The sequence below is a fragment of the Pelobates fuscus genome, chromosome 9 (assembly GCF_036172605.1).
Source record: "Pelobates fuscus isolate aPelFus1 chromosome 9, aPelFus1.pri, whole genome shotgun sequence".
Taxonomy (NCBI): Eukaryota; Metazoa; Chordata; class Amphibia; order Anura; family Pelobatidae; genus Pelobates; species Pelobates fuscus.
The window spans coordinates 101,974,135-102,046,223 of record NC_086325.1 but is presented as its reverse complement, the minus strand read 5'-3'; the positions used below and the strand labels follow the sequence as shown (position 1 = coordinate 102,046,223).

At 41.6% G+C, this 72,089-nt stretch overlaps 1 protein-coding gene across 1 annotated transcript; it reads right to left on the bottom strand.

The window, feature by feature from the left end:
* Positions 1-14,145: 14,145 nt before the first annotated feature.
* On the bottom strand, positions 14,146-60,993 carry KLF8 (KLF transcription factor 8). The gene is made up of 5 exons (XM_063432237.1): positions 60,486-60,993; positions 31,393-31,906; positions 22,062-22,161; positions 18,584-18,726; positions 14,146-15,713 (listed from the first exon to the last, which is right to left on the bottom strand). Exons 1-5 carry the CDS (start codon positions 60,504-60,506, stop codon positions 15,532-15,534), a joined length of 960 nt encoding a protein of 319 aa, XP_063288307.1. The 5' UTR covers positions 60,507-60,993; the 3' UTR covers positions 14,146-15,531.
* Positions 60,994-72,089: the final 11,096 nt, after the last annotated feature.

Sequence of the window (72,089 nt, the reverse complement as noted above, 5' to 3'; positions counted from 1 at the left end):
TGGATCTCCGGTCCCTGTGGGTCTTAAAGCCCATTCCACTAGGGCTCTCTCATCTTCCTGGGCAGCCACAGCTAATGTTTCTCCTGAACTCATTTGTAAAGCGGCCACATGGTCTTCCACCAACACTTTCATTAAGAGCTACCAAATTGATGTCAGAGCAGGTCTATCTGATCAATTTGCTAAATCTGTTATGTCTGTATCCAATGCATGATTCTTTGTTTATCACTTGTTGGGTGTCAATACACTTTGCATTCAAAAAATTTGGAGTTTGTGTCTTCTTCCCTCCCTGGTTTATTGCTTGGGTATTACCCAATGTTGTGCTGCCATGGATATGGCCAGGAAAATGGAAAATTTATTCAAACTTACCGTAATTGAAAACTAGACTGGGGAAGGAGGGGTAGGAGGTGGTACTTATACGGCTTGATTATTATTCCTGTCCAATGGGGATAGGGAGGAGCTACCCAATGTTGTGCTGCCATGGCATATGGCCAGGAAAAGAAAATTACGGTAAGTATGAATACATTTTCCATTATACCAATTATTATTTTCATTGTTCTCTTTCTGTATTATATTTAATTGTTTATTTCTATATTACTACTTGCTTATTGTGACAGATCCATCTGTCTAAATACTAATTGCTGGTTCGTATGTTTTGTCTACATTCGTGGAATTACCTGCCCGTATGTCCCTAATGTATGTCCCGTATGTAGCTAAACAGCTTCGGGAGGCAATGATACGCTACAGATGGGGAATGGACAGATCACTGCAGGTCCAGAAAGGGGACAGGCAGTGCCGCAAAACTGGATATCTCCTTAGATGGCCACAGTATGGCCCTCAAATTGGATGTTGGGTAATTCCCTGGAACCCGACAGTGTCGCGGTTCGCACCGCTGCATCCCTTGTCACCACTATAATGTCTCTGGGTGCTCCGTCTGGCACGTCCGCTGCCTTCCGGATTCAGAAAGCGGAAAGCAGTGTACCTGGGTCCTTACCGCCTTGGATGCCTATTGTGGTTAGCAGTCTCTGGATGTATGGCTTCTCCGCTGATGCCTTCCGGGATGCCTCAGAGTCGGACATTTCTCTTTCTGTGCCTCGCCTCCAACACCGTGGTTGTCCTGGTTAGTTTGTGTGAGGTCTGTTAACTGATCTTGGGTGGCCTGCAGGATGCGATCCCTAGCGCCTTCTCTATCCTCCACCTCTGTGATTCTCCCATCTCCTTCCGAGTTTCTTTGAGGTCTGCTTTCCAAATCTCCCTCATTTCTTGCAGGAGGTCCCTGATGTCTCTTTTGGTCACCAGGGATGAGTCTTCCTCCGACTCTGAGTCCAGGTATCGGGCCCCCGTGGGTGGTGAGGCGAGGATCTCCCTGTCATCTTGAGAGTCTTCCAATCCCTCTTCTTCACCTCCGGCGCCATCTTGTTTGGCCGGCTGTATGGGTCTCCTGAACGAGAGCCTGATGTCGGGTTGTTTGGCCGTCTCTGGCTGGCGGAATTTTTTATGCCTTTGCCTCATATCTTCCTCTGGTGTGGGAGCGGGTTTTTGGTCGCTGGTATGGAGTCAGGTTACCCTTTTTAGTTGTGTTTGGCCTCGCTGTGTTACGGTGCTCCACATTTACACGTCTGGCTCGGTAGCTGTCGGCCACGCCCCCAAGAAGTGAGTTTTTAATGATTTTTCGAAGGAGTGGAGACTGGGTGAGCATCTAACGGAGGATGGAAATGAGTTCCATAGGAACGGTGCAGCCCTCGAGAAGTCTTGAAGGCGAGCATCAGAGGTGGGAGTACGGATAGAAGATAGACATTATTCATCAGCAGAATGTAAGGGCCTAGACGGGACAATACTTGTGTATTAGGGAGGATAGATAGGTGGGATCGGCATTGTGTAGAGATTTGAAAGCAAGAACCAGAATTTAAAATTGAGCCCTATATCTTACAGGAAGCCACTGTAGGGACTCACAGAAGGGTGAGGTGTGGGCGGTGCGGGCGAACAGGAAGATGAGCCTGGCCGCCGCATTCCTTATGGACTGTAACGATAGGGTGTCTAACACTATAGGGTCAGGAATACATGTTTGTATTTCTGACCCTATAGTGTTCCTTTAAAGTGCAGCAAATTATAAGGACACTATAGTCACCAAAGCAAATTTAGTTTAATGAAGTCGTTTTGGTGTATAGATCATGCCCCTGCAGCCTCACTACTCAATTCTCTTCCATTTATGAGTTAAATAAATTTGTTTATGCAGCCCTTGTCACACCTCCTTCATAATCATTTCCTTTATTGCAAATGATGCAAATAATTTAGAATGTCTTATCTCTTGCACAGTTAATGCCAAACCTTGGAGGCTGTGAGTCAAGCCAGGGGAGGTGTAGCTAGGGCTGCAGAAACAAAAGTGATTTAATTCCTAAATGAGTATTGAGCAGTAAGACTTCAGAGGTGTGATCTATACACAAAAACTGCTTCATTAAGCTAAAGTTGTTTGGTGACTATAGTGTCCTTTTAATTTGCTGCACTTTAAGGAGGGAACCAAATTAGTTTGAAGGTTTGGATAGTAAAAAAGAACCTTGAAGAAGAAGGTCCTGCCACATAGACATATACACCAGAGTCTCATGTTAGATCATAAGCAGCCAAGTAGAAACCACCAGAAGCAACAGGGCCGGTTTCTGGCTGTCATCCAAGGTAAAAAAAAAAACAGATGGCACGCAGACCAAGTAGAACTTCTAAAACATTGTCACTGTATCTACTAGGGCCGCATCTAGCTCCAAGTGCAATACACCAGGAGCTGGGTATTTAAGCGAGAGGCCATTAGTTCTAACTTGGGGAGCCCCCAGAGGTTAATAACCTGAGAAAAGATCTCCAGATGAAAACTCCTCTCCTCCAGGTGATGGAGGTAGTTCACTATCCAGGTGTCTATACCATGAATTTGAATCACCAGCAGAATCACAATTCCCATCCTAGAGGTGAAGAATGACTTCTGAAGGCTATACAAGTGGAATCTCGCAAATTGATACCATCCAAGGATACCACCAACATTTGTAGACAGAACAAACATTTGCAAGTAACAACTTAATTTATAGGAAGTCTACAATTAACCTCAGGAACTGAACTCAATAGAAGACTGAGATTCACCAAAGGCCCAAAAAGTAACAAATGTGGCATGGAAAGCAGCTCATGGACAAGACCTTGTTATTCTGTGGAAGAAAGCACTATTGCCACTAGTCAGGGGGGAAACAGTGGTGTATTTTGGATCTGTGCGGCCCTAGGCATGATGGAACTGGGGTACCCCTTAATTTTAAAGTGTCCACCCCTTCCTGTAAAGGCCACATCTCTTCCTGTTAAAGACTAACACACACTTTGACTGACAGAAACACACACTCAGATACACTGACATACACACACACTCACTGATATGACACAATCTGACAGACACACTGACTCACTCACAGACACACACTGACAGACACGCACACACTCACTGTCAGACACACACACACACAATGACTCAGACACACACGCACACACTCACTGTCAGACACACACACACACGATGACTCCGACACACACTCACAGACACACTGACAGACATACACATTCCCAAACATACACAATCATTCACACAGGCATCCTCATAGACACACACTGACAGACATACAAACTTACTCACAGACACACACACACAGACTCACACACACATTCACTGACAGACGGACACACACTGACAGACACACGCTCACTGACAGACACACACATACATACATTCACTGACAGACAGACACACACACACACATTCACTGACAGACAGACACACACACGAACATTTTCCCCCAACACTCACAGATTATGGTTATTTTTTTCATTTTAATCTAAATCCACCCAGCCTCCCTATGTTTGGGAGAACTGGGTGGATTTTTCCACCCCCACCAACATCGGTCAATGGTGCCTCGCATTAGGACTTCCTTTTGGTAACGTTTGATGTGTTCATGCAGAACGCGAAGATGTCCAGCATCAGTAAGGCGACCAAAAGCTGTCTAACGATCTGGGAGTCTCTCTAGTGGCTGCCTGGTAGAGGTGGAGTTAACCCTGACTTCAATGAGCTGAAGTGGTCTGGGTGCCTATAGAGTCCCTTTAAGGACTGTCCCAAACAGTCAAGATTTCATCAGTGAAAGGAAAAATCTTTGCAAATTTAGGGAAAAAGAACCAAGGCAGTCCCTGGTTAGTCCCACTTATTTTGCACCAAGGAGCCCTGTGAAAAAAAAGGGACTTTATCCAACCTTTTCTTCTATTTTTATGTATTTCGTTTCATTTTTCCTGCCTACAATGGATTGTTAGTTCGGCAGTTTGCAACTACCGAACTCCGACCTCCCTCCTGGCTTGTTATGTTCAAAAGCACCGTCAATTAAGTGTTCCCTGGGAATTGCAACAGAAGGTGATGTGGAGGCTAAATCTATATGGGCCAAATCCCCCACCTGACGCGATAACGCAAGTCCTGGCACAAGTGAACGCAGAACGCAGTGCCCTGCAGGCAAGCTTGAACCAAGTAGACAACGCGTCCCTAACAGGATCTATAAATGGAGGGCAGCGGAGAAAAATTAACTATGCTGCATTTAAAAGCTTTGCGGACGGAGAAATGGAAATTGACGCATATTTACAGGATTTTGAACGTCAATGCGCTTTGGAGGGTTTGGAATCGGAGCAGTGGGCAGCGATTTTAAGCAGCAAGCTCACAGGCCGAGCAGCCGAGGCCTACAGAGCAGTTCCTGACACAGCCATACATGACTATGCCAAGGTAAAGGAAATTCTGCTGGCCAGGTATGCCGTGACCCCAGAGATTTACAGAAAGAAATTTTGGGCATTGCGGAAAGGGGGCCGAGACTCCTACACGGAATGGGCCTTTAGGCTGTATAGGGCAGCCCAGAACTGGATACAAGGCTGCCTGGCCACCACACTGGAAGAGGTACTACAACTCTTCTTACTCGAACATTTTTTTGAGCACACCCCGGTAGACACCAGGGATTGGGTCAGAGACAGAAAGCCGGCTACCATCGAAGCCGCAGCCAAGCTGGCAGATGAGCATCATGAGGGCCGAAAAGGGGAAGCTAGTGGGAACCGTCCTCTGGTAAGGTCCAGTGCTCCACAACCAGGACCTGTGACCAACCCCAGACCACCCACGGTGCCCCCTACAACCCAGCCTGGTTTTACCACTGGTATGTCACCAGTGCAATCAGCCCGGGCACTACAAAATCCATCCACAAACTAATAATCTGTCAACATTGAAGTTGCTGTTTAGTAGATAGGAGAGTGCGCTGGATCTTGTGTATTGTTTACTACAAAATCCATTGCCCGCAGCGCAGCAGAACCAGCTGGGAGCGGCCACCACAAACCCCGAGGGCTGCCGCTCACTTCTATCAGCATACCCCTGTGGACGAGCCCACTCCAGACTCAGAACAGTGGGCCGTGCTATATGAGGTGGATCTAGCCCAAGCCGAAGTCGACAACCGGGTCCACCACCGACAGTTGGTCACCATAGACGGTAAAGAAGCAGAGGCGCTACGAGACACTGGCGCTACCCTTACGTTGGTACAGCCCCACACCGTAGCTGCCAAGGCCCGCACCAACAGGACTGTAGCAGTACGAGTGGCCGGGGGTGCCATCCACAAGATACCCACAGCCCGGGTACAGTTAAATTGGGGCAGTGGCGCAAAGCCAATGGAAGTGGGCATTATGGCTGGACTACCGGCAGAAGTTTTGTTGGGGAATGATTTGGGGTGCCTGACTTATCAAGCCCAAAGAGAGAAAAACGCTTGTGTGCCACCACAGCAGGTTTAAAGAATTAATCTAGTACCCTTGGTCATTCCACTTCAGGAAGCAAATCTTTCATCACCTTTAACTCAAAAAAGGAAAGTGCATGTCCTTGGCCTTAACCCCTTAAGGACCAAACTTCTGGAATAAAAGGGAATAATGACATGTCACACATGTCATGTGTCCTTAAGGGGTTAAAGGTGTTAGGCCCATCCTTCTCTGGCTCCTGGGAGACTTCCCCATGACAGGAAGCAGCTCCAAATATCACAGTGTGGCCATCAAAATTATCAAGGGAAAATCCTAAAGAGCCCGAACAAGAGGCACTGAGACTCTAAAGGTAAGCCAAGAGGTCAGCATACTGTGCACACAATGTAGACAACAGAGGGAAAAAGTAACTTGAGCCAGTGTAATCTGGGACTTTACAGCTGTAGACCCCTCCCCACTTTCCATTAGAGACACAAGTGAGCCTTCGTCTGTACTCATGTGTACAGAACTTGTACACAAGGTGGAAATCAAGAGATACCTCTTACAAGCTGGATCTGGCTCTGAAAGATAGGAGTAGGAGTCAGGACATCAGCAAATCGAATAGGTTTTACTACCTTAGGCAGCTATTCTTTTTTTTTTTTTTAAATAAAAAAAACTGCCATTGACTCCTTCAATCACCAAATCCCATTACCTTTCCATTCCCAATAAGTAATGCAACACCATGTTAAGTGGGTCAGGGCAATGTCCACAGCTTTATTTAAAATAGCACAACCAAATACTGTCAGCTGCTGGTTTTACCCATCAGACAGGTACACTTTTAACTTCTTCCAGAGCCTCGTCAGCCTGTCCATCATCAACCAAATTCAGGCTGCGACTCCTCAAGCCCGTCCAGGCATTATTCATTTACCAAACTTGCTGGCGCAGGAAACCAGCCACTGCAGACCCCCTCCCCCTACTACAGGGAAGTGGTAATGTATCCCCCAAAGCCAGTGTCTTTTCATTGATTGTAACCCCATATTAAATTATTAAGTTAAGTTATTAGGTTATCTCCTTCTAGTTCAACATGACGAATCACCAATCCACCTAAACGTTGTACGAATCATGATATTGTCATGTTGAAGCGACAACTACACCTCGCTATACCCCTTTGGCGTTGTGCACTCTTGACCCAGGTAATTACTACCAGCATGGATCAGCAGAATCAGCAGTATAACACTAGTGAACAGATAAGAACCAACCAATATGCACGCAACAAAAAGGAACCCGCAGCACTGGGACAAATATCCACATAATGGTTTCTCCAATCCTAATCACTTTACCACTATCCGTTTGATCAATATTAGATCGCCTAATCAGAAATTCCACTTAATTTTTATGCTGTTCCTTCCTAAAAAGGGTGACTGAGGTCTAGAACTTGGAGCCACCAATCTGCCGACCCATAGAGCTGCATAAAAAAAACACTGAAAAGGCGACCCAGAACAGGATCAAATGTGGAAACATAAAAAGGAGGCAGGATCCCACCTACGTATACCAGCAAGTGCACAAATACGACCGCCAACAGTGCAAAACCTGTTTAACCACAAATGGTTTAGTCACATCTTCCCATCCCAAAATTGAAAGAGCTGACATACCCTGATCCACTGACATGGATGTCCCACGATGCCGCAGGTCAGAAAGAAAGGCTAAAGTGGATGACAATGAACTTTCTGAAGAAGACCAACCAAATTCTCCTACCACACAAATCTATTGATCCCACACTGTCCGGTATGCTGCCAAAGACGTAGGAGCCAGGGACCTACCAATCAAGTCAGTCAAGTTAAAAATCAAAGGTTCCAGAAGCATTTGGGGCACTCCACAAGCCTCTGCCTCTGGTGTCACCTTCCGAAACTGATCCTACTGGAAGCGAGAAAGAGAGTCGGCAATACATTAGACACACCTGGCACATGCACCCGAACCAAATATTAAATTCCAAGCAATGCAGAACCAATTGTCGCAATAAGGCCAATACCTGAAGAGAACCTAACGATAACTGGTTCACGACATGAACCGCACTAAGTTTATCTGTACGGAAAAGAACCTGCTGCTTTGCCAAAGCCGAAACCCAGAGCTTAAACGGCACTACTATCGGGAATAGCACCAAAAAGGAATCTGACCACGCCAGTGGCCCGCACATCATAGCCCTCGGAAAAGGGCACCAAAACCAACTGAGCCGAAGCCTTCGTGAACAGCTCAAAGGCCAAGTTAAACACTGTGTAACTGCGCCAAAATGTCTGACCATTGTAACCCACAAGGAACAAAATGTCAAACTTCCAAAAAGGTGAGTAAAGTTAAAGGGTAGATGAATACCAACCATAGCCAAGGAAAGTCAGCTATTGAAAGCATGCCCGATGGGCGTGACTTACAGAAAAAATTTAAATGGCCCAGTAGGGATTGCAGGATTCAAATGGCCCAATAGGGAGCCCCTCGAACCTGATCCACCAGAGATGACAACCTGAAGCTTGTCCTCTGGCAAGTGAAACACATTATTGCCAACTGTATCTTAATCCCCAGAAAGAAATAATCATACTAGAGCCCTGTGTTTTCTCCTCAGCGCCTGGAACACCAAAATCCGCCATAATTGTATGAAAGTGGAACAACAAGTCTGTACAAACTTGAGAACCCAACGAACCCAACAAACCTACAAACAAAAATCATCTAGAAAATGCAGAAGAGCTGAACAAACTGCTACCCGCAAAACTACCCCTTCCAAAAATAAACTGAATAGCTATAATAATAAAATATAAATGTAATAATAGTAAAAACACGAAATCAAACAGGCCATCAGAAGGTACATGTCCTAAAAGAAATTCCCATTAAACTGACAGCCCAGTAAATGAAATTAATCTGAATTGGCCTGGCAAAAAACTAAATGCAGATTGAAATCCAGGTTTTGCCAACATGGCCCCCAACCCTACCAGATGAACCAACTCCAATGCCCAATCAAAAGATGCATATCGTACTCGACAGACCTCTTTAGCAATGCCATCATTCATCGAAGATCAAAATGGGAAGGATAAATGGTGAATGAGCCAAAAGGTGCTTGGTTAATTTTTTGGAACCAAGCCAAAGGGGACACCCGCAAATTGTCAAAGTGACCCAGCCGAACCTCCTTTTTATGTTTCTCTGACAAGATATTCTACTTAACCCAAAACAATAACAAATTGGGTGCAAATGATCCCTCCTGCGACACAAAACAGAATACGGAAACCATCCGTAAAACCTTACCATAAAATTGAAGCATCCCTACACTTAGGGTACCGAGCAAGCCATGTGTGTAGCCTTTATACCTTCACTTGGGTCCTCGCTCTGAGGAACGTCATTCTTGGATGAAATTCTTGGGAGGGACTTATCCAGCTTGAAACAATGCAGTGTTGGGTTTGCTCCCCTACAATGGGAGCACTCAAGCTTAACCCCTTAAGGACACATGACATGTGAGACACGTCATGATCCCCTTTTATTCCAGAAGTTTGGTCCTTAAGGGGTTAAATCGACAGCTGCTATACCACCTACAGTGGCTCATATTAAAGAGCCAACAGATACCCTTCTTGTGACCTGCTGACACTCCTGCAGGAGCTCCAGTGGAAAGTGGTTGGGCTACACGGAGTCATAAGTAGCAACCAAAGGTTACCATCCTGTACTCCAAAATCCAATTGAGCTTGAATCGACTTTTTTTTTCTGCACTGCTAGTCATATTGATCAAGCACTGATCTCCATATACCTTGTAGGCATCCCTAATGAGGTCCAAATAGTTGAACAGTGACAGTACCCTCTCAGGAAACCTACTAGCCAAAATACTTGCAAGTGTCACAAAGACTTAGTACCAATTCCAAACATTCTAAGCAATTTTTTCCCCCTCCCCGACTTCTCCTTGCAGTGGTATGTCCATTGACTCACCCTTAATAAAAATGTTTCTTAAAATATTTATTTAATCCAAGGGCACATGTAAACCCAGCAAAGCATCATTACATACTGGTACCAGAGAGGGGGTACTACTTAACTCTGGTCCCGAATTCATAACTCCCGTAAGGCACACCTCAGTACAGGGAGGGGACCCACCTGCGTGCAGACCAGTGTAGACCCGGGGACCCAGTGTAGACCCTAAATCCAACGCAGGGGTGAAGTGCTCTAACACTGAACTGAGCAACTACACTTCCCTTTCAGAACCACTACACCCCGCTGGCTCTGTCTGCGCAGTCCAAGCGCGAGCGTAAGCATACTCACTCACCCTGGAGCAGGGGAACCACTCTTTTCATACTCTGAGAATCAGCCGAATGTGCAGAAAACGGCACTTCGCTCTCTTTGGCTCACTGGAAGCAGAAGTCCTGCTGCAAATTTTGGCCAAATTCTGGCATCAAATAGACTCAGATTCTCGTTTGCGAACCTTCATCCGAGTACTCCAGTGAATGTACTCCGAATCCCTCCTGTGAATTGCCTCAGAATCCAGCGACTGAATAACATTCTAATCCCGATTTGACATTCAAATCCAATTGCCAAATTGCCTTTAAATGCAATACGCAAACTTCTCCCGAATTTGATCTGTCACCAACGAATAACGGGCCTGTGATGTCAATACAGCGGTGCATACGGACATCACGTACGCGCCACCGGGGAAGGTTCGAGCATCACTCAGCCACTCCTGGCATGTGGCCGCACGCTCTGATGTGACATCCTACCCAGACGGAATAGAGGGCCTAGGGCTCAGGAACCTTACCCGGAAACCAGCGCCATCTTGAGGTGTTGCACCGCCATCTTGGGAATGCGACCCAGATCCGGAAATATTACACCTGGCACTCTCCCTGACCTTCTCCCCACCGCAATTGCCAAGATTTTAGTCCCCAAACCAGCCTCACTCGGTTCAGGACTCCTGGGGGATGCTGGAGCTTCTCTAGATCACTGAATCAGACTTGGGCCCGGCCCATCTGCTCACGGGTGAAGAAGTCACTTCTCGTTCCGATCCACCATGTTCTTCCGAGCCCTCCATGACATAAGGAAGCATAGGGCTCTCACCATGAGCCCTATGGAAAGCCTGCAGCAGAGTGAGTAATGCCTTCCTTGACATCTTTGAAGCACTAGCCATTTTATTTGGGAGGAAAACTCAATGTCATAAATGTAATTTTTACAGAGACTACCAGAGGAAAGACACTGCCAGGCTCCCTCAGCATTGTTCACCGGTAGTCTGGTAATTTTCAGAGACTTCCCTGCTTCCAATTGTAAAACTAACTGTATCCATTTGGTTGGTATTCATTCCAGGGGTTGGCCTTACTAAGAAAAACCCTAACATGACCGGTGTCTCCTGTATGCATACCTTAGAGCAGTCATAATCACTGCCAGACAAACACAGATGCTGCAGGAAATATGTTTATTTTAAAGGGGCAGAGCTTTAAAATGCTGCTCAAATTACAGACAGGGGAGAAGGGACATATCCCAAGGTAGAGCCTCCAGGGTATTCCTTGACAAACTAGAGTGACATAGTGAAAACAGAGTGGCCAGGGGATCACACGAACAAAGAATCTAGCACTTACCTGAGGTATCCCTGTGTGCCTTGAACATAGGGGATATACCCAGACGTCCTCAATGGTGGACAACCTAGGGTATCTTCATAAGGTGGCATTATTGACAACCTAGAAAAGTAAAAGACTCTGCATGTTGCCTGACAGGGTACAGATGATCCTACAAAGGGATCCCCGACAACCCCATATAGGACGTAGCAGTGGTAACAGGTGTCCCTTGCTAGGGAATATATGGGCTTGTAAAAAATAAAAACTCTTCTTAATTCAGCTAGAACTTTAACAAATCCCCTTCCTGGGAGGCAGAAACAGAATGGAGGATTCCAGACGAGGAACTAGAAAGGCAGACATGTGCTAAGTGTTGCATTAGGGGTGATTCTATATTCTCAACTTTATCCTATAGGTTTAAATTTATAGGCTATCACAATCCAAGGAAGGGACAGAGGTGATTTTCCAATGTCATGAAAAGTCAAAATATTATTACAATATTAAAAAAGCGACTGGATATTATATCTCCCTGAGATTCCCTATCCAAATATACCACAATTCCACATCTGCACCTTTCAGCTTTAAAAAAAAGAATTGATGGTAATGATGACTAAAAGACCGAACATTTACTATTTATGATTATATTATATAGTTGAAGATGAAGAGATATTTGTTAGATTCCATATGTTCAGTATAATACAAAAACATACAAAATTCACAAAAGTAACAAGACAGTTCTGTTGTTGTTAAACGGTGGTTTGCTGCCTTGTTGGACAGCAATTCATGCTTTATAAGTTTATATTATTTTACGAGTGGAAAAAATAAAAAAAAATATTACTATTAGTAATATTAGTAAAACTCAGTGTGGTTTACAATTTTCAATTTCTGAAACACCTGATGAAGGGCAGAACAAACCTTAAATGGACACTATAGGCACCAAAATTAATTTAGCTTAATTAAGCAGTTTTGGGTATATAGATCATGCTCCTTCAGTCTCATTGCTTGATTCCCTGCAGTTTAGAAGTTAAATATGTTTGTTTATGCAGCTCTAGTCACACATCTCTGCATTTGACTTACACAGCCTTCCTAAACACTTCCTGTAAAGAGATATCTTATGTTCAAACCTCCTTTATTGCAGTCTGCTTAAAATAGAATTTCTTATCTCCTGCTTTGTTAAAGGGACACTGTAGGCACCCAGACCACTTCAGCCCATTGGAGTAGTCTGGGTGCAAACTCCCATCACCCCCCTAACCCTGAGCATGTATTTATTGCAGCTTTTAAAAAACTGCAATACCAGACAGCCACTAGAGCAGGGATAGGATTCCTTCGGCACTCCAGATGTTGTGGACTGCATCCCCCAGAATGCTCTTACACCCACAATGCTGGCAAAGCATCATGGGAGGTATAGTCCAAAACATCTGGAGTGCAGAAGGTTGTCTATGCCTGCACTAGAGGGACTTCCATGTGCTAAAGACGACTTTTGTTCATCTAAACAACGCTGGACATCCTTACACTATGCATGAGGACTTCCAGCGTCACCGGAATCCCCATAGGAAAGCATTAAATAATGCTTTACTATGGGGAGATCCTATTACTAGTGCAGTCATTGCCCTGCATGTGCATTAGGTCTCCTCTGTCGGTGGACGTCGCCGTGGGCGGAGCTGACCCAACACCGAGGGACATTGGCGCTGGACCTAGGTAAGTGACAGAAGGGGTTATTAGTCGCTTCTTCACCACGGAGGGGCGGGCCTTAACAAAGGAGGAATTTATAGTGCCAGGAAAATGAGTTTGTTTTCCTGGCACTATAGTTTCCCTTTAATATGCTTAAGCCCTTGCAGGAGCTGCCTGTGTGTTATTTAAGTTCAATATACACAGCAGGAAATAAAAATATCTATAGTAAGTTAAGATCTGATTGGAAATTAAACCATTTACTTCTTGTTGGCTGTGTCCATCACAACCGCGGCTAAGTATGGCAAGGGCTCCATGGACAGAAACAAAAGTGATTTAAAGGGATACAATAGGCATCAAAACAACTTTAGCGTAATGTAGTAGTTTTAGTTTATAGATCATGCCCCTGCAGTCTCCCTGCTCAATTCTCTACCATTTAGGAATTGAATCACTTTTGTTTCCCGTGACTGTGACTCACACAGCCTACATGAAAAAAATGGTTTAATTTTCAGAGATGATAAATTATAGATGAAACAGGCTGTGCAATAAAGTAACCTAGAATGTCTCATCATCTGCAATCATCTGGGTTTGCTTTGTTTGAACTGGAATATGATGTAATTTACTAAATCGTTAATATACATTTAAAAGACAACCAAGCATCTCATGACACAAATGTTAACACAAGCTATTGGTGATTTTCAAGGTTTTATTTAGTGGTGTATTTTCCATAGAAGTGACATTTTCTCTTTAAATCTGTTTTTTTGTGAGAGAGTGAACCACATTAATTTTGACGAGTGAGTTCACATGGACTTACGCCATTATAGAGTTGATAAGCGCAGAATATGAATTTTAAGGTACATGTGGGGGGCAGCATTTATTTAATTTTGTTTGATCATCATTTGTCATCAAGTTTGTTTAATATTTGTGTAAGGTTGTTTCTAAAAGTTTTTTTTATTATTGGTAGGGCTAAATCATAATACTCACCCTGTCTTAAAACCCTGACTTTCAATTAATTTGTAAGACAAAAATCCACGATTTTATCTAAGCTTCTGCATAATGGGCCAAGCTTTTGTTGTAGATGTGGATGTAAAAATCCTATTGAATCTCACACAAATGCCATCAGTCAAATATGTCTCGCTTTAACCAAAAGAAAATGAAACTTTAACATAGATTCAGTCAGCTCATTTAATTTTGAAAAAAAATGAGTTTAACACAATGACAAGGTTTTTGCCACTGTTACCCGAAAAAGATTACTGGCAAGTCCTTCTGTACAGAAAACATCCCTCCCATGGCTGAGAGGGCCGTGTCACAGTAAAATGTTCCGCAGCATTGTTTCTTTTGTGGGTTCATTTCCCAAAATAATCCCCCAGATAATGTTTTTTTTTCTTTGCTTTTTTTTATAGTTTTTTTTGGAGCAAATGAAAATGCAACAGCCTTTAGTTTATAGGGCATTAGGGCAGCGTGTATGATTTGGGGGAAGGTAGAAACAAAGAAAAGAGGAGGACTGTAGTAAATTAAGTTCTCTCTCACTTCTACTTCAGATTCAATTCCTCTCAAACAGCTGTTTTACACTTTAACTGCTCACATGATATAAATAGCAATTAACACAGGAGAGCAGAGAACTAGATAATCATCACCTTAATTCTGAATTAACAATAAAAAAAAATGTTGCCACAATAATTCACAGATATGTATACTATCTCCCTATACATTAAAAAAAAAATCCATAAGGAGGTGTACATACACATTTTGCAATGTAACTTTACACAGAGTGTAAAAAACACTCGATTAGATAAAGCAAAAACAATAAAAATTAAATTAAAAACAAAGCAATAACATCTCCTAATTTTTAGTAGGGTAAATAAGTGACCAATCCCAAATGGGACTTTAATTACTTTATGAAAGTGGCGCGTTTGATGCAGTATCACTACATATCTTAACATGATTATTATCAGATTAATAGAATTCCCATATTATGTTACACAACACATGGGATTTTCTATTACATGTACACCAATACCATTGTTGCTCATATGAAAGTGCCCAATCTATAATTCTTATGGATGTGGAAATTACCAATCCCCATTTTTGTTTTTTTTCTCTCTCTCTCTCTTTGTGGGGTTTCTTCAGAGCAATGAAGATTCATAATCAAACTCTCCTTTTCACTTTGTAATGTCCAAGGCAAAGCAAGGTCGGAAGTTTTTTGTCCATGTAATATTCCCTGTAGGAGAAGAATAGGAAGCTGCTGGTGGATGGGACTGGGCAAATACTGTGCTTTTCGTGCTAGTGTGCATAGAGGATAGAGAAGAAGAGTATGGGGGAAACACATGTAAAAGAAGACAACAGAAGGGGTGGTAAACTTTAAAGATGGTGTAGAAAGAAATGGCAGAGAAAAACATATTAGGGGAGAGAAAATGGACAAGAATGAGAAACTATTTGTGACAGACTAAGACCAAACAAAGGTATAAGAAGGCATTGAATCCACCAGTGAGACAGAGAGCGCAAACAAATTGTGTCTTCCGGCTCTCTTTTGCTCCCCTGTATTTGTGGAGCTCAATCACATCATGATGTGTCTCCGTCGGTGCAGCGCCAGATGGTCTGAGCGGGAGAAGGTCCTGTCGCAGTCCGAGCAGAGAAAGGGCTTTATTCCGGTGTGTTTGCGGAAATGTCGTGTCAACTCATCCGACCTCGCAAATTTCCACACACATCCTTCCCATGTGCATTTATATGGCTTCTCACCTGCAACAGGATATGTATTTCATTACTAATGCAAATCTTTCAGTCATATTTTCTCAAAATCACACAAAAATAAATTCAGCGCGGAAGCAAAGTGATAATAGTCCAAAAGCAGCTGGAACACCAATACGGAGTCTCTCTTTTCCGATCAGAAAATTGGATAAAAACAGGGGGGTACGTGCAGTGCTTCAGTAATCCTTGACAAGGTATATGTGAAGAAAACCAGAGAAGGAATAATAGTGAAGTAATTAAAACTGTAGTGGTGATAAATAAAATAAAAGATGTGCACTCACACTTTCCTGAAGCTTCAATACAGCTCCAGTGTATGCGCCTGGGCGGAATAATCCCCGCCTATGGATCAAGTGCAGAGGCAATTCTTCAAGTTATAGATGTGGTAGGGGGTATCCTCATAAAAAACAAACAAATAAAAATCGTATATGGTGAAGTATGTAGAGCTATGAAGCAAGGGTAGGTAAAAACTATAAAATGTGCACTCACGTGTAATGGAGCCGTAAAACCTGGCTCCTCTGATAGCGCTTGAAGTGGTATGATCCCCACTCAAGGATACAGATGTAAAAGCAAATTCTTCCCTCCGTGTATATGTGGAGATAAACAAACAGAACCACAATAGTGTACACCGTAAAAAAGGAGTGTAAGCAGAAATAAATAATTTAAGCCTACTCAATCCAAAGCGCTTAGGTGGTATGATCCCCACCAGGGATATAGCTCCAAACAATCCGACAGCAACAAAGTTAGGTCCAATTAAAAAAGTACTTTAATGTTAAAAAATATAATAAAGGAAATACAATATATAATAAAATAGTGATAAAAAAGTTGTAAACAATACACTTAACGCGTTTCTCCTTGGATACGCTTTAGTAAAACACTTTTGATATATTTTTTACGGTGTACACTATTGTGGTTCTGTTTGTTTATCTCCACATATATACGGAGGGAAGAATTTGCTTTTACACCTGTATTCTTCCGGCTCCATTACACGTGAGTGCACATTTTATAGTTTTTACCTACCCTTGCTTCATAGCTCTACATACTTCACCATATATGATTTTAATTTGCTTGTTTTTTATGAGGATACCCCCTACCACATCTATAACTTGAAGAATTGCCTCTGCACTTGATCCATAGGCGGGGATTATTCCGCCCAGGCGCATACACTGGAGCTGTATTGGAAAGTGTGAGTGCACATCTTTTCTGGAGCTGTATTGAAGCTCCAGGAAAGTGTGAGTGCACATCTTTTATTTTATTTATCACCACTACAGTTTTAAATACTACACTATTATTCCTTCTCTGGTTCTCTTCACATATACCTTGTCAAGGATTACTGAAGCGCTGCACCTACCCCCCTGTTTTTATCCATATTTTCTCAAAAGGCAAGAACTGAATTTAAAGAGTCAGTCTAGGCACATCATTGTGGTTAAGAGTCAAACCGTTTTTAGGCAGTTTGACACATACCTGTCTGCCGCAGACACTTTAAGTTCAGTCCTCTTCTCTGATATATTTAAAAGTGTAAGTTCCCCTTTCAGCAGACACTCAGAGGGCACCTGGGAGACTCATATAATCGTCAAAGCATTGAAAAACTGTTTGACTCTTACATTTACTTAACCCCTTAAGGACCAAACTTCTGGAATAAAAGGGAATCATGACATGTCACACATGTCATGTGTCCTTAAGGGGTTAAATTTGACTCTAACATTGGGGGACACTTCCAGAGGCCTTTTAGCACCTTTTAGTGCTCATAAATTCGAAACAAGTACATTCAAGCCAAGAGTTGCAGAATCAAGTTAATTTGAATCAAAGGTGAAACATAAAAGCATTTGTTCACCATGTCAAATCCTGATATAGTTTAATTCAACTACCAAGTATACACATTAAAATTAAAAGATAAAAAGAGGATGAACGAATGCACATGTATTGTTCTAACATACAACTCTGATGTCATCTTTGTCTCACCCATGGTCTGATTTAATAGGTCCTGGGACACTTCCCTGAGCAAGGCAAACCTTCTCTGTGATGCCGACATACTGGTTTCATTATCAGCATAAAGGTGTCTGAATGCAATGACATCAGTCACTTAATTCGATCCTTTGGTAGCAAGCACTAGAACTGCTGGCTAGAGGGTAACCATAGTAACAGAAGCACAGATCATAAAGAGAAGCTGGAGGACCAACTGTGGGGTGGGGGGAGGGGAGGGGGGTCTCCTACTCTCCTCTGTCAGTAAATTCTTTAGCATAGCAAACTCTAGGCCAGCGAATTGATAGACAGATTAATCAGATTTTCTCCCAATCTATATATTTGCTAGTAATTCTGCTAGCACAATACATAGCTGGAGTTGAATGTACTGTTAAGGTAAATAAATGTGTGTGCCATGACAGGTATACTTTAGAGAACAATTTTATAATAAGACTTTTGTAACAAGTTAGCAATTTTCAGACTTTTTAATGGATTTGAGCTGAAATCCCCTTTGACTTACTCTTTAATTTTAATTTAAGAACTCAATTACTGAATGCAAATCTCCTCGTATTACAATATTATACATCATGTAATGAAACATCTTCCTCCACACATAACCTGCTAGAGCATTTGAAGTCCCCCTGTAGATGACTCAGGAAATATAGCTTTGCCCAGTAATAAAGCATTGATTTTACTTGCAGTCCAAGTGAATGTACTCTATGGCACAATTGAGGTGAGGAACTACAACTTTAAAAAAACGTAGATAGAGTTGAAGATGAAAATCATGAGGCTTGCAGTTTATCAAAATGCAAGCAGGAAGAAAAATGTTGGAGCTTGCAGTTCATAAACAGCAGAAGATCAGCAAATCACATTAATTGAATACTGTCTGAACTATAGCTCACCTGTGTGTATCCTCCTGTGAGCTTTCAGATGGGAGCTCTTTGTATACACCTTGTTGCAACCATCAAAGTCACAACAATGAGCTCTTTTCTTCCTTGGGTCTGGAGATCCTGCTCCACTTCGCTGCATCCGAATCAGCCGTTGCCTGATGATGAGACAAACCAGTTCAGATCAATGAAACCAGAACATAGTTACCTAGCCTGTGAAAAATACAGGCCATAATATCACATCATTTGTCTTGACAGAAAAAAAAGAGTTATATTTAAAAAAATAAAATCATATTTGACAAAAATATGTAGCAGATATATAAACATGACACCTGACTACAAACAGACAGGGGTATGTGAAACTGTAATAAACCAAAAAACAAGAAGTACCAAAAGCAGACAGTAATCTGCCAGCACTGGGCCTGAGAACAGAAGTGTACAGAAGTGTAAATATTAGTTCATTAATTCACATTTTTGTATATTGTTTGTTTATTTAGTCCCCTTCTACAATAAAGACTATTTTAATTTGTATTACTTACCGTCTCTTCTGGGCCACAACGCTGGTAGATTACTGTCTGATTTGGGTACTTCCTGTTTTTTGGTTTATTACAGTCAATATCAGGGTTTCCCCTATTGTAGGTGTAGGTATTTTCCTTTCTCTGACCTACATACCTAGCAATGCAATTTCCTTCTATGTGAAACGGGCCTTTGCAGCAATGGAAAAATACTATACACATTAAACAGTTTGCAAGTGTAATTTTAGTATTGAACAGTAGAACATAAAAATGCTGAAAGCCCCCTGAACAGGAGGTCCCTAAATAGGACTCTGAGAAAACACAGATAGACCTATAGCTTCTGGTAAAAAAAAACTGAAAAAAGGGAGGTCTGTATAGTAACAGGAGACAGGAAACACATAGAGGGATGATTAGGTAGGAGCAATGAAAAGGTAAAGAGAATACTGTGGCGAAATTAACCTCGCCACTTGTGTCTGGAGAGGACTACTTGCCAGCCTCTTGCCATGTGATTATGGTCCCGGGGAGATTTGGCCCTTTAAATACAAGATTTGGGATTGAATCTGCATTAAACTGTATCTTCCAAACTACTGAATGGATCTGGGTGAATTTTGGATATGTGGTTCACCCAGATCCCCCGGTTCCGAGGATATACTTGGGGGTTATTGCATGTTTTGGGGTCCCTGTGATATGTTTTATAAAACTGTATTTCTCTGCCTGTGATAATTATATTACCCATTGTGTTCAGTAATCATATCAAGGGCAGAGGGGAAGATTTTGTGTAGGAGTGTCTGTGTGTATTGTACGGATTGATTGGTTGTATTTCAAAACCCTGTGGGCAGTACTATGTTTGTGGATTGTGAATAAAAGAGGCTGTATGTGCCAGTACAATCAGTTCTGCTTGACCTCAAAACGAAGTGTCGTCTCGTTATTGGGGGAATTGGATTGTATGCTGATTGCCAGGAGTGTAAGCTGATTGTGTGCTTTTCCTGTCTAGCTGTTTACAGCATTCATATGCTTGAGAACATTCGTATGCTTCTCCGGTTCGGTGGTTGTGGTGTCTGCTGCAGTGCTTGGAGTCCTCAGGAAGCGCTAGGAGCATCCTTCAACGGAGGTACCCAGTCGGGTGCCAGGTGATCCGTTACAAATACTGTCAGCTGAACTCTAACTCACAGCAGCGGTATACACCACATAAAAACCTAAATAATAAATTAAGCTCCTATATCTAACTCATAAACTCACATAAGCTAGAGGTAGGTAACCTAGGAAATTCTATATGCAATTCCCCAAGTGAAGTAAAATCCAATTTCAGGGTTGAAAACCAAGGGAAAGTTCAACCCTAAAAAATACTTTGGTACCATGGGAGATGCAATTGGTACCTAACTAATAGCCGCTGTCCCTGCCCGCCAAAAAGAAAACTTGGAAAACTAAGGACACTAAACAAAAAAACAAAAAAAGCATAATGTGTGGAAAACTAAATAAGAAAAAGCTTGACGCGCATTTCGGGGGGCCTACACGCCGTCGTCAGGAGCAAGTGAAATCAACTTCTACTCTACGAGCTATGATTGGGACCATGTATGTTTTGAGGGGGTCTACCCCACAATTTACCGAACGGTGCCAGGAGCAAGTAAAATGGGACTTGACTTTTCCTTGTCTTAAATACCCATTTAATCTGCTACATTATTTTCAGCTGAAAGGAAGCATCATCCAATCGGAACGATGAGAGGGAAAGAAGGGGTGTGTGTCTGTAGAATGTCATAGTCCACTCCCCCTCTAATCAGCTGTGTATGGGAAAAATAAAAATGCAAGCTTTTTCTTATTTACTTTTCCACTTGGGTAGCACATTATGCTTTTTTTGTTTGTTTAGTGTCCTTAGATTTAGAAGTTTTCTTTTTGGCAGGCAGGGACAGCGGTTATTAGGTAGGTACCAGTGGCATCTCCCTTGATACCAATGTATTTTTAGGGTTGAGCTTTCTCTTGGTTTTTAACCCTGAAATTGGATTGTACTTCACTTGGGGGATTACATATAGAATTTCCTAGGGTACCTACCTCTAGCTTATGGGAGTTTATGAGTTAAGTATAGGAGCTTCATTTATTTTTTAGGTTTTTATGTGGTGTATACCGCTGCTGTGAGTTAGATTTCAGCTGACAGTATTCTCTTTTTTCATTGCTCCTACCTAACCATACAAGAAGCTATAGGTCTAGATCTGTTTTCTCAGAGTGCCAATTAGGGACTTCCTGTTCAGAGGGCGCCCAGCCTTTTTATGTTCTACTGTTTAATCTGTTTTAGGGTTACCCCCTGCTCTGGGACTCTGTTATAGGCTGCCTGAGAACCCTATTCTGGACTCCATTTTCTGGCGTCTAGTTCCGGGGTTTTTACTCCTTTTATTGTCTGTTTCATTTATTTTTAGTATTTCTTCCCATTCGGATCGTAACCATCTCTAGATTAGATTCACTATTAACTACAATTCTCGTATACTGAAAAAAAGAACACAGTTCTACCTGGTCAACAAAGATAATGGGCTAGTTCTAGAGGCTACCATAAATTTACATCAAAGCAATTACTCTCCTTTGGCTCCTGTACAATTCTTCACAACTCCACACTTTCCTCTTTATATATATCTAGTATAGCTTACTATTTGCTTCTACTATCTATAGTGTGGTTTACACAATCCACGGTGCAAAACTCCCATTGGTTGGCACCTTGGACAGTGTATTTGTCCTCCTACTTCCATGCATCATTCAGAAGACATGAAAAGGTGTTTTATGACCTACAAGGAGGGCTAAAGAAGCATCCTAGAGCAACAGAGACAGCTAAGGACTACTTGTTTATTAAATCTATTTACAGGCTACTGTTTTAGCTTCTGTATGAGCTCTCTGATAGCAAATTATGAAACCGCCACAAAAATACATAAAATAAAATTAGACGTTGAAATAAATACTGTAGGACACTTTTGTGACTCATAAAATTAGTTTCTCACCCATGATCTATGTCCTGGAACGAGGATGATGTCTCAACAATGATGTCGTCACTGTCACTATTTATCTCCACTGGAGACATAGAATCGGGATCTACTTTCACTAGAAAGAAAAAAAAAAAGTTTAAATAATATGTACACAGCTCAGTTTGTAACATTGTTTTGGTCTAAACTGAAAAATACATTTAGAGCACCTTGACCTAAACAAAATGTAAGTTATGCAAAACTCTTCTCTCTTATCAGGGAATAAGTAATACATGTACTGCCCTTACAGGCTATTTATCACAAACTTTCCTGGGTAGGTGGGCACCAAATATAATGTGTGTGGGGGTAATAGCTTCCTATCAACATACGTCAAAATGAATACAGTGCAAAAGTTTAAGATAGTTTGGGAAAAACATACTACTGTCTTGAAATGAAAACAAAATCCATAATAATGTGACTTAAAAGCCATTCAATTGTTTGTCTAATATCTTCACACTTATGTTAATCAATCATTTTTTTTATTTTTAATTATTAATGACGGGCATACAGGATGCACACTGTATGTCATTTGCCGAAAATGCCATCTAAAGTGAGACATCACAGAAATAACGACAATCTGTAAGTTACAACTCGCATGTGATCTCAGATCCAGCCCGGTGATTGCGTTCCCATCACTACGGACCTCAAGTTTCACAGGCATGTACTGTAGCAATGAAGCTGTATAAAAAAAAAATGTAGAAAAACTAAGACTATCAAATGTTTTAGTCATATAACTACCCTCTGAGTCCGGTAGGTTTGTCCAACATGCATCTCTTTACTATATGCTAAGTACGCATAGCACTCAAAGGGTTAAATTCATGACTTCTATGTCTACGGTTACAGTAAATTCCTTTCTGCACTACTTATTTCAAATGTTGACAAAAATGTTGAAGAACATTTTTAACATGTTCAACATTTAAATCTGGCAAATATATATACCGTAATTAGTAATAAGTACTAAATATAAAAATAATTAGCAGCTATTGTGTGTAAAGAATTCTATCTGTATTATAGAGAGCTGGATCCTCTCTATTTGATGTTGCTGTCTAACTGTCAAATGTTTAAAGCCCTTTAATAATTACTTTAAGGGCTGTCTAGATTCTTGGAGCCTACGTACAATGTTATGGAAATATCAAGCAAAATTACTGATTAAACCAAAAGCAGTTTTCAACATGATTGGCCCCTCTTCTGCATACTCCTACAAAGGAGTATATGTGACCTCGTACATAGTAGAAAGGTACAAACCATAAATTCGGAACATCCAAACGATCATTATTGAATGTCAGTTAAGTAAGTAATATACAAAAAGTAAGTAATAAGGTTTTCACTAATAGTAATAACCGTCGCCAACAAAAATAAAAATGAGTGCAATGTGTGACCCAAGTAAAGTCGACTGAATTTATAGGAGAAAAAAAACAGAAATTGCAAATGAAAACTTTTAAATTGATGTGAAATATGGAAGGAGAGGCAGGGGATAGAGTGATTCACATACCATTGTGTTGCTGACCTCTAGTGGTAGCATTGTTTAATGATCAGGATTATCAGGGAGGTAAGCAATACATGCACTGCCCTTACAGGCTATTTATCCCAAACTTCCCTCTCCTAGGTGGGCACCAAAACACCTCCTTTATATAATGTGTGTGGGTAATAGCTTCCCATCAACATATGTCAAAATTAATACAGTGCAACAGTTTAAGATAGTTTGAACACTTTCACACTTATATTAATCAATCTTTTTTTATTTGTAATTATTAAATCGCAGGCATACAGGATGTACACTGTATTTCATTTGTCGAAAATGCTACCTAAAGTGAGACACCATAGAGATAATGGTATTCTGTAGGTTACCACAGTCATGTGATGTCAGATCCAGCCCCAGTGTTTGCATTCCCACCACTAGGGACCTCCAAAGGCACATACCACAATCGCGGAATGTACTGTAACAACGAAGCTTCCAGTAACAGCTTAGAATGTTGGTTTTACCACCTAGAATTGCTGTGACGGATTGTGACAGTGATTCTATCGGATGCTGCAGTGCATGCCAGGATTAGCGGTCAGTGGCAGTTCGGCGGCTTAGTAGTAGTGGATGACTGATTCCTAGTGTGCCTGATCACCCTGGAAACAGTCACTGTGATGTTAGGTCACAAAGGGACACTATAGTCACCAAGACCACGTCATCTTAATTTAAAACATTGCCTCTTTGAGAAACTGCAATGTTGACACTGCAGGGTTAAGTCCTCCTCCAGTGGCTTTAGCAGCACCGACCGAGTAGAACTCAGTAAAGTACTTTCCTGGACTGATAGAAAGAGAAGACATGACTGCTGCCCAGAAGTAAGGGGGCTGGCAAAAGTTGAAACAATGTTGCTAAATTAGAGGGGAATACAAGGAGGAACAGGGGAGGGGACTAACCAGTTAGAAGTAGTGTAGGGGATCCTGACTCTTTCCCTCCCACCCTCCCAGTGTTTGCTGTTTGGATGGTTGGCTTGTTTCTGGTGTCTGTTTTTGTTTTTTCTCGTTGTCACAGATCTTGTGGTGTTTCTGCCATCGAAATGGAAAGTGAAGTAAAATGATGATTTGTGCTTTTCTATGGTTATTTTTTTTATGTGCATACGGCACTTGCCTTTCATGCGCATTAGATCCCCAATATTCCTCTATGAGGACTATTGGATTGGACTGTCACAGAGGAGGGCATACAGGTATGTAAAATGTTTATTTGTAAAATATTTAAAGACACCCAGGGGCGAGCGGGACATATAAAGGTGGAGGAAAAGAGACTCCATAGCCTTAGGAACACAGATTTGTTTTCCTAACACTATAATGTTCCTTTAACTGTCAGTTATGGCCCATCATTGTGAATGGCTCACATAGTGATCAATCACCCTGTTGGCTAAACTGTTAAACTGTCTATTGTTATACTCGGTAAGGGTATGATTTAGCTAAGGTACAATAGGCTGAGTTATGGTTATAAATAGAATCAATATTTGACGGTGACACAGATCTTGTCACTACACCACATAGCAATTCTGGGAAGCAAACAAAGAGGCATGTCACAATTAGGGCATATCTCTCATTTGACTCTATAAGTCCCCCTAAAATCTGTCAAAGGTAAACATTTGGGGTATTATGGTCCTTGAGAGACATAGCAGAATACAAATCTGGATTCTGAAGTATTAAGAAACACAACATATGTACGTGCTAAATTTGGCAGTAATGGTCAAGTGATAATGCTCAAATGTTCAAGTGTTTCTGTTGCTTTTTTCACCAAATGTTATTCCTTAATGGGGGTAAAGTGCACTTAGGTGACTTTTTTCTTGCTCCAAAAAAGACAAAGCCCAGTAAATCAATCAGTGAAAACTGAAATTGTCATGCCTGGAATATAAACCCATAGCGTCTAAAGAAAACTGGGAGGTATTGCTCTAATTTGCTGGGGGACTGTGTTTTTTTTTATAGTACTTTAACATACATGTTCTGTGATCTCCACCCGTGAAAATGAAACGTGTTAAAAACACCCAAAACCCAAACAAACAGTGGACACAGTGACTGCTTTTACATTTATCGTTTTATATTTCAAAATATTTGTAATGGAACTTAAAAAAAACTGTATCAATATAAAGCCCTTTAATTAAAACAATATATAGTATGTATGGGTGCATTTTATGAGAAAAGGTTAAATTGTGGTGGAACACATCGCAAAAGTTCCAAAAGGCCCCTGTCCCAAACAAATAGAATTGCAAGACGACTTTTATCACTACGTGGTTAAATAGAAAACAAGGATGACTGGAAAATAAAGGTTGTTTAAAAGGTCACAAATTTTTGCAACTACATGTGTTAAAATATTGACAAATTTTGCATGTGACACAAAACCAGTGACTTACAGAAACATAGCTTGCCAATTACACAAAAGAAATTACTAGATAAAACCAAAGTCAGCTATGAATCACAAAAGAAATGTTAATGACAATCTTAATGTTAAAGAATGAGAATCTGGTAACTCCGAAGATCACAACATAGTTTCATTCACAAAGCTGTGAATGGAGTTGTGAATAAGCTGCTTTATTGCATTTGTTATCAGCTTATTTTGAAATTCCACTCAGGGACATAATTAAACCTTGGCTGACGAAATCTGGGCCAAGGGTGACTTCCTGGAGGGGGCACAGCAAGACAGCTAGGACTCCACAAGATAATATGACTAGGGCCTGGCATACTTCATGTAAGTTGTCAAACTGTTGTCAAACTGTACAACTTATCCAGAGATTGTGCCATGGCACTCTTGGCACCATACCCACTACAGCACAACTTATTGGTTATGGTACTTGTAGTGTTCCTTCAATTGTTCCATTCATCCATGCAAATTGCAATTAGGGGCTAAACTACTTATCCCATAAACCCTTGGTGAATAGAAATGTACAGGATTAAAAAAAATACCATAGTTTAAAATTGAAGTTACTGACTGGAGGAGCCTCTTTCTGGTCCAGGAGGGGTCTGCTTACTGCTAGAAGAAGCTGCAAGGACTTTGACTGCAAGTATATTTTATTTATTTTTAGGTTTATTATGGTTTTACAATAAACAATGTAATAGTGGTATGAAGTGATATGACTTGTGAAATATTATCCAGATATTTGGCAAGAAAAAAAAGGCATTTTATAATAAAACAAACTACAAATTGCACAGAGGACACCAACAGTATATAATGCTCAGAACAGACAATCATTTCCTGAATCATGTAAAAGTAGGCCAATACAACCAAGATCACATGGTGACTACATCACTGTAGAACCCGACACTTTCACTTCAGACAAGAACGGCTGCAACATACATTTATAGGTCCTCCGATCTATAGACAAGAAATTGTAAAATTTCACAACTCTCTGGAGGTTTTGCTTCAAAAAAAATGTTTCCATTAAAACTGTGAGCTAAAACTACTAAGTATTATAACAGTCACACATTACATTACAGTAATGTGCATAATACTCCCCATGTTGCTGGTGTGGTTCTTAAAGAACAGTCTCCTCAAAACTATTTTTATTAATATAAAACTAATTTCATCAAGTTTTGAAAGAATTTACTTTTCTTTAAATGAAGTATATGTAAAAGAAATGAGAAAAACACATCCCTACCATTAGTATGTGACATGATCCTTCAGCCATATACATGCACATTGGGTTGCACATTTCCTCTATAGTCTTCCCTGCTTCTGTGCAAGTAGTGAATCAGAGAAGATCATGGAGACTGTACAGTTATCTTGATTGCTGGTGTCCGATGAAGGAGCATGTTTACACCCCCTTCAACACTAATCACCCCTTAAGTATCCACATGACTCCTGTAAAAAACACTGTAATGATGATATGTTTGTGTTAATGAACAACAATTATAGCATCACTCAGATAACACTCAGTATTTCAACAGCAACATTTAAATGGATAATCCAAAAAGAGCTCCTGCTTTCATGTCTTACAACACTACACATTATGGGATATGGTCGCTAGAGGGAGAATCACCCAAACACATACACACATAAAACCAAACCAAAACAAAAAAAATCTGGCCAAACCTCTATTGCCAGTGTACCAGCAGAGGGCAATGGTGAACAATTATAATAAATTTCCATAATGTATCATTTCTAAAGCTTTGTTACACAGCTTTCACATTGTGTAATATGAGGTACAGATTGCAAGTAAAAAAACACCTACAGTAAAAATAAACATTTCAACTGCATACAAAACAAAACATGAAATCTACTTTTGTTGATTGTGAATTTATCTCATACTTTAGACGAAACTGCATGCATTCCAAACTCTTACATTATACTAGTCTCTACCACCTTTGCTGCACTTACCCAGAGGTAAACAACGCATAATACAAGGCTCACCAAACCTATGACAATGCAAAAATTCAATCTAGCACCTAGAATTTGTCTCCCTGCTAATCAGTCGGATAGCAAGATCTTCTCTAACTGTCCTACGTGGGTTGCAAGGGAGCGAGCAAATAGTCCAATGGCAAACACAGCTACAGAGATACTTTGAACTCCCATCTTGCCTGAAAACAGCATGCCAAAGTGTAAAGAAGGCCTGAAGTGGTCTGTGGCAGAACACTATGCAGAGACAATTGTGTATATGGCTTTAGTTGTATAAGAGTTCTCTGTGTCCCATAAGTGTCCGCCCCTTCCCCTGTTGCAAAGAGCTTCCAGTTAGATCAATTGAGCTAAGTCAAAGCTCTATGGCCAAGCTCATTGGCTCAAAGTGTCAGCTGAGCCAACAAGCGAGGCAGTGTGCAGGAAGGTTTAGCTCAGTGGCAGGGGCGTCCAGTAGCGGTGGGCGCCCAGCCAGGACCCAGGTTAGTTTGTTAATCCTGACTGTCTCATCACAGTGGACTGTTTCTTAACAGTCTCTATTAATTGTCTCCTGCATATTATTACATGCATTTTCACACGCCATTAAAATACAATTCCATCGCCTTTCTCTCACTTTCTGTCTGGAGCCAACGGAACAAAAGTGCATGTTGTTGCTTGTCTCTGTGAAAAACAATTATATCCAGGATTTCACATAAAATATGCCATGCAAAAGTCTTATTCTAGAAAATGTAATTTATGTCCATTTATGGGCTCACTTAGAGGCTCAGGTTGTGTGGTTCATGATTCTTTTTGAAGTTGGGTTCTGTAAATACAGCACTGAGAATTATTATTATTATTGCCATTTATATAGCGCCAACAGATTCCGTAGCGCTTCACAATATTATGAGAGGGGATTTAACTATAAATAGGACAATTACAAATAAACTTACAGGTACAATAGGTTGAAGAGGACCCTGCTCAATCGAGCTTACATTCTATAGGAGGTGGATCAATCTTAACCCCTCCACAGCCTGTCTTGATTAATCTGAATAAAGAAAACATATCTGTTATCTATAAAGTAGCTAAATGTGAGAAATCCCTACCTTAACATAGCAGGTGGAGTCCAAAATCAGTATGGTGATAAGTATGGACTCTGCTGCCATTGTTAAAGGGATACTCCACTGCTCAAGTACAAAAAAAAAAGCAACTACTGTTTAGTAGCATTTTTTTAATTGGGGGTATATCTCAAAACAGCTTGCAAAAGCTGCAGATCTTTTTTATGAATCATTTGCAAGCTCTCCCCTTCTTCCCCAGCCCAGTCTTTCTGTGGCTGTCCAATCACAGACTTCCTTCACAATGATGCTCGATGAAAAGTCTTTGACATGGCTGGTGTTTTGGTAAATTGCTGCCTCTTGAGTTTAGCTCCACTGAGTTAAACAACCAAGACGTAACTGGACCGGTTGGTGGGGATTAGCAAAGTTGATTTAAAAAAGTGCCAATTTCTATTTCCCCCGAAGTGCTTTAGGGGTCTACAGTGTCACCTTAATGAAGCATTTGCAATATGTGTGGCAGTTTAGGAGACTTAGTTTTCACACTGGTTACCAAAAAAATACATAAAGCCACATTGATATACCCAAATTAAAAATATCCATGGACACTTTAAGCTGACACATCTATTCCCACCCTTACTGAGTGTCTTTTTTCATGAATTCTTAATTTCTCTGCTTTCTACTTCTCTCTTTTACCTTTTCAGACAAATTTACTTGCAAATGATTAATAATTGAGATCAAACCCTTTCGAGTAGACTTAAGTTCATTTGAACAGGGATCGTATTAGCTCTTGTTTCTGCACGTCAAACTTGTTCTGTTGCAACTACTTGTACATCTTGTCCACCCATGTTAAACTGTGGCTGAAATAGTGGTCTATTTATAAAAAAATAACTTCAATGCAACAAGATATAGAGTTATTAAGTGGAAATAGGAATTACAATAAACAATTTGATGCTCTACTACTGCATTATGTCACGCTTAATTGTAGATGTAAACAGTAACGAGTCCAAATTAAGAATTCTGCTGCAGAATATGTGTGAAATAGAGACTTTCATTTCCATTACCAGTGATTTACCGGTGCTGACCAAATTAGTCTGCATCCCTCACAATGAATAATGGAAGCTCATTGGCGAGGAAGGATATGGCAAATTATTATGCTTATCTTTTTTTGGATAGAAGAAAATGGAAAAATAAATTGAAGTGTAACTTTTTCACTGTCACTTTTTCTCCAGTTTGGATTACACCCTCAACCCTTGTAAAATAAAAAAGCAGCTTTTTTATTCACCTTGACCCATACAATCTCTGCTGGGCAGCCGCTTTTCCTGTTCTGAGTCATCCATCCAGATGATCAGAGTACATCTAACGTTTCTATAGAGAAGAATTAGGACCTACAGGGCACATGCAGCAATTAATGCACTCAGCCAAACTGGATGCTTCTCGTAGAGAAGCATTTAATCCAATCCTTATCTACAGAAGAATTTAAAGTGTTTGTCACTGCCCATCGTGATGGTGTTTTTATTACTGAAAATGTTCACTAGAAAGTGCCTCTAGTAGCACTAGAGACATTCTGACAGATAAATGTAAACATTACTGTTTCTCAGATAAGGCAGTGTTTTGGTTTGTTATTTGTCAGACTGCAGGGCCAAGGTCTATGCACCAAAACCACTGCATTAAGTTATAGTACTTTTGGTGCTTAGAGTGTCTTTTTAAAACCATATTCACAATACCTGTCTACTGAAATATCTATACAATAAGCATTATTTAAAGAGGGAGGTAAAATGCTAATTTTGGAGAAGGATGGTGGTAAAACAACACAGTGGAATGTCATTGTGACAACAGAAAGCTTAATAAAAATTCATACTTTCGTGCATGTCTGAAATAGTAGGATGCCTAGAAACACAAATTAGACCTTTAAAAGAAATTGTTTATATTTTAAAGTAAATCATTTTCCTATAATTCCTTTAATACACTAGAAACCTAATCGCAAATGTAAATGATTGCGTTAAGAGAGGTGTATGCCATGGGTAGCACCTACACATACATAGTATTGGGACAAGCAAATAAAATATCCAAATTGTTGCAGGCCTTATATAGCCAAACATTAATTATGCTCGATAATTTTTCTAATCTTGTCTTCAATAACAGAATTTGATTTTCAAGCACACTGGAAATAAAATAAAATATCATTTTGATTTTCTGTGTTTTATCCTAAGCAATTAGCCTCAACAAGTCAGTATAAAGCGTCAAAGCTGCCATGACTACTAGTATATGATCTCAACAGATGATGTCTTAAGAGTACCCCGCATTCCTAAAAAACATTTGAGGCCTGGAGAGACTGTCCACACTGTCAAGAGTCATGTCTACTGATATACCTAAACCATATGGATATATGCATAAAGAGACAAATACACACTTCTTGTCACATTCTCACCTGCTGTCTTCCCATCTGCACCTAAAACTGGCAAAGTGATGGATGTGGTCATGCCATCTGTGGGTAGGGTAGTGTACACAACAGGCAGGGATTGCACCACTACAGGTATAGTCTGCAGACTACCCATTTTGCTAGGTAGATTTACTGAAGGTATGGTATGAATAACATGAAGGATTTGTTGTCCACCACTGCCTTTTGTGGAGGCTAAAATAGAACCAGGAGACAACACTGCAGGAACAGCAGAGCCTAAACCTGAAAGTGACACAACTGGAGAGTGTGCAGTTAGAGAAGATCCCAGAACCATGGGGGAAGAAGATGGTGGTGTTATAGATTGGCGCAGGGAGGCCTTCGGCTTGTTCAGAGAAAGGTCCACAGGCTCAGCTTGTGGTAAGCTGTAGTCACTGTCCAAAAGTTGCTCTGGTGGCTCCATCTTGATGTCACTAAGGAGAATAGGAGTTGGTGAGTCGGTTGCGGATTTACAGCGTGTTGACATTACTGGGGAAGAGTTGCAAGCCTGCAGAAAAACAAGGAATAAATGGAATCAAAAGATTCAGAATAGGTTTTCATTTCTAAAACATCTAAAGGACATCTTCAATTTGCTCATTTTCATCTTTAATTTGCTGCAAACAGCAGACAAAGCAAGAGAAAGTTTGCTACTAAAAAACCCAAAATGCCATACTTCTAGACTAATTTATTTTATGAGTTACAAGCTCTTCTGTTGTCTGGTCCTGCTGTATAATGTGAGGATGCAGAACTGTAGCACCCCCCTCCCACCCCTCCCAAAAGAAAAATAATTATTTTCATATAATAGATGACTTGCATAAACAAAGGTGGAAGTCACAGGTACAATAGCAACAATTTAAATGTTAAAATGTAAAAGTAGTAAAAAATAATAAACAACAGTTATGAGGAATTGCAATAATGGTTAAAAAGGAGGGATTGCTCATTTACCAATTTTAATGAAATCCATTCACACTGCAGTTTGTTTACTATTTTCGGCCTGCTCAGGGATCTAGGGAGAGCTGACATCAGGCACACCCAGGGTGGGGTCACCTTCTTTTTTTTTTTCTTTTTTTTTTTTTTAATGGAACGCCTGCTGATCACACACCCTTCTACTCCGCCCTTACCGAACCCCATGGGACGGTGGTGCCGGTGGGGTGTGGATTATGCCATGGGGTGAACTTACATCACCCTGACAACCATCCAGCTCATGCTGAAACCATCCAGAAATTTTTTGTTTTTTAAACAATTTATTTTTGTGATAAAGCATCAGCAGCATTAGCAGTCAAAGTGCAATATGCATTTTATACAGAGCTATTCTGCACGAAAACAAGAATGTTAATCTCATATTATATAGGTATATAAAAGTTTATATACACAACAAAGCTGAAAGAATTTCATTTATTGATAAATACATTGTACATTTTCATTTTTGATGCACTTTGCTAAGTGGATATTGCTGCACATTTATGTATATTAATACTATCCACCCAGGACACAGAAATATCACACACAATATATTTCAATATTTTAGGTTTCTGGAGCAGAAAAAAAAATGAGTAAAACGTTAAAATCAAGGGTTGAAAAGTGTATTTCACAGCGTAATGTTACTGCTTTACTACTCTTTAATATTGTAATTTTCAAACATTTAAGGACCAAACTTCTGGAATAAAAGGGAATCATGACATGTCACACATGTCATGTGTCCTTAAGGGGTTAAAGCAGGCATGCGGCTTTAGTTTTCCATAAAGTTAGAATGTTTATGAAAAACTGTGTATATGCTGCATTGGTACATCACTTAAATTCCAAAGCAACACCTGTACAAACACATAGGGAATACTTATACATAGTAAAACTAGAATATGTATTCCTTCCCCCTGCCTTGACTTTGTCCATCAGTCCTGGAAAGTTGGATTTGATGGGAGAAGGCAAGCAAACACCTATGGCAACATTTCGTGCACATGTGAGTGTCAGTGGAGGGGATTGCAGCATTTTGATGGTCAATCCGCAGGCTTCTGTTTAGTAGTCTTACTTTTCGCTATGTGCATTATTGCAAAGGTGGTGACTCCTCGCTTGTCAGAATGCCTAATCACAATAGTGTAGAAGTTGGAACAACCAGCACTAAAAAAGTATCTCACCTTCCCTTTCATCTATGAAGCACCAACATCAAGTTCCTGGGAAGTTTTAGCAAAAATAAAATGCAAACATCCCACTAGTAATAGCCTTGGTTTAATTTAATTTACATAAACTAGTTGTTCAGTAAAGTCTAATAAAGGGTACTTCCTCTATTTAACCCTTGACATTTCCCTAACTAGTGACATTGTAACCTTTTGGGTACAGGATATAAGATAACATCAGTACATTTGATGGATAACTGAAATATTGTACACCAGATTTGTTAGGAACCTATTTAACCCCTTAAGGACCAAACTTCTGGAATAAAAGGGAATCATGACATGTCACACATGTCATGTGTCCTTAAGGGGTTAAACTCTAGGATATGTTGGAGATTAAAAAAAACAAAAACTAAAGTCTGTAAAATTGTGATAAATATTTTGCTCACTATGATGAGATCTCACCAACACTGCATTAAACTGAAAGGCATACAATCACAACAACTCACAAAACTGAAAACACAAAAAATGTACAGTCAAATAAACACACAATTAAATACAAATATTAGATAAAAAAAGAAAGAAAGAAAGAGATATAAATACACACACACAAACATATATAAAATGTCCAGCCATCATATAAATACAGCAGACATACACATATAGAGAGAAGGAACTGAAAAGGCGTGGGAGAGAAGGTGTTGCTGCATTTGATTACAGAGTTCACCCATGAGAACAGCTTGATAGAAAGGATTTAAAGGACACTATAGTCACCAAAACAACTTTAGCTTAATAAAGCAGTTTTTGTGTATAGATGGTGCCTCTGAAGTTTCACTACTCACTTTTCTGCCTTTTAAGAGTTAAATCACTTTTGGTTCTGTTCATGCAGCCCTGACCACATATCTCCTTGCTATGACTGACACAGCCTGCATGAAAACAAAAGGTTTTCTTTTCAATCACATGTAACTTACTTTAAGAGGCATGAAACTTCAGAGGCATGATCTATAAAAGTTTGTATCTCCTGCTCTGTAAATTGAACTCTAATTACATACAGGAGTATCCTACAGGGTCGAGCAAGCTATTAACAGCTATGCAGATAAGAAATTCTAAATTACACAGAATTTGCAATAAAGGAAGTATAAACATTAGATGACTCTTTACAGGAAGTGTTTAGGAAAGCTGTGTAAATCACATGCAAGGGGTTGTGATTAGGGATGCATAAACAAAGTAATATAACTACTAAATGGCAGATAATTGAACTGTGAGACTGCAGGGGCATGATCTATACACCAAAACTCCCTCATTAAGCTAAGGCTGCTTTGGTGAGTATAGTGTCCCTTTAAAGAAATGTTAAAGAAAGGAATAACCAACAGTCTTTAACAGAATGGGTTTGAGAGAGAAAGATGGCCAAGAGAGGAAGACACTTTGCATGATATAAAAGGGATCAAACATAAGTGAGATTAAATGTGTACGATGGAAAGATAGATACAAGGTTTATTTACTAAATCAGCCATTGTGGAGACTACATAAGGGAATTGTGAGTTTAGGAAAATAATATTCTGCATATATGTTTCACTCCCAAAAGTAGTAAAAAGTCAAATTGTAAAGGCACACTTAATAAAGTGGTTTTGTTTCGCAGACCCTGCCACTTTTCTGGACAATGTAAAACATTAGTATTTCTGAGAAACGCCAATTTTAACAATTGTCTGAAAACACGTCTCTCCTGGCTGCCAGACAGTCACTTAAAGCACATCCTCACTGAAGACCTTCGATTATGAAGGACTTCAAGTTCAGCATCATCATGCCCGGCAAGATGACATTGATCAGTACTAATGCTTTTCTCATCCAAGCACTGGATTAATTGCTTCTGTATGAGAAGCACTAGATTCCTGACAGAAGCAGTTGATATGTGCTGCCAATACACAATGCTTCTATATGAGAAGCATTGGACTCACCTGCATTTAGCATTGATGATCTCGCAGAGGGCAAAGCAACTGCTGCAACGGCACTGTCCCTCCACTCAATTACAGGTACGTTTTATGGCTTTTTTTTTTTGTCCAGGGGGCTGAAACAGAACCAGAGTGTTGTGAACAACCTTATTCTCTTTCATATTTTCCCCCCACTGTCTGCATGATGAGTTAAAGAGGCAATCCAGGCACCTTAGGTGCAATATTAAAGGGCTACTCCAACTCTTTTTGACACTGAACAGTTTTTGATTTACAATGCCCTGTTTGGGCATTACTAATTGCTTCCCTCTTCCCTCAAAATCTGTTAACAAAAAAAATTGATTTCAAAACTTACATGGAATCCAGCGTTAGTCAAAGCTTCTGATGCTGAACCGCCACATCCAATGTAATCCCTCCACTCGTACAGTCCAATCAAAGGCTTTCATAGAGAAGTCTTTGATTGGATCTTTTTGCTGACTCAGAGCAATTAATTTGATGGAAGGAGGCAAGAAGGAAGGACCTCTAAGAGGGAGGGAGGGAAGGGATAGCATCCCCTTGCAGGCACACTGCGAGGGAGAAGGTTGTTACATCTGATGCCAGCGCACGCATACAACAGATATAATATTTGCACAGAATTAACATTTGGTAGCCTGGAACAGAGTTCTGGGCTGCCAAAGACACTTGGACTGGGGTGTAACTAGCTCCAGCATACAAGAGAAAATATCTCTGAATGTGCCGTATTCCCCTACCACATGACCACTTCAAAATCACTGATGTAGTCGTGGTGATTGGAGTAACCCTAATGTTTTAATTTTCCTCCACAAATATTCCTGTAAATATCATCAAGAAACAAGGTATTAAGGGAGATGTAGTTTAACTAGCAGCTTTCATGAGCAGAATGTTGATAGCTAAACTACAACTCCCAGGAACCCACACCTTGCCAACAAAGCCCTGTATTATGAGATAACCTCAGCATTTGTCAAAGAAAGGTACTGGAGTATCCTGATTGGCTGATCACACTGCAGGGCTTGTAAAGCCTGGGGATTTATTGAAAATGCAGTTTTTTCACATAAGAATATATCACATTTTATTATTTTGGATTGTTTGTTTTTGTTTATTTTTAAAAGCAGCATCTATAAATTGCACTGGGGAAAAAAACTATGGATGCATTCCAATCTGAAGTGCCCTTTTAACGTAAAATCTTAAAATCGAGGGAAAAAGGATACAAGAGAAAAACCTGAAGGGGAGGGAGAGAAGGAGGTAGACTGACAAACACATATTGAAGAGGAGGAAGATTAAGGGGATGAACTCTGAATGTTTTTCTGCATTACTATTTTTCCTTCTTTAAGAAACAGTATCCAATTTGAACATAAAAAATGGCTTTAATGCTCTCCAATTTTCGTAAAATTTAACCGTAAACGTGAGTAATTTCTTTACATCAAAATGACCAGTGCCTTATATTGGCATAGCCACATAACCCCAGTAGGGTTAAAATGAGGTTAGGTATATGATAGGGATAAGGTCAGTGTCATGCTCACTGAATGAGGCTGTGCATGGATTTTGGGAGCAAAATGATTTAATAAATGTGACATCACGTAAATATTCGTTGCAGCACTGTGTAGCAACAGAAAGCAGTTAAATAGTTAACAGACATCTGTACCTAATAAAGGGTACTGAATGAAAGGAGCTTTCCCCCCCCTCCATCCATCTTCTCACCCCCTCCTTAGCATCCAGCTCTCCTCCCCCTCCATTTCTCTGCAGGGGTTCAGGGTGGAGATTTGGCAAGGAGTTGGAGAAGGAGTGGGAAGCAGCCAAAGCCCCTTTATGATGGAGGAAAGAACAGAGGGGGGAAAGGGAGAAAGAGCAAGCGAATGGACAAGAGGGTTATTTAGATAAGAAGAGAATGAATGAATTGAAGGAAATAGCTTTCGAACTAGACCCCTCAATTACAAGATATATGCACACCCCCTTTGTACAACATCTTCGCATACACACATCATTGGCAAACATTCCTGTTAGTCTCTACACATACAAACTAGCACCTCTGCCAATACTCTTTAGTAAGCAGGTAAATCGTTCCTCTGCCATTGAACCCCATCTGCAGTACTGATACTGCCCCCCCCCCCTCCTCCCCCCGCCCCCCTCCACCCCCATCCCCCATCCCCCATGTTGGGCTGCCCTAGCACAGCCATTGCTGCATATTTGTAATGAGCTACTCCAGGGGACATACATTTACAGAAATATGTAACATCATAGTAACAATGCTGTGCTAATTATCAGTGCTTAGGTAATCAGCATTTACATAACAAAATTACATGCAGAAGAATTTAGAAGGACCCTATATAGAAAGCGGTGCTAGCCGCTCACTATTGCAGGGTGTCTGTCTATATACACTACATGTCGAACGACAGCTGAATTTCTGTTATGTGTTATTTGCCAAATTTGTATGTAGGTTAGTTCAGCTAATTCACAAACAGCGGAACTGCATCCAAATCAACTTCATTTATTCCATCCAATTCCCTAGATATAGACCAGGACAATTGTGCCATAAACCTAAGCCAGTGATGGCTAACCTTAACAACATAAATTGTTTCTGAACTACATTTCCCATGATGCTCAGCTAGCTTTTAGAGTCTAAAAGCTAGCTGAGCATTATGGGACATGTAGTCCAGAAAAAATGTATAGTATCACTGACTCAAGCCCACCAAACCCTAAGTCATCCTATTGCTACTGCCAATCTTATTCTGTAAAAAGAAATACTGCAGCCTTACTTTCACCTTTAGTCATTTTTTAAATATAATTACTATTATTATACCTGAAACATTAACCTCAAGCTATTTTGAAATAATCCACATTGCTGCTGTGAGATACATTTTGAAAATAACTGGGATCCATTTCTTCAGGGTGGTTCCAATTCAGATAATAAAGAATATCTAGAACCCTCACAATAATCAGCCAACCTGCGGCAAATGTAAGTGGGCATATTTGTGATAGCAAATTCTGCATTTCATTAATGAATACAGCTACTAGATGCATACTTGCAAAGACAGAATATTCAAGGATGTAATCCTTCAATGTAGGGTAATAACTGCTTGATCCAAGGATAAATCTGACTGCCATTCTGGGGTCAAGAAGGAATTTTTTGTCCTAGCTTGTTGCAAAATTGTGCTTCAAACTGGGGTTTTTTTTTTTTTTGTTGTTGTTTTTTTTTGCCTTCTTTTGGATCAACAGCAAAAAACAAATGTGAGGAAGGCTGAACTTGATGGACGCAAGTCTCTTTTCAGCTATCTAACTATGTAACTATGTAACAGCATTTCTAAAGCCTAACTGTTGTCTATCCTGTATAATCAAAAACAAACCATATGTGGCAAGTTTGAATGTAATAAAATACATTTTTCAAAGCACCATTAATTAACATGGTGTGACATGCGTCTTTTACATCTTAATTTATGTAACAGATTAGAGCCAATGGGAAGAGTGTTGTGTTCTGAAAAATGGTACAAAGTCCTAATAGCAGCAACATTCCATTGGCGACTCCTCCTCTTTTACATCTTTACACAACTTTTAAGGATTTTTAGTCAGACTGTATTTTTCTAGTCAGACTGGGCACAATATAATAGCCCAGTCTGACTAAACCATTATACCACTAGATGGTTAGGATTCTGGTACATGGAATAAATGCCTGCAGCCCTGATGTAGGTGTGCACAATGTTTTCTGTTTGAGTAATTGTTTGCCCTGCAGTTTCTCACAGCAAACCTCAGTCTATTTTACAGTGCCACCTTGTGAGAAGACTGACCCTGCCTTAGCCATTCACCCTGCCACACTCTATCCTTTAGGGGACACACCCTGTAACTTTGCTGGTTCCCACCAGGACCGGTGCTAGGATTTTTAGTTACACAGGCGAAGATGCATTTTGGTGCCCCCCACCCTCGTTTAAAATAAGGTTCATACAAACACAGAAATAATCATACAGAGACATACAGACACAGACAGAGACATACATGCATACAGAGACATGCAGGCATATAAAGACATACATACAGAGGCATACCGTCATACAGACACATACATACATACATACATACATAGACATACAGAAACATACATACAGAGACATCCAGGCATACAGACACATACACACATACAGAGACATACCGTCATACAGACACATACATATATACAGGTATACAGAGACATACAGGCATACAGACACATACGTACAAAGACATACAGGCATACAGACACATACATATATACAGGTATACAGAGACATACAGGCATACAGACACATACATACAGAGACATACAGGCATACAGAAACATACAGACACATACATTTTGTACAGAGACATAGAGAGACATACAGGCATACAGAAACATACATACAAAGACATACAGGCATACAGAGACCTACATACATACATACATACAGAGACATACACAATTACATACTTACATCAGTTCAATCTTGTCCCCTGGATGCATGCTGTCTGGCTCCTTGGAGTCCTGTCCTGCAGCCCAGCCCCATCACAGGGCGCCAGCCGCGCTGTGTGGTACACAGGGAGCAGGGATATGATGTCATTCATATCCTCGCCCCCTCCACACAGCCTGCGGCAGACACCAGGGCAGGTGCAGTGGCGTACACATGACCCATGGGGCCCCAGTGCGCAAATTGATCCGTGCCCCCCTCTCGCGCTTACTCTGCGCGGGCCGGGGCCCCAACACATGGCGGCGGGCACCTGGTCGCAGGGGTTGCAGGGCTGTGACCCCTGCGACCGCGGTATGTACGCCAGTGCATGCAGATGCACACACACTTAAAGGACCACTACAGACACCCAGATCACATCAGCTCAATGAAGTGGTCTGGGTGTCAGGTCCCTCTAGTTTTAACCCTGCAGCAGAAAACTCTGAAACTGCTATGTTTCACCGAGGGTTAATCCAGCCTCTAGTGGATGTCTCACTGACAGCCGCTAGAGGAGCTTCCGCTATTCTAAAACACTGAACGTCCATAGGAAAGCATTGAGTAATGCTTTCCTATGGGCGGTTTGAATGCGTGCGCGGCAAGAGCATTCGGAGCTGAGAGGCGGAGGGATCCACAGCGCCAAGGGAGTCCGGCGCTAGAGAAAGGTAAGTGCTGAAGACACACACACACTCTCACGAACAGATGCATACACACCAGCTAACAGACACACATTTACTGACAGACACACTCAGCGACAGACATACATACACACTCACTTACAAAACATACACTCTCACTGACAAACACACACTCACTAACAGACATCAAACAGACTCACTAATACACACACAAACACACTCAGTAAGAGACACACAGTAACACACTCACTGACACTCACTAGCAGACACACTCACTGACACACTAGTAGACACACACTGACACTCACTAGCAGACACACACTGACACTCACTAGCAGACACACACACTGACACTAGCAGACACACTCACTGACACTAGCAGACACACACACTGACACTCACTAGCAGACACTCATTGACACTCACTGACACTCACTAGCAGACACACACACTGACACTCACTAGCAGACACACACACTGACACTCACTAGCAGACACACACACTGACACTCGCAGACACACTCACTGACACTAGCAGACACACACACTGACACTCACTAGCAGACACTCATTGACACTCACTGACACTCACTAGCAGACACACGCACTGACACTCACTAGCAGACACACACACTGACACTCACTAGCAGACACACTCACTGACACTCACTAGCAGACACACACACTGACACTCACTAGCAGACACACTCACTGACACTCACTAGCAGACACACACACTGACACTCACTAGCAGACACACTCACTGACACTCACTAGCAGACACACACTGACACTCACTAGTAGACACACTCACTGACACTCACTAGCAGACACACTCACTGACACTCACTAGCAGACACACTCACTGACACTCACTAGTAGACACACTCACTGACACTCACTAGCAGACACACTCACTGACACTCACTAGCAGACACACTCACTGACACTCACTAGTAGACACACTCACTGACACTCACTAGCAGACACTAACACTCACACTAACACATGTGTTTTTTTTTTTTTAATTTAATCCCCCAGCCTCCTTACCTTGTTGGAGTGCTGAAGGGATTCCCTGGGGTCCAGTGGTGCTCCCTGGGGTCCAGTGGAGCACTCTCCCATGTGTGCTTCCTCTTCAGCTCCCTCGCGCACCGCGTAGGGATGCCGGCGCCGGAAGATGACGTCATCTTCCGGCTCCGGTATCAGTATGCGGCGCGCGAGGGAGCTGAAGAGGAAGCACACATGGGAGAGTGCTCCCTCGCGCGCCCGCAGAACTGGGCGCTCGGCCACGCTATAATAGGTCGTCGGTTGGAGGGGAGCGCAGTGCGCTTCCCTCCTTCCGGTCAGCCTGATTTTGCGCCCCCAGGGCCGGTGCCTTATGGTAGCACCGGCCCTGGTTCCCACCTATAGCTGGAATGTTCCAATGGGATCATTTTCTGGGTGTGTCTCTGTTCCCCACCCATCCTAAACTTTCACAGAGCAATTCTACTTCACACACACATCTAGCATGTATCTATAGCTACATTGTATAGAAAACTAAAGGCAATATTTAGATATACATAATGCATACTTTCAAATTCAAACATAAAAGATCATGTATTATATGTGTCAATAACAACATTATATGGAAATATTATATCCACAGTTCTCGTACTCAAATTAGAGAGCAAAATATATAAATAAAAAAATTCCCCTGAAACGTGAGCCAGCAAATTTCTTAGCAAATGTTTACAGAAAGAAATTCATTTTTTAATGGTCCTTTCTCTCATATGTCAATCACTTCTTGGCGTGGAGCACTGTGTGTACACAGAAGCTTAAGAGATGAGGGAGTAGCAGGAGAACCCTCTTGCTCTAGTTCACAGCAACTACAGTGTATGCAGTGTAGTTGGTGTGATTGCTACTCTGGAAAGTATGTTATAGACATTACTTTGCTCAAAAGTTGATTTGCTGACGATGAAATCAGTATGTTGGTGTCAAAGAGGAGCAGCCATGGCCGGATTTGGCACAATTGCACAGAGGCCAAATATCTCACTCACTAGCCAGCCCATTCTGTTGTGTGTCCAAGGGTGATTTCCCATGCAGGATCGATGCTCGAATAGAGAGGCCATACTTGGTCTCCCTTGCCTCTCTACTGCTTCAACAGGAATGCTATGATCCATTTCCTAGGATCTGCTGGAAGAAGCGGTCCTCATCCACTGGAGGTGCAGGCATACTGTGTGTGTGTCCCCTTTACCACCGGTAATCAGAATTCTCCCCTCCCTGGACAAATATAGGGCTCAGTGAGCACAATAATAACACTTGGTTTAGGTTTTTGTTGTTTTAAAAAATATATTTATATATCTTTCCACTGCCACCCTCTATAGCCCCTATCCCCTACGATGGCCCCTATCCACCCTCCACATCTCCTGTCAGCCCACTAAAAACCCTACCCCTCCCCCTCCCCCCCACTAAAGACCCTACTATAGCCTTTATTACCCCACCACAGACCCTACCCCCACTACTGAATCTACTTCCCTGCTACATCCCCTATGCCTCCACTTTAGCAACTGTACCCCCCCCCCCCCACTAATGCCCCTGTTCTCCCACTACAGCCCCAAATGCAATACAACAAGCAACCACCAGTCACATAGCCTCACAAGCAGCATTCCCACAACACCACAAGCAGCCTCTACACACATACACACCCTCTTCTCCCAGCCCTGTCCAACTTATCGTCAAAACACCCAAGTAGTCACATTCACTATTCAATCATACCTCAAACTGGTCTCACGTTGACCACTGATCTGCCCCTAGCTGAGATCAACAACCACAAGCATAGTGGCTGATTGAGTAGGAAACCACTAGAGCAGGGTTTGACAAATTTGTTTAGAATCTAGGAGCCAGCTAAAAAAAGTTAATTTGTTTTTTATAAACTAATTTTAAGTTTATTTTTCAACGGCAAAAATGCAATTCTTAAGTGACACTATAGACACCAGAACCACTACAGCTTAATGTAGTTGTTCTGGTGTCTATAGCCTGTACCTCCAGATATTTCAATGTAAAACGCTGCCTTTTCACAGTCAATCAGATGGCCACTAGAGAGTCCCTGGGCAGCACCTACATTTAGCGTCTCCACGCTCTGTATAGAGGTTTTGAGGGGGATAGGTACTTAGACACAGACACACACACCCTCTAACAGAGACACACAGACAGACACACACACACACACACGTTTTCTCACACACACAAACTGAGATATTTATTTTAATTGAACTCTACTCAGCCTCCCTACCTTTGGGAGAGCTGAGTTTTTCTTTCCCTGGGGTCCAGTGGGGTTGCCCTCTTTTCCTGCGTGCGAGGAAGCAGTAATCTACCTGCAGCTTCTCTTTGTTCCCTTGCGCGCTGTTTAATGATGCCGGGGCCGGAGTGACATCGTATTCCGGCTCCTAGCATCATTAAACAGCGCACGAGGGAGCAGAGAGGAGCTGCAGGTAGATTACTGCTCCCTTGCACGCCGTCTAAAACGCTAACATGGGCGGCCGGCTCCCATGCTCCCGCAGGCGGGAAAGGGCTGACATCCCAGGTACCAGGGAGAAATTTCTAGTCGCCATGGTGATCTGGCGCCTGGAATTTGTCGAGCCCTGCACTAGAGGTGTCCTTAGGGACAAATATAGACATTATCCTTTCTCAGAAGAGGCAGTGTTTACAGTTGAGAGACTAAAGAGACAGTCTCTTTGCACCAGAACCACTACATTAATACCTTTAGGGCGGAGGCAATTAATTCAAGTTCTGTCCAAAACAAAACCAAGAATTTTAACTATACGTTTGTTCATTTATAATTTACCTCTTTTATTTTAAGTGCACCCACACTTATAATATATCATTTTGTTCCGGAGAAATAGGGCTTTTGCTTCAGATCAGATATTTATATATGAAACATAATTTAATATGAATAAAATCTGGGGGGTGGTGGGGGGGGGGAGTGTGAGAGAAATAAAGAAATTTTTGTGACCAAGTTCTGGATGGTATTTTAACTGTGAATGTCATAATGCTGTTAGCTTTTACTGTAATAAAGCACACATTTGTATGCTGTGCTCTCCTACGAGTGCAATGATGCCCCCCATGTACAGGATACATGGTGTTTTGGAAAGTTACAGGGTCAAATAAAGAGCTTGCCTGTTTCAGTTTTTACATACTGACATTTGCCAGATTGGTTTGCAGGGCCTAAGTTGCCTTTGAGACCATATGACAACCCAGGAATGACAAGGACATACCCTTTGTAAAAGTAGACAACCCGGGGCATTTAAAATGTCCAATCTTTTTTTAGTAGTCACAAACCCTGGCCGAAGTTAGTGTTCATATTTGTTTTTGCATTTTTTCACAAAAAAAAAACCCTGACTTTTTACTGATGATATCATCGTCATTATACGTTTTACTGCTCTAAAACATTCAGATTTGTGTTTAGCTATGTCTCACAAGTACAAGAGTACCCCCATGTACAGGTTATATGACGTTTTGGAAAGTAACAGGGTCAAATATAGGCTTTGCTAATTAAATTCTCTTGACTTTCTGCCTGGGTTGTCAGGCAGATCCTTCAATATACAATTAAAAGAATCACATAATTATAAGTTATGAATTAACGTATATATGAAGTATGGAGGCAGAATGGCCAGGGTGAATGCGGGTGGTGAGGGAGGTAGTTGGTATCTTCCTGCTCTGCCCCATCTTGCGCACTGCAGTGCCGGAAACCGGGATAAGGCGTTACTCTGCCCCTGCATCACTAAACATCGCTCTCTAGAGAAGAGCAAGTAGAGCTCCACCACCAGGGAAGGGATTCATACCAGCTCTCCCAAAGGTAGTGCTGCACACTGTGGAACACTAGACTAGAAATCACCTATAGTGGCCGTCTGAGTGACTGCCACTAGAGGTGTTACTGGGCAGCAATGTAAACACTGCAGTTTCTCTGAAAAGGCAGTGTTTACATTGAAAAGCTTGCAGGGACAGGATATAGACACCAGAACTACTACATTAAAGTAAGGTATTCCTAACCTATAGTGTTAAAACCACCATCTAGCCCCCTTGCCCTCTCCCCCCCCCCCTGCCCCCCCTCCCCTGCATCCTAAATATATTCAAATCTTACTTTTGGTCAAGTCTGCAGCTGCTGGATTTGCCCCTGATCTGCTTGCTTGGTTGACATCATCGGAAGTGTTGTTCTGAGCCAATCAAAATGCTTTCCCATAGGATTGGCTAAGACTGGCAAGGAGGAAGATCAGGGGCAGAGCCAGCACAAGCCAAACACAGCCCTGGCCAATCAGCATCTCCTCATAGAGATGCATTGGATCAATGTATCTCTATGAGGTAAGTTCAGTGTCTCCATGCAAAAAAAAAAAACTGGCTCCTAACTTTATTAGCTGGCTCCTATATTCCAAGTAAATCAGTCAATCCCTGATATATTATTTTACCATAATTAGGTAATTTCCATGAAGAAGATATGAAGGATTTGTTGCATGGGGACTACCAGGGTTGACAGGCAGTCTCCCCAATTTGCAATCACTGCGGAGGGCTCCCTGAAGGGCACAGTCGTTAGGGCGTGCTATGCCACCCTAACGGCATTAACGCCCTCCTTTTGCAGGATGGCATAGCACGCCCTAACTGCATTAAAGGGTCAAGCTGTAGTGGATCTTGGTGCTCAGAGTGTTCGTTTATGGAGAGATTAGCACTTACAGTGAACCCGCCATGACAAATTCACTTTCTATCTTTTTTGTCTGGAACCCAAATTATTTATTTTCCATTAGTCAGGTTATCCATTCTCCAAGTACAATATAATTAATATCAAAACACATTTTACAAAACATCTTAACTAGAATATTTCCCACCTCAAATGGGTCTATTGTACTGGTTAGAATGATGCCACTACATTAAACAATTTATTCTGGGCAACTGACTGGGACTTCATAAATCTGATATGTCTGACCTACCGATTTCTGAATTCCATCCCAGAGGGTAAGAACAACTGCACTATTCCTAGATTGTAAGCATGTTTGAGCAGGGCCCTCATCATCTCTTGAATCTGTCAACATTATTTTGCCTGTCAATTATTTGCTGTTAGATATTCCCACAATTGTGCTGTATAAAGGCGAATAACAATAATAATAACAATAAAGTTATGGGTCTTCATTAGTGTCATATGGAGTCTATTGCTCTAAGGAAGGCAGAGACACTGCATGAAATGTATTTATTTTGTGCTGTTGCCTCCTACCCTGTGTGTGTGTGTGGGGAGGGGGTTCTTATCCCAGATACCCATACTGGACAGGTCTTTATGGGCTAAATAGATATCCCCAGCCGTACTTTCGTCACACAGAATGAGTGGACCTGCTCAATAAGCTGACAGCACCACATGCCGCAGTTGCTATCAATGTATACCCAGCTTAGCTCACAGTTTTGTGAACATGCTGTGAGCAGAGACCTCCTGAGCTATAGATCATGCGCGCACTCAGCCACAACTTGCCATCACCAGGGTAGGAGGGAGATGTCTGTGTTAGCTGTGAGTGCAGTATACACACCCAGCAAACGAGCAAAATTCCTCCTTTAACATCCGAGAGCCAATGGAGCAGGCTTATAACTGCAGCAAATAGTGTAAATATTGCAAATCACATCAGTTAAAGGCCTCTTGCAGCACTAGTGCAAATTTGTTATGGTGCTAAGAGCGATCTTTTAAAAACAGATACAAGTTATCATTACTACTGATATATTGTTAATACATTCCATCATGCTGATATAACAATAAACACATAACAAACAAGTGATAAAGAGGGCCTGCTCAAGTGGGATTTCATTCTAGAGTTTACAATATAAGCAGGACTCTAAAAACCTACTATATGTGTTTGTTTTCCCAAGTAAGTTTTTCTTGTTGCTATTCCCTTAAATCTGTTTGTGTAGCTCTGCTACAATTGTTGATGCTACATAAATAAACATAATTTGGTCCCTAGTAGGGTGTTTAGATGCAGAGCTGTGCTCCCCTCCCTTGCTCCATAGAGGGTTACTAAGAGGTTAGGGGTAGGGTGTGGCAGTACAGGGTGTGTCACACAGAGCATTCATCCTGCTCTGCGCTCACTTGCAGCATTAACCCAATCAGTACAAACTCGCCATTTGTGTCTTCTATAGCATAGATAGAAAACACACACATGTATTCACAGATATATCTATTAAAACAGTGGATGTACATGTTATACTTTTTTATATATATCTATATTATTTTATTTACTTATATATATATATATAGCTAATGTAAATAAACGGAGCACTCCTTAGGATATTTTTCAAATTATATTAAATTCTGCAATCAACGTTTCGACCCTCCAGGGTCTTTATCACAATCTTGATAAAAACCCTGGAGGGTTGAAATGTTGATTGCAGAATTTAATATAATTTGAAAAATATCCTAAGGAGTGCTCCGTTTATTTACATTCTACATATCCGCTGGATGCACCCGGGTGGTCACTGTGGATTTATTGACAGTTTTTTGGTGAGTGCCTGAGTCGTGGATTTGTTTTATATACATTATATATATATATATATATATATATATATATATATATATATATATATATATATACACACACATACACACTATAATAATTATGGTTTCCACAGTGCTTTAAAACACACACACACACACACACACACACACACACATATATATATATATATATATATATATATATATACACACATTTTAATTATTGTTATTTTTGGCATTTATATATCAACAACTTATTCTGCAGCGCTTTACAATATTATAAAATGGGGAAATGTAACCATAAATGAGACAATAATGACTATATAATATTCTTAGTTTACCCAAAATGGTTTTAATTGTTTCACCATTATATTTTACAGTCTAGAATGGTAAGTAAGTAACCAATAAAACCGTATATATCCTTGAATTATACCAGGGACTAATATTCTGCAGGTTGACATCATAGAGTATTGCTCTATGTGGGTGTGTTATACAAATCTTGCAATATTACAGATATAACCAGACGTTAATGTCGTGTTTGGCAGAGCAGAGGTTAAAGCAGTAAGGTGACAAGGTGACAGTGTCCAGGGGACAGGAATGTACCCACCCCAGGAGCCGCCCCATCCTCCTCCTCCCTCTCCAGTGTCACAGCTGTGACCTCCCCTCCTCCCATCAATTGGTGTGTGACAATGCAGCTTAAAGGGACCGCACCTTCTTAGGCTGCAGAACTGCAGGCTCTCTATATATAGCTTTGGGGGAGGGTATGGGTACATCTACTTACAAGAATTGTACGTGCACACACATATTTCTTTCAGTGCATATACATGAACACATGCAAGAACATGGGAAAGCTAATGACAATTTCTTTAACCTTTTTTTGAATGTTACACAGGGTTCTGTCCCCGTTTGTCACCTTTGTGTCACAGTGATTGGGGGGGGGGGGGGGATGGAGGAGTGTCTTTGTATACAGGAAGTGAAATTTTCTGCGGTGCAGACACTTAACAGAAACAAAATAGATAGAGACAGATAAAAAGGGATTTGCAAAGGGAATAGGGAGTCAAAATTGTCAGCACAACCTGGGCTGAGCATTGGAAATATTAACAAATGAAAGTGTGATTTAAAGGCAGGGCCTAGAACGTATGCTAATATTTGATTTACTGTACAGATCTACATGTTGGTGGGTGAACAGAAACCTTAGCTAGTAATAATAATGCTTATATGCATAGGGGCAAAGAGTGGGAGGCAGAAAAAAGGGAGGAGATTGTGGGAAAAAACAGGTGGGAAAAGCAGGCACAGAAACACTGAGGGGGGCTGGAGATAAATTGAGTCAGGACGAATGCTATAGTCATGCAGAAAAACAATAGTATAAAATGGGGATTTAAATTTGTCTTTAGAGATAAACTTATGGCAAGGATTTAGTTGCAAAAAAAAAAGTATTCAGAGTAACAAGAATGGGTGGTGGGGGTAGAAATGTATTTAAATATCAATTAAATCTGGCTCTCATTGTCACTCCTGATGCATCTTCAACAGGCCACACAGAAACATAGAATAGACTATGACTTTGTCTACACAGACACTGAATGATTAGGACATTGCTACAGTATGCCTTTTTTTTCCCACTATCAACAGAAAGTATACAATTTTGACAAACTATAAACTATTTTATGGGCAGACTGGGTTGTTTTACACTATATATCTCACACCAATGTCCTGACTTAAATCACATTTGTGATTTAGGTGCCAAAGCATGTTTCAGGGATTAAGTTAAATGTGAGATTACAGATCTCATGTAAACCCCCCAAATTATATTTCACAGGATTATAAATCTGCATTTTAGCAAATTAAATATGAACTGCAAAAATGTAGGCAAATTTGTCTTTATTTTACAATTTGGATTTATTGCGCCTAAATTCAGGATTCAGTGGATAACTAGAAATATTGCTAGCATTTGTATAGGACGTGGTATGTGGAGATTTCAGCAGATTAAAACAGGCATTGTACCTTTGTATAATGTAGAGAAAAGTGTGATGGGTGTGTACCAGCAGAATGCAGTTTTCTTATGTATACACACAGGAGGATCACATAATGTATTAGATTGGCAGTAAAGTGTTATGATGAACAGATTTTAATAGCATCATTTTGTGATAAACTCCAAGCATTTAAAATGGAGAAAAATCCACAGAACATAGCGTATACTACGGTGCTCAGAGTATCATGCTATATTTTTCTGTCATTGCTTGATTGCCAGTCTTTACAACGGTACTTTGGGAGTATTATTACACTCACAAATGTCAATTAGTATATATGGTGATCAAGTCTGAGAGCACATATTAGTTAACTCAGCGGTTCCCAAACTGTGTGCCCTGGGGTGCCGCGAAGTACACACAGGGGTGCCGCGGAATGTTCCCTGGTGCTATGATTATAGCACTGGGGAAACATAACTGTTGAACAGGGGCCTGGTCGGGTGCCGGGCACCTGTAATGTCGGCCGGCTGGGAGGAAGTGACAGCATGTCACTTTCTCCCAGCGTCATGTGGGAGGGAGAGGAGCACAAAATGCTCCAGACCCCTCTCTCTCAACTGCAAGATTCCAAGCCACCTTCCTGGACACACAAGGTAAGCTAACAGGAGGGTGGCTGGATATATTAAAAATATCACGTGTATGAGTGTGTGTGTGTGTGCGTGAGTGTATGTATGACTGTTTGTATGTATGAATGTATGAGTGTATGTGTATGTATGAGTGTGAGTGTGTGTGTGTGTGTGTGTGTATGAGTTTGTGTGTCAGGGTGTGCATCTGTGTGTGTCAGGGTGTGCATCGTTGTGTGTCAGGGTGTGCATGTGTGTGTGTGTCAGGTTGTGCATCTGTGTATGTGTCAGGTTGTGCTTGTGTCAGTGTGTGTCTGTGTGTATGCACACATCTGTGAGTCAGGATATGCATCTGTATATGTGCATCTGTATGTCTGTGTTTATCTGTATCATGGTGTGTGTATGTATCAATGTTTTTGTGTGTCAGGGTGAGTGTGTGTGTATGTGTCGGTGTGTATCTATCTATGTGTGTGTACGTGTCATGTCTATATGAATTTGTGTATATGTATATCTGTGTAAGTATGTATGTATGTATGTGGTGGTGTATGTGCATACATCCAAGCAGTCATACACCAGCACAACATACAAACACACCCCTGCATTCAAACTCCAAAAGGATATACAAACACACCCCTTCACTCAAACACAAACACTTCACGGAAATGTGCACCCGCATTTAAAAGTGAACATAACATTCAAACACACCCCTGCAATCAAACGCAAACATTACATACAAACACACCCCTGTATTAAAACACTATAACTATATACAAGCACCTCTTCAGACACCAACACTGTACATTACACTATAGCGCCAGTAAATGCTGCAGCGCTGTACAGATATACAACCTAGAAATTTTGACTTGGGGTGCCTTGGAGAAATATTGTAATATTAAGGGCACCTCGAACCTAAAAGGTTTGGGAACCACTGAGTTAACTAATTAATTAGGTAATTCAAGATAAATATATTAATGCCTCAAAAGGCAATCAACCATTTTTAAAATGTTATAGTTAAAGGATCTATTCATGCACCACAACCATTACCGTGTGCTGTAATGGTTTTGGTGCTTGGAGAACCAATTTAGAACGGTGTGCCTTTTTACCTGAGGTCTGCTGGGCGCCGTTCCCCGCCTGCTCTCTGCGGCCAGTAAAACTAGAAGCTTTAGTTTGCTCTCCTGAGCTTAACCCAGCAGTGCATGGCTAGCTTGTTGGTTGAAAAAGTCAACTGATCGCTCTCAGCCAATGAGTAAGCACTGCACCAGCAAGCTTAACTCAGACAGAGAATTTCCAGCTGTCCTGTAGCTGTAATGGAAGCGGGAAACAGCGCATGGCCGAATCCAAGTGAGAAGTAACCATTCTAAAATAGTTACAGTGTGCTGTAGTATATATTGTGCTTGGTGTTCCTTCAATTCACACAACTGTAAAAACGGTTAATTTCCTATGTAATTAAATTGAGCAGTCATTTCATATTGCCTATTTAGATTTTATTTTAATTTATTACAAATGTAACCTTTGTCTGATTATTATTTTCACTTTTTAAAGCACAAGGTAATTTTATAAGTAAGAATGTGATGAATATCTGTAGATATTTTAGACACAGATAAACATATTTGGAAACAACAACTTTACTTTTGTATGGAGTCAGAAATGTGGCACTGTACAATTACAAAATACAAGACCTACACAACATACTCAGAGAAACTAGGATCCTGAAAAAAATCATTTCTGGGGTCTACGATGAAAAAAAAAAAAAAAAAAAAAAGGATTTTCAGGAGCCATGTTCACTGATTACTAAGATTTAAAACACTACAACATATATGGGTGTATTCAAAAACACTGAATATTGGTAAATTAAAATCCAAGTGGCAAAATTGAGATTAAGAATAACTAAGTTTTTTTTTTTTCTCAGATCAGCTACTATAACCTCAAATTGCCCATGTGTATTAATTTACGAAAAATCAGAGTTTAATGAATAACCCTGATAGGGTCCACATGGACCAAGGGACTTTGCAACCAAATAGTGGCCCTCTCTGTCACCTTTGGGGATAACTCTTCTGTGGTCTCTGCATGCATGCTGTGAATTACAAACAAGGCAGTGGGATAAGACACGGTATCTAAACTCCCCAATTTGTATTACTGCAGATAATGCAGGAGGGAGTAGAGAAAATAGCATTTTACTGCAGAAAGCGCAGAAAATCTACACCTTTACCTACTTGACCACAAGGGATTGTTTTTAAACTCTTCACCCCAGAGGTGGGTACCTGGAGTGCATTAGTTTGTCACACTCCGATTTATAAATGTGGCACAATCCCCTAATTATTACCATTGTCCACAAACAACAAATAATGTTAATAGTAGAGAACTTGATTGGACAGTTATAAAATAAGCAATTTCATAGAAACTATGCTGCTGATGTCTGTCTTTTGGATTTTATATGTTCATAATACTAGTATACAGCTTGTAGGGGAGATTTAAACTCATGCACAGAAGCTGCTCGACTTACATGGTTATTCCCTATAGTGTGAATTGTCAGGCTAAAGTGAAATTCACATTTTAGGAGGCATATCTGACTTCATAAAATAGATGACTTGATAACATAGAGGACTTGAGGAAGTTTTCTAATACAGGTACTGTAATATAAAATGTGAAGTTCACACTTTAATGAAATAACGTGTAAATGTCTAATAAATCCTACATTGTTTTATAGCAATGAAAACAAGAAGAGAACGGAATCTGTCCTATTTGTTATGGGGATATACCCCATATGTCAAAAGAAAACAGTTAAAAAGTTAATCTTTATTCGGTAACATAAACTGATTTATGTACACAGGGGGAGGGGGGAGGAAAAGGGAGACGATGAGGTGCTCAGCACCTTAATCAATCAATTTAAGTTAAAATAACAATAACACTACCTAACCATAAGGTGGTGTATAGTGAGATACTCAGTACTGGCCAGCGTTAGTGCTGGTTTTTGATGGTAATAAGTCAATGGTCGTGATTTAAATGAAAAAATGAATGAAAAACCCACCCGGTCTTAGGTAACCTGACCTGTCGGGGTTAGCAATAGATACCGCAAGCTCGTACAGTCCACTGTCAGCTGTAGGCTGGACTGTCCAGGGTTTTACTCATAGGATCAGTGTATGTATCAATTACTGTCCAAAGGGTGCTGACAACATCTCGTGTACAGGTTGGTGATACTCGTCGAGGGATATATGCCCCTAATTAGAGCCCACCGTAACCAGAGTGCTGTGCCGCTTTGGTCAGAGTCGATTATAGCAGAGCGGGGTTTAAGGAGTACTGTAATTGCTTAAGGGCTAAGATGTACGTGTACGGGGGTGATGCTGAAAGGATCGATAAGATGAACACCCTTCACATATGCAAACAAATCCTAGTACATAAATTAGCCAATTTAGCAAATACTGACTCACAATGCGATATGGCTATTTAGGGAGTACTGCGATTATCTCAGGGCTAAAGTGTATATATCCGGGGAAGTTGCTAATAGGATCAGAGTAATGGACACTATTAGAATATATAACCAGAACTCAATATACAAATTAACGGTGCTCGTGGAGAGAAATATCTCCTTAGTGAGAGCCTTAGGTTGAGAGAATGTAACAGAACTCGCCTGCCAGTCTGCATGTGGTAAGTACAATGCAGTGTACTGTAACCCCTAATCTATGCCTGTAAGGATTGAGTATCCTAGATATGCCAAATAGAGAGTAAGAAGGAATGGTGCCTTCGTGGGTACCGGTGATAGGAAAGAGAGAGGTAAGAAAAAAATAATAATAATAATAACGGAGAGGGTACAGTGCTGAGTGCACACGTAACCCGTCTAGGTGGTCAAAACACTGAGTTAATTGAATAACTTTGTAATAGTCGCCCGAAGGGCATCAGTGTAGGTTCTAGGTAATGAGAAGCCCAGCTGTATGGTCCAGTGGGGCGGGTGAGGGTCTCACCCGAGGTAAAGCCTAGGTCGGTTTGAGTGTCGGCAGAGTGGGTATAATCTCCCGGTTGTCTTAGCCCGACGCGCGTTTCGCCTGAGTGTCACTCAGGCGAAACGCCTGTGACACTCAGGCGAAACGCGCGTCGGGCTAAGACAACCGGGAGATTATACCCACTCTGCCGACACTCAAACCGACCTAGGCTTTACCTCGGGTGAGACCCTCACCCGCCCCACTGGACCATACAGCTGGGCTTCTCATTACCTAGAACCTACACTGATGCCCTTCGGGCGACTATTACAAAGTTATTCAATTAACTCAGTGTTTTGACCACCTAGACGGGTTACGTGTGCACTCAGCACTGTACCCTCTCCGTTATTATTATTATTATTTTTTTCTTACCTCTCTCTTTCCTATCACCGGTACCCACGAAGGCACCATTCCTTCTTACTCTCTATTTGGCATATCTAGGATACTCAATCCTTACAGGCATAGATTAGGGGTTACAGTACACTGCATTGTACTTACCACATGCAGACTGGCAGGCGAGTTCTGTTACATTCTCTCAACCTAAGGCTCTCACTAAGGAGATATTTCTCTCCACGAGCACCGTTAATTTGTATATTGAGTTCTGGTTATATATTCTAATAGTGTCCATTACTCTGATCCTATTAGCAACTTCCCCGGATATATACACTTTAGCCCTGAGATAATCGCAGTACTCCCTAAATAGCCATATCGCATTGTGAGTCAGTATTTGCTAAATTGGCTAATTTATGTACTAGGATTTGTTTGCATATGTGAAGGGTGTTCATCTTATCGATCCTTTCAGCATCACCCCCGTACACGTACATCTTAGCCCTTAAGCAATTACAGTACTCCTTAAACCCCGCTCTGCTATAATCGACTCTGACCAAAGCGGCACAGCACTCTGGTTACGGTGGGCTCTAATTAGGGGCATATATCCCTCGACGAGTATCACCAACCTGTACACGAGATGTTGTCAGCACCCTTTGGACAGTAATTGATACATACACTGATCCTATGAGTAAAACCCTGGACAGTCCAGCCTACAGCTGACAGTGGACTGTACGAGCTTGCGGTATCTATTGCTAACCCCGACAGGTCAGGTTACCTAAGACCGGGTGGGTTTTTCATTCATTTTTTCATTTAAATCACGACCATTGACTTATTACCATCAAAAACCAGCACTAACGCTGGCCAGTACTGAGTATCTCACTATACACCACCTTATGGTTAGGTAGTGTTATTGTTATTTTAACTTAAATTGATTGATTAAGGTGCTGAGCACCTCATCGTCTCCCTTTTCCTCCCCCCTCCCCCTGTGTACATAAATCAGTTTATGTTACCGAATAAAGATTAACTTTTTAACTGTTTTCTTTTGACATATGGGGTATATCCCCATAACAAATAGGACAGATTCCGTTCTCTTCTTGTTTTCATTCCAATTACGTAGGGTTACCCCCTGTTCTGTCCTTTGGGACCCACTATCCGGCCACCCCTCTTTATATGTTTGTTTTATAGCAATTTCCTTAATGGGTTGAAGTGGTCATGGTGCTAGGAGTCATCTTGAAACACTACACATACTGAGAAATTGGAAGCTTTCCCTCCCCCTCCGACCTCATTCCGTGCAACAATGGTGTTTTTTTTGTTTTTTTATTTAAACCTTCCCTCCTCACCATTTGCTCAGCCTCCTTCACTGCCCTTGCTGAAGCGTGTGCATGCGCTCCGAGCAGGCGAAAAGGTCCAATAACAGGTTTCTCTATGAGAAGCCTGTGACTGGACCAAGCAGGACGTGGCAGGGAAGAGCAGCGCCGGTAGCTTCGCCTGGTGCTGGTTTTCAGTTAAGTAAAACTTTTTTTTTGCAGATTTTACTACTAATTAAGAGGGGACTTTTTCCACAGTGCCCAATAGGGTATATTACACCAGACATATACCACCTTGTGAAGAAATGACTCTGTTATTCGGTATTTCTGCCTGTTTCTTGCTATTTCTGTATGTTTTCAATCGGCAGATGGAACTGCCGAACAAAGACCACCCCTGGCTCACTTAACTTCAAAGCCGGCATCCCTTTCACCCTCTAAGTGTGTGGCCAGCGTTCGTACTGCCGAACGCCACGTGGCAGAGAAAACCGCGGCCATCTTTTTTCAGTCAAACAAAGGCAGCGGGACTTGGTCGTCGAGTGTCTGGAACTAAAATATAGAGTGACCGGGGGGGTGGGACAGGGGGCCACCCAGGTCATCAAAAGACAGTTAATTGTACCCCGTAAATTCCGGGCTGAGTTATTAAAACTCAGTCATGACATTCCCCTAGCAGGACATCTAGGGGTCAAAAAGACAAGGGACAGGTTAACCCAAACGTTCTTCTGGCCTAGGGTCACACAGGACCTCAAGTATTATTGCAGGACATGCGATGTATGTCAAAGGGTAGGGAAAAGAGGGGACCTTCAGAAGGCCAAACTCCAGCCATTGCCCATTATAGAACAGCCTTTTCACCGAGTAGCGGTGGACTTAATAGGACTCCTCAGCCGACCCATCCAGTCGGGCAAAAAGTTCATACTAACGGTAGTAGACTACGCCACTAGATACCCAGAGGCAGTTGGTCGTCGAGTGTCTGGAACTAAAATCGGACACTCGACTTCCCGAACACCGGTCCCAAACGTACGAACGCTGGAACTATATGTACCGACTAGCTAGAAGAGCGCTATTCGGTACATTTGTGTATACGAATGAGGGGAACAATCGCTGCTAAGAGCCAGGGGAATTCGGTTAGTATTTATATTCGTTTTTCTCCTTTTTCTAAAGTGCAAAACCCCACGAACCTATGGAACTATTTTGGTCAGCCCACCCACGGTGAACCGGTCACAAAGGACTTCCATGGTTTTTGCGAACCCCTGAACCGATCTGGGTGAAATTTGAATATGTTGGTCACCCAGATCGGGGCTATCAGGGGACATAGGAATTGTGGGGATACCCCATGTATAAAGGGGTGTTCCAGAAATTGGGGAAAACAGTGATTTTTCAGCCTGGAGATAATTAGGTTGTTACTGTATCAGACCTGATTATCTCCAGGGCTAGGGGAGGGAACTATATGTTTATGTTGGGTGTGTTTTATATTTTTACTGTACAGGATTGGATAAATGTTACTCCTCCCTGTGGGATGTCCCCTTGTATGGGGACCTGCATAAAAAGCCCTGTATGTGAATAAAGCTTAGTTCTACTTGTTTCCTGATCCTGGACTCTGACTGTTATTTGGAATTCGTATGTTTTATTAAGGGAATTATCTTGTGAAGCTATTTGTATTTCATATGGATTTCGTTCCTTGGGACTACCGAACGGAGGTCTATCTACATTAGACTCTGGCGCTTCGGGAGGAAACTACCGAAAGAGGTTTGGCTAGACGTGGTTTCCTTACACACCTCTCAAAAGGATTAAAGTAAATATTTAATTTCAAAACAGAATTACAACACTACTCCTGTCAATGCAGACAGTTTTATGTTTCAAATGCTCCTAAACACCACTGTTGTACAATATGCTTATTTCACAATTTTGGTGTTGTGAATCTATGCAATCCTTATTATAAATTAACAGATATAAGATGTTTATGTTTTTAAGCATTGGATGTTTGCCACATAAATGTTCAGGCTATTTTATTGGAAATGTTAAAAATGCAATCTAGACACCATAACCACTACATGCTGATGCAATTGTGAAGCAACAGACTGCAGGAGCCATCTGCTTCAAGTGGTTTGACCAAAACTGTGGGTCTCTGACTCTGAGTCACCCATACCTTGTATCCCACTCACTGTGATTTCTAATGCAGACGTTCCACTTCCACACTAGAAATATGAATCTCATCAATATTTTATCACCTTTCAATTAGTGTGTTAACTAACACTCTCTTCCAATTAACAGCTTTAAAATTACAGTAGAGTAACTTCTGAGTTATCAATTCAAGTGAATGGGGGTGAGGCTGTAGGAGCCTTGGGTCACTGGGTTTTAGTCACACATCTGAAAACAGTTTGACCTAAATCCAGGTGATGGAGCCTGTGGTCTTATAACATGTAGTGATTATGGTGCCTGGACTTCACCATTAAAGAAACACTATAGGCACCCAGACCACTTCATCTAAGTGAAGTGATCTGAGTTCCATGGCTCTGTCTTTTTAACCCTACAGTTTAGTAGATACATCAATGTTTACATTGCAGAGTTAAAGTGCTTCTAGCAGTTGTCTTCCACTCCAATAGCCAAATTTTAATCAGGTGGTCTCACAGAGACTATTGGATTGGCACAGTGCTGCGTTTTGCCGTGCACGCGGTCTAGCCTCCTAATGTTTCCCTATGTGTAAACATTGATGATCTCAGCTAATGAAGTGGAGGGGAACCTCACCTTTCAAACCCTCACACGGTGGGATGGTAGGGGAGGGGGGATTATAAACAAAATAGGTAGATTAAAATTATCGCATTAGGAATAGTTGTTTGCATTCTTAACACTATAGTGTTCCAGGCCAGATGGCTCGCTAAACAGGGTAAGGTAGCTGCCTAAATGTGCCTGACCGCCAATGACTCCTGTTCTAATGCTTTAGAAATATACATTTTGTCCCTACTAGGCCTTAATTTATAGTCTAAGGGTGTCAACTGACACTCTCAGCCAATGCATGATGCCCAAATAAGGACACAATTGATATTGCTAAAGTAGGATGGGAATCTCAGGTTTACCAATATCACTTAAAAATGGAAGGACATGGAAGGGACTTCAAACCGTTAGAAAATAGTTTGATTCCTTACTGAGGGAAGGTGCCAAGGAACTACTGGCACCATAACCAGTATGGATCCTTGAAGTGATTATGGTGTTTAGAGTGCCCCTTTATGGTGAGGTACATTGTTCTCAAGAATTCTATGCCCAAGGGCACCTGAGAAATACCCCCCTCCCCTTTTCCCCTCCCCCCTAATGGTGTACATATTTACAGGGCTATTCATCCATCGCTGTACTATATCAAATTGTGATCTGAATTGCAAAACTGAAGCTAAAGTAGCCAAGTTATGACTATAGCCAGTAGGAGATATATATTTTTTTTTTTTACAAAACACTTTTGCCATGTTTTACCATTTGGATTTTAATTTGCGAATACTCAGTTTAGTGAATTGTACCATGTAATGCATACATACTGGTCCAATAAATAAAATAATACACACGAACATGCAAATACTGTGTGTAAACCACTCGTGTACCTGGTACAAAACATACACACAAATGCACATTCAGAAACATACTACATACGTACACAGAGAGAAGAGAAACAAACTGGCAACACTTCTTGTTTCTATCAGACTGGATTTTACATGAATGTGTATATATTAATATAAAAATACATGCAAGCTCATATGCACCCACAAAACTACGAGCAGAAAAGTAGACATATAGGTGTACAAACATGTTTATCAGCAGCATGTATTTTCCTCCAAAACATGGACCAACCTATGCACGCATACACATTCCCTAATGCTCTGTTTATAGAACGTCCACACCAATGTATCCAGCCGAGTATAAAGATGCCAATGAGCATAAAAGTTAACCCCTCCCCCTCCACTACCTGCTGTGTCTGGCCAATGCAGCTTGTTCCCTCCCTTTCATGTGGACTGTCTCTTTAAGAACAGCAAGATGGAGTCTTGTGTAGGAACAGGGGCAGCTGTTCTGCCCATATCCTCTACAAAATGTTACTAGATGTGCCTGGCCCCGGTATGCAGAGCCACCCACTCAACGTGCATCTTTATTCTGCCCCTTCCAATACATCCCTACCCTTTAAATGGTTAGACCCCTGCCCTCACCTTCTAACAGATAGACTACTTACAGGCTCTAGGTGTAGGGTAGGTGATAAAGACTTACCTTGTGTGTTTCTGAATGCATCCCCTGCCCCTCAATACATTTGAGGATGGTTCCCTGGGGGCAATCCTTGGTCCCTCTCTTAGATTAAAAAAGGATCCACTTAATATTTCTCAATAATTCAGAGATCTGTGTCTAGTTTCACTTGCAAGTCTGCTTTTTCCTCTTGGCTTTTTTTTCCTGTCTTTATTTCTTCTTCCTCAGCACATATCGGGTGTGTTCACTGGGTGTGGCCCCTTGGCCCTACAATGTACATGATCTATACAGCCGATCCAATAGGTGTAGGGGATTTAGTAAGGGCTCCGTTTTTCAGGCTGCCTCTTGTTTGCCCACTGCTGTCCTCCTCCTCTGGGTGTGTAGTAGGGTGGAGTTCTGTATCCTCGTATTCCTTTTATGTTCTCTCTAGGTTTTCTCCCAATGTAGGTCCTGCAGTAATTTTGTTCTATATTATCTAAGGTTTAGCCTCCTCTATCTTGCTTTGCTTCCTCTCTCTGTATTTTCTCACACTCCTCCTCTCCTCCCTGGTTGCCTGTCCCTAACCACACCCTACAACTCCACCCCACACTCTGCTTGTCAGTCATTCCCCTGCACTGCATATTGCAGCATATAATGCCACCTCTAGGTCTCTCTGCACTATTAGGGCTCTGCTGGTAGTTAGAGCAAAGTCATTATTATTATTTTATCATTTATATAGCTCCAGCAAAATCCCGTAGCGCTGGACATTAGATCAACATTCATACATGTTGGTGTATATAAAAAAGTTTTTGGGTTGTTTTTCTTTTCTACTTCTTTCTCTGTTGATCTTTTGGTGGCTGGAGCGCTTTCTGTGGAGTGTTGCAACAAAATAACAATTAATGTATTCATAATTACATATGACTATTTTCTCCCATTAGTATCTAGATTAAAAGCACTTTCCAGTGTAATATTGCAGTGCAGATACAAAATTATGCAAGAATGGTTTATTTTTGTAAATATTCTAAATTGTGGAGTGCTGAATGGTGAGCATGCAATATTGTTTACCCTTGTATCATGGGTAAAAACAGGGATACATCACAAATATATAAAATAGAAAAAAGAAAACTCCACAATTTTTTTATACCGTATATTTGAGACGTATCTCGATTTTTACCCATGATACAAGGTTAAGCAATATTGCGTGTTCTCTATTCAATGCTCCACAATTGTATATAGGTTTTACCATTTATATCAGGCTTCCCCAAACTCTGTCCCTCCAGATGTTGCTGAACTACAACTCCCATGATTCTATGATTGAACTAGATAGGCTGAGAATCATGGGAGTTCTAGTTCAGCAACATCTGGAGGGCCGGAGTTTGGGGAAGCCTGACTTTAATCATGTGTGTTTGTTTTAAGTGTGGTGTGTGGGCAGATGGATAGTCTCCACACTAGTGTTTTTAACTGCTATTTACAGATTTGTTTTTAAGCACTTTAGTATTGACACACTTCCTCCTAAAGGAGGTTCTTATCCGTTTAGTGCACAATTTTTTTTTTTGTGGCTGAAAATTCTAATTTTATTTAGCCCAGATACAAGCCTCATGTTTCGGAGCAAACTGGTGTTTATGCTTAAATATTAGTATAGCATTAGTCTTAATGAATGCGATACAAAGTATGGCATTTGGATATGTTCACAAAAAAACGATAACTTATCAATTTTTCTCAGACCTGGCACAGTCATTTCTCACAGACGGCAGCGTGGGAGTTAATAAGTTGCTCACAGCTGCTTTTACTTTTTTGGAAGGGGATATACATTAAGCGGGTCCTCCCCTTACATAGACAATGCAAACCTCCACCCCACAGCAAAGGAAGGGTGGGGGATTGGGGTATCCACCTGTCTTATTATTAATCACTCAGAAAAGGTGCCTGTTGGAACCCAGATGCGAAGATAATTCATTTAAAATAGATTGACTCCTTACAATTGGCACCATGACTACTACAGCGAGTTTTAGTGGTTATAGAGCTTGGAGTGTTCCTCTAAGCATGCGCTACTGTTTTTTTTTGTTTTGTTTTTTTAAGGTTTTAGAAACAGATGGGTTTAAGGCTTCTTTTCAAATGTTTACACTAAACTAAAACTTTTTTCTGAGTGGGGCGAAATGGTAAATAGGTGTCAAACACTCTGGGTAAATATGGAGGCTTGTGTGACAATGCTGGTTTCTGTGCCCACTATGAAATGAATAATCTATGCACCAAAACTGCTTCCTCTTAGTGAAGTGTTTGTTTCCGAAGACCCTGACACTTTTTTTCTTACACTGATTTTACGTTTAATGTAACATGGAATGGGGTTTGAATCTAATACATTGAAGGAAGACTCCTAACTTTAAAAACATTTAATTTATTTTTGAGCTTAGAATGTTCCTTTAAACCTATAAGCAAAGTATTCCAAATGTTTCTACATTTCAAATTTAGGTGCATTTTTAGCTTTTAGTTTGGTTTTTACAAAAAAAATAGAAACAAATATCTACTGAAATTCTAGATATATGATGCACACAATTAGACTATGTAAAATCAGGACAAATATGTGAATTTGTTTTGAAGCTGTTTCCTTTAGCTATATGAGTTGCAATACAAATATTTTAACACATTAGTCTTTTATTAATGTTTTGAACTTAATATAGTATTTTGCTCAGGTTAAGTCTGGCAAGGCGGGGGTGGGGAGGAGAAATGCCTTGTAAAACACTGATATAGAGAGTTTTGTGCCAGCACCAGAGCCAGTGCAAGGATTTTTGATTAGACAGGCGAAGATGCCTTTTGCCGCCCCTGCCGCCCACCTCCCCCAAAATGCATCTTCACCTCTGTGTCTTGTAGCCCCCCTTTTGAATTTCTTACCCCCATTAATGTTTCCTATCCCCTCTTTTGAATCGTACCCTTTTTGCCCCTTTGTGCCTTAGCCTCCAGTCCCCTGCCACAATACATGCTGTTCTCCATTCTGCCCATGCTCCTCCTCCTGTGTTATTCGCTGTTTTGCCCTTCTTGGGGACACACCTGCTCAGTGATGCTGACATGCTAGCTTCATTGATAGCATGCTTGTGTCTAAACGCAGTGATGTCATGTCATTCCTTCCATGCGCTGTGGTTGCTATGGGTGGAGAGCAGAAAGACCTCCTGTGGGAGGTTTCATCTTCTGTCTTTAATCAGTAAATTCTTCGGGTTTCAATGCCTGTCGAGGAATATATTGGGAGGTGGGTGAAAAGCCTATTTTTATACATTGTTGTAGCAAAACTGCTAGCACAATGTAAAGATGGGATTTATGTTTTTTTTTTTTAAAAAGAACTGTTTTGGGCAGTAAATGTGCTCTTTAACCCCTTAAGGACAAAACTTCTGGAATAAAAGGGAATCATGACATGTCACACACGTCATGTGTCCTTAAGGGGTTAATATGACATTAAGAAAGGGGGTGGAATGTGCTGGTTTGGACTCGAATTGGGCAATTTGTTTGAAGTTGCCCCAAGGCCACATGTGGCCAGCCCTCTCCTGGATTTGTTAATGTGAACAGCACATACAATAGGAGTCTATGATTTTAAAGTTAGGTGGTGGAAGACTGAGTTGTAATCTGATGGTAGGCTCCCTGAGTGAACAAAATGAGCCCAGAGCACCTATTTACTCACACTGAGAGGATTATCCTGTAAACAGAAGATTGTCAACGGAATTACACACATTTGTTTAAAATAGGCAAATTAAAAGAAAATTAATTAGTTTGACTTCTTAGTAAATGCAAATGAGATGATACTTTATCTATTGTCTGCAAATAAGCATATTCAATTTGTTCACATTCCTCTGGTATCCCAACACCATACTACTGTATAAAACAACAGTTAAAGGGACACTTTAGGCCCTTAGACCACTTCATCTTAATGAAGTTGTGTGGGTGCAGTGCCCTTGTCTGTTTAACCCTGCAGTTTGAAATATGATTACATTGCAGGGTTAACTGTACCTCTTCTGGCTATCTTCCTGAAAGCCACTAGAGGCACTTCATGGTCCTTAGCACAGTTTTACTCCTTTAACCCCTTAAGGACCAAACTTCTGGAATAAAAGGGAATCCTGACATGTCAGACATGTCATGTGTCCTTAAGGGGTTAAATGACGTTGGACATATCAAACGTCTGTGCCAGAGGAGGAGACCTAGCAAGCACCAAGGGAGCCTCAGCGCTGGAAAGAAGTGAAAGAAGGGTTTTTAGTCCTTTAATCACCAGACAGTAGGGAAGGACCTATAAATTTAGAGACAGGCAATGGCATAACTACCAGCATCGCAGGGGTCGCAGCTGTGACCAGATAATGTCTGTATTACTTTAGAGCCGGTACACTGCGAGAGCACTTACTGTTAAATGGGTACCTTGCCGGTGGGCAGGTACAAGAGGTGAGGAGAGGTGAGGAGAGGTGAGGAGAGGTGAGGGAATGGGACAGCTGGAGGGACAGGGGGCGAGGGATCAAGACACATGGAGGGGCTGGGGAGGGATGGGACACATGAAGGGGCTGTGGGGAGAGAGACTCATGGAGGGGTTTGGAGGGGGAGGGAATAGGACACATGGTGTGGCTGGGAGGGAGGAGGGAGTGGGGGAGCGAATGGGACACATGAAGGGGTGGGGGAGAATTATACAAATGGAAGGGTGGCAGGGACACATGGAGGGGCTAGGGGGAGGGAATTAAACACATGGTGGGTTGAGGGCGAGGGAATTAGACACATGAAGCGGCTGAGGGTGAGAATGAAACACCTGGATGTGCAGGGGGTGAGACAGGTGCATTTTTCGCACCTGAGCTTGGTGGTTTTTAGTTACACCTCTGGAGACAGGGACACTAGATCATTAGGAGTACAGGTTTGTATTCCTAACACTATAGTGTTCCTTTATTTTTTTTATTTTTTTGTTATGAAATTAAACACCAATCATGTTTCACCAGCAAAGCAAAGCTTCATGGTAGTTGTAGATCCTTATGAGTTAGAGGGCACTTTAATGTTAAAAATATATTTTTTTTCTGTACTAGTTACCAGATGTACAAGAAAAGTCTGAACAAAGATATAAATCCAACCGCAACACTGTTACGTTATGAGCTACAATGATGCCTCCTCTGCATAATTTCTTGACTACCACTGCTGCTCTGACTCCTCCTTTGTGCCATTCCATGTCCTCTTTGCAATTTGGCCTCAATTATGGTGGGAAACGTTGCCCCTCCTCACCTTTTAATGATGCTGTCAAAGCTTGCTTCAATTTTGATACAAGCATTTCTGTGTCATATGTGGGAGGCCATAGTCGCATGTTCTGGCATCACACTTATGACTCTAGCCCGTAGGAACACTTGTATACCTATTTAAAATCTTCTCCCAAACTATTAGTTGCCCTGTCATGGTTTCCTCTTGGTTCCTGATTAGTAAGTTCTGTATTGTGTGTGATTCTCTGGCATATTTAACTTTAGCTGGTCTTGACTTTGTCTACCTCTGTAATCCTGACCTCGGCTTGCTTACTCGTATTTGTGTGCCTCTGTTCTTCTAGCATTGGCTGTTTTATCGATTATGCTAGTCTTTCTTAGCAAGTGCATCTTTAATATTAATTGGGCCCTGGGTAAAAATTTAACGATAGGCCCCCCCAGTCCTGCGACCTCTACCACCCACTCCCACTCTTCCCCTACCCACCAGCATTCACGTGCATTGCCCCTGCAAAGAAACAAAAAAAAATATGCATATGTTTAAAACTATTTTATTATCTGTATTAAACCACATGAGAAAATAACTAAAACCTGAAACTAAAGCATATACTATGCTTATAATATTGTTATGGGTATTAATTTATGTGAATTGACATGCTTTACATAGACAATATTCAGTTGATATTAAATATCCACAAGGTGGTCTTGGCCATCATTATGTGTCAATAGAATGTGAAATATTTTCCCTTTAATTAACAGTTCATTGAAATTCTGTCCCCATTTCGCATAATTTAGCCCAATCTCATTTCATTTTTGTCCCCATGTCACAATTTCCCCTCAGAGTTCCACCTCCAATTTATTTAATTTCTAACCCGATTTTTACATGATTTGGCCATATTTAATTTTTTTGTTTCAAACATCAAGATACCGCTTGTAATCTTGGACCTGTTTGAGCGATGCACTGGCATGGCTCTTAGATTGTAGGACTTCAGATTGTGCAGCACATCAAAGTCTTGTGCGTCTATTATTGGCAGCGGTAGTTGCCATATTATCACATAAAACGTATGATGTAAACATGGGGCAGGAGATCTGCTCAGAGGTCCATGGTGTACTGTCAGTGGCAATTTGGTTCAGACGGTTCACATTGTGACGCAGACACCCTTTGTACCCGCCAGTAGTGAAACAAACGTAAAGAGGGCTCTGGAGTGAATATCATTTTTGGCCTACCTCTAGTGCAAGGTGGCCAAAAGGTAGATCCACATCTGTCATACAACTCCCCTGATACTTTGCCAATAAGGACCTACCATGTGCCCATCAATGCAGGGTTGTATTTAGGAAAACTGTGTGTAGAATGTAAGGTTTTTGTTTTTGTATGTATGTATGTGTGCAAGTAGTGGTCTATTTGTGTGTAGTGTTGGCATTTAAATGCAGTTCTGTGTTTGTATGTACTGATGCCATTTGAAAGCAGTGGTGTACTTGTGTGTAGTGTTTGCATTTGAATGCAGGGATGTGTGTGTTTGGATGTAGTTTTGTGTATGGTATCAGGAGTGTGTTTGCATGTAGTGTTGGCATTTAAATGCTGAGATGTATGCACTTATACACATAAACTGCCAGAAACATACATACACAGATACACATACACACACATATACACACAATAACACATACAGAAACTCTGACAAATACACACACTGACAACTACGCTACACTGACACAAACAATGGCTAATACACATCATAAGTTCCACATTTTTAGCCACTCTCCTGTTGGGTGCAGGAGGGTGACTTCCCTGTGATTAGTGGTTGTGAAGAAACGACCCCTGTTATTTTGGTACTTTTGTTTTTCTCTGTTCGGTAGATAAAACTACCGAAAACCAACCACCCCCTGGCACATTCATTTTAAAGCAAACCGCCAATTTAGTGCTCTCTCTGTGTGGCCACCATTTGTATAGACGAATGACATGTGCAAGAGAAAACATTGTCCATCTTGTTCCCACGAAAGGAGGCAGCGGTACTTGGTTGTCGAGTGTCTGGAACCAAAATCGGACACTAGACTTCCCAAACGCCGGTCAAACTACACGAACGCCTGCTTCCTTTCACAGACCAGCCAGGAGAGCACCATTTGTTAGATTTGTTCCCACGAACTAGGGGAACAAACGCTACCTATGACCTAAGGGAACTGTTCGTGGATTTATTTGTTTTGTTGTACTTTTCAAAATAGAAAGAATGCACAGCCCAATTTCATGGAACTATTTCTGGGCAGGAGCCTCATGTGTGGTCGGTCAAATTAAGACCTCCATTTAACTCTTGAACCTCTGAACCGATCTGGGTGATTTTTGAATATGTTTGTCCCCTAGATCGGGGCTGTCAGGGGATATGACCTTTATGGGGTTCCCATGGTGTTTGGGGTACTTTCTAAGTTTTATGGAAATGTATGTTTTTGTGTTGGGAGATAATTGAATTTAGTAAATTGCTTGACTCAATTATCTCCCTAGTACAGATTATATTATGGTATGTAGGAGTCTCCTGGACCTGAGAGCCAATGTACTTGCAGAATGTATTTTTTCACTGTCCCCTCTCAGGTCCACTGAGGGAATGCCCCTTGAATATGTCAACTGTAGTGATGTACCGAACTGTTCGCCAGCGAAAAGTTCTCGGCAAACAGCGTGTTCGCGTTCGCCACGGCGGGCGAACACATGCGCGGTTCGATCCGCCCCCTATTCGTTATCATTAACTAAACTTTGACCCTGTGCCTCACAGTCAGCAGACACATTCCAGCCAATCAGCAGCAGGCCCTCCCTTCCAGGCCCTCCCACCTCCTGTACAGCATCCATTTTAGATTCATTCTGAAGCTGCATTCTTAGATAGAGGAGGGAAAGTGTAGCTGCTGCTCATTTGATAGGGAAATGTATAGCTAGGCTAGTGTATTCAGTGTCCACTACAGTCCTGAAGGGCTCATCTGATCTCTGCTGTAAGGACAGCACCCTCAAATAGCCCTTTTTAGGGCTAGAACATCAGTCTGCTTTTTTTTGTGTGTGTAATCTAATTTTTTCACTATAATAGATTGAATAACAGTTAGTTGTCTGCAAGCGTCTGTGTGTCAGGCCAACAGCATGTACTCTGCCAGTGCACAGTGCCACTCATATCTGGTGGCACAATAGTATGCATTTAAAAACCCCAAAACCTTTTTTTCACTGTAATAGATTGAATAGCAGTTAGTTGTCTGCAAGCGTCTGTGTGTCAGGCCAACAGCGTGTACTCTGCCAACCTCTGCCAGTGCACAGTGCCACTCATATCTGGTGTCACAATAGCGTGCATTTAAAACCAAAACACTTTTTCACTGTTATAGATTGAATAGCAGTTAGTTGTCTTCAAGCGAGTGTAAGGCCTACAGCGTGTACTCAGCCAACCTCTGCAAGTGCACATTGCCACTCATATCTGGTGTCACAATAGCGTGCATTTAAAACCAAAAAACTTTTTTCACTGTTATAGGTTGAATAGCAGTTACTTGTCTGCAAGCGGGTGTCAGGCCTACAGCGTGTACTCTGCCAACCTCTGCAAGTGCACATTGCCACTCATATCTGGTGTCACAATAGCGTGCATTTAAAACCAAAAAAATTTTTTCACTGTTATAGATTGAATAGCAGTTACTTGTCTGCAAAAGGGTGTCAGGCCTGCAGCGTGTACTCTGCCAACCTCTGCAAGTGCATTGCCACTCATATCTGGTGTCACAATAGCGTGCATTTAAAACCCAAAAACTTTTTCCACTGTTATAGATTGAATAGCAGTTAGTTGTCTTCAAGCGAGTGTCAGGCCTACAGCGTGTACTCTGCCAACCTCTGCCAGAGCACATTGCCACTCATATCTGGTCTCACAGTAGCTTGCACGCATAGTACCACTAATCCCCCCAAAAAATGACAGGCAGAGGCAGGCCACCCCGCACCGTCGTGGTCGTGGTACTGTGATTCCATTTTGCCCTAGAATAATGCCCAATTTTCAGAGGCCACGTACCCTGAACTTGAAAAGTTCTGAGGACATAGTTGACTGGCTAACACAGGACACCCAATCTTCTACAGCTTCTGCTCGTAACCTTGATGCACCATCCTCCTCCAGCTTAGCTTCGGGCACCTCTCAAGATACCACTCACCTGCCTGCCGCCACCACCAACAATAGCACCACAGCCGCTTCACTTTATCTGTCAGAGGAGTTATTTACACATCCGTTTGAAGAAATGAGTGATGCGCGACCATTATTGCCAGAGGATGTAGATAACAGGGATATGTCTCAGTCAGGCAGCATTATACACATGGACGTACGGTGTGATGATGATGATGTTGTACCCGTTGCTGCTTCCTTTGCTGAGTTGTCAGATACAAGTGAAGCGGTTGATGATGACGATTCGCCCATGGATGTCACGTGGGTGCCCGCTCGGCAAGAAGAAGAACAGGGCGAAAGTTCAGATGGGGAGACAGAGAGGAGGAGGAGACGAGTTGGAAGCAGGGGGAGGTCGTCTCAAGGAACTAGTGGCACAGTCAGACAGCATGCATCGGCACCCGGGGTCAGCCCGACAGCACGCCAATCAACGCATGCTGTGTCCACCACCAGAATGCCGTCATTGCAGCGCTCAGCAGTGTGGCATTTTTTTGTGTGTGTCTGCCTCTGACAACAGCGATGCCATTTGCAACCTGTGCCAAAAGAAACTGAGTCATGGGAAGTCCAACACCCACCTAGGTACAACTGCTTTGCGTAGGCACATGATCGCACATCACAAACGCCTATGGGATCAACACATGAGTACAAGCAGCACACAAACTCAAAGCCGACATCCTCCTCCTGGTCCAGCATCTTCAGCCATGTCAACCACTGCTGTCCTCCTTGCCCCCTCTCAACCATCCGCCACTCCGTCTCTCACCTTGAGCAGTTCCCGCTCATCTGCCCACAGTCAGGTGTCTGTCAAGGACATGTTTGAGCGTAAGAAGCCAATGTCAGAAAGTCACCCCCTTGCCCAGCGTCTGACAGCTGGCTTGTCCGAACTATTAGCCCGCCAGCTTTTACCATACAAGCTGGTGGAGTCTGAGGCGTTCAAAAAATTTGTGGCTATTGGGACACCGCAGTGGAAGGTACCCGGACAAAATTTCTTTTCACAAAAGGCAATCCCCAACCTGTACTCGATTGTGCAAAAGGAAGTAATGGCATGTCTGGCACACAGTGTTGGGGCAAGGGTCCATCTGACCACTGATACCTGGTCTGCAAAGCATGGTCAGGGCAGGTATATCACCTACACTGCGCATTGGATAAACCTGCTGACAGCTGCCAAGCATGGAATGCGTGGCTCTGCAAAGGAGTTGGTGACACCGCCACAACTTGCAGGCAGGCCTGCTGCCACCTCCTCTACTCCTCCTACTCCATCCTCTTCCATAACCTCCTCGGCTGAGTCCTATTCTGCTGCTGCGTCTTGCTCCACATCAACGGCACCCCCCCCAGCTCCCCAGGTACTATTCCAACGGAACAAATTTGTTGGCGGCATTGAAGTTGGGCAAGTTGACACATGTGCCGTGCATGGCACATGTGTGTAAACTGATCGTACAACGCTTTGTGCATAAGTACACAGGCTTACAGGACGTCCTGAAGCAGGCCAGGAAGGTGTGTGGCCATTTCAGGCATTCCTACACGGCCATGGCGCACTTTGCAGATATCCAGCGGCGAAACAACATGTCAGTGAGGCGCTTGATTTGCGACAGCCCGACACGTTGGAATTCAACACTCCTAATGTTCGACCGCCTGCTCCAACAAGAAAAAGCCGTTAATGAATATTTGTATGACCAGGGTGCTAGGACAGCCTCTGGGGAGCTGGGATTTTTTTTTGCCACGTTACTGGATGCTCATGCGCAATGCCTGTAGGCTCATGCGTCCTTTTGAGGAGGTGACAAACCTAGTCAGTCGCACCGAAGGCACCATCAGCGACATCATACCATTTGTTTTCTTCCTGGAGCGTGCCCTGCGAAGAGTGCTGGATCAGGCCGTAGATGAGCGTGAAGAGGAAGAGGAAGAGTTGTGGTCACCATCACCACCAGAAACAGCCTTATCAGCATCGCTTGCTGGACCTGCGGCAACGCTGGAAGAGGATTGTGAGGAAGAGGAGTCAGAGGAGGAATGTGGCTTTGAGGAGGAGGAGGAAGACCAACCACAACAGGCATCCCAGGGTGCTTGTTGTCATCTATCTGGTACCCGTGGTGTTGTACGTGACTGTGGGGAAGAACATACCTTCATTGAGATCACTGAGGAGGAGGAACGGAAATGAGTAGCTCGGCATCCAACCTTGTGCAAATGGGGTCTTTCATGCTGTCGTGCCTCTTGAGGGACCCTCGTATAAAAAGATTGATGGAGAACGACCTGTACTGGGTGTCCACGCTACTAGACCCCTGGTATAAGCAGAAAGTGGCTGAAATGTTACCAAA

Coding starts and splice junctions, on each gene's coding strand:
- KLF8 (XM_063432237.1), bottom strand. CDS start 60,506: ATGCATTCAGAAACACACAAG. Junction 18,727..22,061: donor TTCCAGGACATAGATCATGG/GTGAGAAACTAA, acceptor TCTCATCATCAG/GCAACGGCTGATTCGGATGC. Junction 15,714..18,583: donor TCACAGGAGGATACACACAG/GTGAGCTATAGT, acceptor ATCCTGTTGCAG/GTGAGAAGCCATATAAATGC.